This window comes from Capricornis sumatraensis, chromosome 1 (assembly GCF_032405125.1).
Source record: "Capricornis sumatraensis isolate serow.1 chromosome 1, serow.2, whole genome shotgun sequence".
Taxonomy (NCBI): Eukaryota; Metazoa; Chordata; class Mammalia; order Artiodactyla; family Bovidae; genus Capricornis; species Capricornis sumatraensis.
This window is the reverse complement of record NC_091069.1, coordinates 33979213-34041400: the sequence shown is the minus strand read 5'-3', so window position 1 is coordinate 34041400 and position 62188 is coordinate 33979213. Positions and strand designations below refer to the sequence as shown.

The following is a 62188-nucleotide window of genomic DNA, read 5'->3' as shown; positions in this document are numbered from 1 at the left end:
AAACAGAAAGGGCTTTCCATAGAGGCAAAGAAGGGGGTGTTCCATGGTAGAAATATAGAGAAGGGTGGGGAGGGGCTTTATTTCCTGTCTTAGAATAGTCCAGCAGGTCATCAATTGTACCTTGGCACCTACGGGATAGAAGTCATTCACTTACTTATCCAGTAGCATTTCCTAAGCCCTTTCTGCACCTAATAAGCACTTAGCACAGTGGTAGGTGGGAGCTAGAGGACACACATCACTTGCTTGAGAGGAACTTGAGAAACCTGTGTGGGAGACAGACGAAGCAGAAAATTGTAATTCACTGTCTTAAATGTTCCAGAGTTTGGGGAGAAGGCAGTGGCTTTACATCCTGGAGCTCTAGGTCTTCAAAGAGCAACCTTAGACACTAGCCATGAAGGGTGGGCTTGGGCAGGTACCCCTGGGGTAAAAGGGAAGAATCAAAAGACTGGGTCAAGTTTGGGATGGACATGTACTGCTATATTTAAAATGGATAACCAACAAGAACCTACTGTATAGCACATGGAACTCTGCTCAATGTTATGTGGCAGCCTGAATGGGAGGAAAGTTTGGGGAGAATGGATACATGTATATGTATGGCTGAGTTTGTTTGCTGTTCACCTGAAACTATCACAACATTGTTAACTGGCTATACCCCAATACAAAATTTTTAAAAGTTAAAAAAAAAAAAGACTGGGTCAAAGAGGATGGGTGGCTGTCTGGTGTGGGGACAAGAACAGTGAACTCATTGAAGCAGGTTGACCTCCTTGGTTTCCTATTGCTGCTATAAGAAATTGCCACAAACTTACTGGCTTAACACAACACAAACTTCTTGTCTTATAGCTCTGGAAGGCAAAAGTCTGTCAGGGTCTCACTGGGGTAAAATATGGTATCCATAGGGCAGTGGTCCCTTGTGGAGACTCTAGGAGAGAATCTGTTTCCTCACCTCTCCCGGCCTCTGGAGGCTGACCAAATTCCTTTGCTCATATCTCCCTTCCATCTTTAAAGCCAGCAGCAATGGGTCAAGTCCTCCTCACATTGCATCACTTTGACCCCTTGCCCCGCCCATCCCAATTTTATGGACTCTTGGCAATTACACTGGGCCCTTCTGGATAATCCAGGATACCCTCCTTATTTTAAAGTCAACAGATTAGCGATTTAATTCCATCTGCACCTTAATTCCCCTTTGCCATGTATTAATAACCTAACATATCCACAGGTTCTGGGGATTATAATGTGGACATCTTTGGAGGGAGGGGTTATTCTGCCCACCACACCCATTTAACCATCAGGGTGAGGTCCCAGCCTGAAGATGAACGCTGGGCATCACAGAGAAACTACCTTCTCCTTTTACTGTATCTACCTGGAATAGCCTTTAAAATTAGGCAGAAGATTTAAAAATGGTAAGATTTAAAAATCACTAAGATAAAATAATTTTAATCATAAAAATAAAAGCAGGCTAGGAACTTGAAGGAGAAAAACAGGAGAATAAGGAAATTCAAAAGTCTCTGTATGTGGGGAATATGAGTCAAATGGAGAAGGTGAAGTGAATGAGGAATGAACAGACATGGTTTGCTTATTTCAGGGTTCTAACGAGTCACTGGAGAAATGCTGGTGGTCTGGAAGGAGGGTCTTGGAGCAGGGCCATGGAAGAAACAACATCCCAGCAGTGTCTTGGGCACACTCAGGACCGTGAGGCAACATCTACCACGGCTGGTCAGAAGCTAGAGGAGAGTTCTGGAGGTCACACCTGTGTGGTCTTTGGGGATGAGCACAAAACAATGAGTCAGGAGGTCTCAATTCTAGTACAGGTTTTTACCACCTTGAACAAATCATGTCACATGTAGGTCTCAGTCCTTTCCTCAGTAAATAAGGGGCTGTTCTAAAGGGCAATCAAGACTCTGTTTAAACAGGTCTGGTACCCACATTCAGCTAAGTGCCCTTGGTCCCTGTTGAACCTTCAGGACACTGGTTATCATGGCCCTTGGCCGGCACGCACCAGGAATGCAGGGCTGTGCAAATATGATGGGACAGAGTTTCCAGCTCCCGGCTCCCATGAGAGCCTGTTCTGTGGAAGCAGCCCCTTGGACATTGCTTTCCTCCTGGGCTTCAGTGCTTAGAGCCCTTGCTCTTTGTAACCCACTCAGCTCTGTCACGTGAGCCCTTGTCCCCATATGGATCACTGACATTGGGTGTGTGGACTTTGACAAGGGTGGTGGACAGTATGTGGTCATACTGGCCCAAAGGGACAGAAACAAGGCACCTCTCAGCCACGGCCCCCTGCCACCCGACAGCTGCTTGACTGGGTTGCCCATTATCACAGCCATGGTCTTGAATTCTGTTCCTCTTCGGGCAACGGGAGTTTGGGTCTCTGTGCCTTCCCTTAAAGCCCTGGTACCAGCATTGGGAGATGGGGCTGGGTCAAGCCAGTGAAGCTTTCTGGGCCTAGGGGAGCATGGCAGTGGTGCTGTGTCCCGTGGCTATCACCTCCGGGGAGGGGGTCGCTCAGAGAAAAGCGCTGAGACCCAGGCTGTGGCTCAGTCGAGGGAGACATAGTATGGACTTTTACCACACAAGTTTATTTAAATAAAAGTGAACACATATGCAGGCTGGGTGGCCCGAAGGGCTGGGGTTGGGGAGGCGGGCAGAGAAAAGGCAGACGTACAGGAGGTCCGGGCAGAGTCTGTGTGGTATGAACCAAGCTGCAGGGGAGTGGCTGGGAGCCGCAGGGCAGTGCCGGGCTGTGGTGCTGGGGGCCAAGGGTGGGCGAGCCTGGTGCCAGGAGGTTGTTTTCATCCCTCACATGCTCCCCTCCCTCTCCCTGACCACCAGGGCCTTAGGTACCGCCCCCCACCCCTCAGTCCCCCATCCCTCTCCTGACATCAGCCTTTCCCTCAACTACTGGGAGGTCAAAAGACAAAATAAATAAGAATCGGTGAGTCCAGTCACGGCCCTGGCAACGGGGGAAGGGAAGCCAAGCCAGGCACGCTGCCCCCGAGCCCGTGCTGCCAGCCCTGGGAAAAGAACAGGTAAAGTGCAAGGAAAATCCAGTAAGTAAAAATATACCAATGACTTTGTCAAATATACAGCTGCTGGCTGTCAGGGGAGCGGGTGGCTGGCTGGGCGGGTGGCCACGGCACCCTGGGGGAGTGTTGGCCGACACAGCATAGAGAAAACGGAAATAAATAGGGGTGGGGAGTGGGCAGGGGTCCTGCGCACTGGGCCTGTGCCACAGGAAGAGGGGCCTCCGCTTGCTCACCTGCCCCGTCCCCCTAAGCCCTGCTTGCCAGGCTCCCCAATGCCGCGGCACTGACACAAAGCACCGGCCGACTGGCTGTCAGGAAAGGATTATAATGTAGGGGTGGGAGCAGGGTGGGGAGGCACGGAAGCCGTGCAGTCAGCCAGGGCTGGGGCCGCCCTCAGTACTCGTCCTGGTCGTCCTGTTGGTGTTCCTCAATCTCATCGTCCTCAGGGGGTGCAAATCCTTCCTGGAGGGTGGAAGGGAGAGAGATGCTGAGCCAGGCAGGCAGGCCGAAGCTGCGGACTCCTGCAGGTGGCTCGGAGCCGGCCTGGGTTCTGGCCCCCTGCCACTGCACATGCTCTGTAGGACCTTGGGCTGGTGCCTTCAGCCGGCTGCCCTCACTGGCCCATGCTCCCCAAGGCCCCTTCTGGTCTCAGGGTCTGGTGGGAATGGGAGAGGCCCATCAGGTGCCCAACAGGACTCACCTCCGTGGCGTAGAGGATGCCAATGATGCCCGAGATGACAGGGCTGTTCTCACTTTCGTGTTCCTGGCAGATGAGCTCAATGTCTCGAAGTTTGCTGAAGTAGAAGTCACGCTCCTTCTCCAGCCCATCCACCGTTAGCTTCAAATCCAGTAGCTGCTCGGGTGGGGGAGAAAGTGGTGTACAAGCAGAGACCCCAGCGCCAGCCTCCCTTCCCGCCCAGACGCCCCAGGGGCCTGGCTTTCTCAGCTGCCCATGCGCACGCCATTCACCTGCTGGTTGAGCTCAAGAATCTGGGCATCAGTCTCATGGCCACCATTTCGGGCTGACGGAGGATTCTTCCGGAGGATACAGGGGGGAGCCACGTTGCTCAGCCGGCCGGAGGTCTGCATATTTTTGGGGCCTGTGGGGGACGTCCTCTGTGGAACTGTCCAGAGGAGGAAAGTCAGATGGGGCTGCATGAACCCACAGCCACAGACGTGGCATGAGACAGCCTGGTGTGATGGCGGGGCAGGCCCATGCGAAAGGCAGGCACTCTCGCCCTCCCCTCCTCTCCCACTCTACATCTAGGCCTCAAGCCACGGCCACACGCGACACCACAGCAGCTGGGCAGCCCTCTGGCAAGCCTGGGACAGCAGGGATGACAGGGAGCTGAAGAAAGTGTAAGGTGTGGGGAGGGAGGGGAACTGGGACAGCGAATTTGGGGAGTGGGGCTGGAGGGGTGAGGGCCCTCCTGTACTGACAGCTGGGGCCTGAGGAAAAGCAGAGGGCACAGGGCCTCAAGTCTGGCTTATGCTGGGTCTTTCCTAACAGAAGCCCCAGCCCACAGCCACCCTCTCTGGGGGTGACTTCAGAGTCTCAAGACTGCAGGAGACCACAGAAACCTTCCCCTGCCCCTGTGGGTTGCCCGGGCCTCAGGATGGGCTTGGTGCCCTCTGCTGGGCCTGATTCGGGCATCCCAGCTCCTCCCCCGCACACCGTCATGCTTTGGCCACTTATTTTCCAGCTAAAGGCAGCTCCCAGGACAGAGCCTCTAATGCAAAGCAAGCAGGAGAGTGGGGGCAGGCCCAGGGGGCAGCAGCGCACACGGAGGAGCCGCTCTGCTATGACGGGTTCAGACGCGGGTGGGCTGCTCCTCTTCCCTGGCCAATCCTCTTGTCTCCCTGAGGCCCTGTTGCTTTTCCCTCTTCTCTTCTAGAACCCAGACAAAGCCTCATTTCCAGAGATTGTCTCTTGAGGACTTGGGGCTGTGAGATTCTGGAAACGTGGGAAGATTTGGTCCAGCTGGGCAAACTCCCATCCCTGGGGAATCAGGTGGGCAGAGGGCAGAAGGAGTCCTTTGTGCCAGCCCCAGGTCCTTGGCCGAGATGACCTGGACACAGGAACTGTGCCGTGGGCTGCCCCGTCACCTCAAGGTCAGCGAGTTAGCTTGGGCGGCAGGAAGAAGTGGCTTGGGTCTCCCACCACCAGCAGCCACCTGAGCGGGCTCCGGGGGCTCTCCTCCCACTGTGACTCCCCCTGGTCTAAGTGGGCAGCAGGCAGCGTCATCTGAACTCCGTGATAACAGTCTCCTTTAGGCTGGCGGGGGCCGGGCGGGCCGGTGGCCCAGGGGGCGGTCCTGGCTGTAGAGCCCCGCCAGCCCGGCCCCCCACACCCTCTCCCCAGCTCGGGCACGTTACCTGCTGTGCCAATGAGTTTCTTGGATTTGTTGAAGATCTGATCACCTGGGTTAGGAGGTGGTGCTACGTCCTGGCCCTGCCGCGCCAGCAGAGGGTTGTAATCCTTTCCATCATAGTTTGCGTCAAAGAATTTCTTAAACCACTGAATAAACTCAAAATTATCTTGGAATTTTCCTTTCACTAATTTCTCTACAGGAATGATCTGAAATAGACCACAGAAGCAGAGAACTTTAACCTCCGGCTGCTGTACAGCTGCCGTCCTTTGAGGGAGGGCCGCTGCTGTCAGGAAGGCCAGCCCTGGGGCTGCAGTGGCCCCACCTTCTCCGGGGCTGCCCCCCTCCCGTGCCAACAGAGCCAATGTGTAGGCTCCAGAGCCCCCCGCCCAGGGTCCAGAGACAGCCCTTTCCTCCAGACACAGGAGGAAGTACGTGGGGAGATGTCCCTTGGTGCTGCTCCCTGCACGTGGGGTGGGGGTTGCTGGAACCGGGGTCCTGGGCCATCGAGGCAGCAGTGAGCCAAGAGACTTCTTGGGCCCTACAGAGGAGGAACTTTACAGAAGCAGTACACCGAGAGGCTCAAGTGTAGTATCCAGAGAGGAGGAAGGGATGGGAATGCGGTCAGGATGGGGTGTCAAATGTTGTGGGGTTTTCCACTGAGCCTTGAGCTGGGGAAGCACTCCCCCTGGAGTGGAAAGTGGCATCAGAGCTGGAAGGACCCCAGCGGCCCCTGCTGCGGGCCATCTTCTTCCCTGGGGTCACAGAGCTCCTCGGGGGACCCTCAGAGCGCAGGCACCTACTTTGTCAACACCCATCTTCTTGAAAGCTGCTTGCAGCACCTTGAAGTTATGGATGTATTCGTGCTCCAGCTTGGCCTGGAACTTCACCTTCCTCAAGTGCACGCAGCCAGGGAAGAGCATGTCCATGAACTGGCAGTAGGCTGCCCCTGCGGAGCAACATGGGCAGCTTGCTTTCACTTTCCTGGGCCCACTGGGGCTACTCCCCCAAACCTCCCCATCTCCTCTTCTCTTTCTTTGGGGCCAGGGCCAGTCATACTTGCACAATAGTGAAGTGAAAGTCACTCAGTCATGTCCAACTCTCTGTGACTCCATGGACTGCAGCCTGCCAGGCTCCTCTGTTCATGGAATTCTCCAGGCAAGAAGACTGGAGTGGGTTGCCATTTCTTTCTACAATACTTGCAGGATAGGCACAACCAGCATTCCCAAGAATGGGAGCAATTACTATAAAATGATACAATGAGGTACCAGCACCATATCAAACATGGGCTTCCCCTGGTGGTTCAGGGGTTAAGGAATCCGCCTGCAGTGCAGGAGATGCAGGTTTGATCCCTGGGTTGGATAGATCCACTGGAAGAGGGCATGGCAACCCACTCAAACCCCATGGACAGAGGAGCCTGGTGGGCTACAGTCCACAGGGTTGCAAAGAGTAGGACATGACTGAATCGACTTAGCATGCACACACCATATCAAACACTGCATGTATGGCATTCAGTCCTAACAGCAACCCTACTTATACAGCTGATGTCATGTCCATTTATGGACCGCAAAACTGAGACCTAGAGACGGGTGCTGACTTGCCCAGGGTTGCACTACAGGAAGAGCTGAGACCGGGACCTCCTGAGTGGCTGGGCTGGACCTGGTGCCGGTGATCTCAGGTTCACTGCTTGCCTCTCCTGCAGCCCTGCACTGTACTTCTGCTGCTCTTTGCTTTGGACTTTTTCCACCACATGGAGACCCCCATTTCCTTCCTTCAACTCCAGAACCTTGGCTAGTTGAGGGCTCTGCAGGTCTCCTTAATCCTCAATGTCCACTGAGGCTGTTCTGCCTCCCGCCTTCGCTGCCCTCCCCTCCGTAGCCCGCCTTCCCCGTTCCCAGCCTCCAACCTGAGCAGAGCTGTTCTATCTTGGTATAGTTGAGGTGCAGGGAGTCGTTGACCCATGCAAGCATATCATGGCGACTCAGATTTTCACTGGTCACAGATGTGGAGTACACATTGACGGCCATGCCCCAGCTGCAAAGAAAGAGGAAAGGCAAGGTCAGCTCCTGGGGGCCTTGTGCTGTTCTTGGGCCCAAAGGAGAGAAGGGGCTGGAGGGTCCCTGGAAAAACGAGAAGCATCTTCCTCCAGACTAGCAGCTTACCTCCTGGAGAAGGGGTACTTACTCACCCTTGAACATCTGGTGAGTACCTACTATAAGATCTCCTGGAGAAGGGAATGGCAACCCATTCTAGTATTCTTGTGTGGAGAATCCTACATACAGAGGAGCCTGGCAGGCTATAGTCCATAGGGCCACAGAGTCAGACACGAGGGAGCACACACACACACACTATACAGGGTGCGTGTGTGTGCTCCGCTGTGTCTGACTGTCCATGGAATTTTCCAGGCAAGAATACTGGAGTGGGGCACCACTCCCTACTCTATGGGATCTTTCGGACCCAGGAATTGAACCTGTGTCTCTTGTGTCTCCTGCACTGGCAGGCAGATTCTTTACCACTTTGTTGTTACTCAGTTGCTCAGTTGTGTCCAACTCTGCAACCCCATAAGTTCCAATATTTTGGGCACCTGATGCGAAGAGCCGACTCAGCAGGAAAGACCCTGATGCTGGGAAAGATTGAGGGCAACAGGAGAAGGGGGCAGCAGAGGATGAGACGGTTAGATAACATCACTGACTCAATGGACATGAGTTTGAGCAAACTCTGGGAGATACTGCAGGACAGGGAAGCCTGGCATGCTGCAGTCCATGGAGTTGCAAAGTTGGACATGACTGAGCGCGCGCGCGCACACACACACACACACACACACACACACACACACACACACACACTATACAATGGACCTGCGCTAAGAAGTGGTGAAGTCAGAAGTGGTCTCTGCCTCCAAAGAATTTACAGACAGGCAGATGTCCAGAGCAGGGAGTGATGGGGCAGGAAGAGCAGGACAAGCAGAGTTCAGGGGTGGCACAAAGAAAGGGGTGACCTTTTCTGCTTGACAGGGTCAGCGAAGATTTCAGAACAGACTGAAAGGGGTAGGAATTTTCTGAATGTATGGGGGATAGGGTGGAAGAGCTGTGCAGGCCCCGGGACTAGCAAGAACAAAGTTATGGCTTATTGCTGGGACTCTGAGTTGTTCAGCAGGCAGGGGAAATGGTGTTCATGTTGGGGTGTGGTACAAAGAGGCCGGAAGGGGCTGGTTGCCCAGGGCTTTGTTTACCATGAGGAGGAGTTTGTTTAAACAAGGGAAGCCATTAGAGGATTTTAAGCAGATTTGACCAGATTTGGGTTCTAGAAAGCTGACTCATCTTCACATCTGCTCTGACTTCAAACTCTATATCCCTGTGGCTTGCTGATGGATCCACAGACACCTGGATTTCGCTTATACAGAAACTTCCCTTAATACATGCTCTGCTTCTGTATTTGTTATCCCAGTGAATGTCACTACCAGTCACCCCATCACCCATGCTGGAAACCTGTGGGGTCAGTCCAGATAGCTCCTCTCCTTCATCCTCAAAGTCCATCATTCAGCAAGTCAGCACTGCCCTCCAATGTGCCTGCTGCCTTGGGGTTTCTGCATATCCATTCTCTCTGGCCAAGGCGAGCAAGAGCCTCCTACGGGGCCCGTCAGCCTCCAGGCTCTCCCTTGCTTTAGTCCATCGCTGACACTGCTGCACTCAGACTCTTGGAAAGCAGCCCTGGTCTCTCCAACCCCTAGCTCACAAATGAGCTAGTCACAAACAAGCTAGAGACACAAACGAGCGGTCACAAACGAGACACCCAGTGGCCGGACTTGCCTTGCAGACTTGAACGGTTTAGCACTCACAGTGTTGGAAACATTTTCGAGTTAGTACTCAAGATTTTTCTGGAACAGAACTGAACTCAAGATTTTAAAGCTGGGATGTTCCACACAAGCAAGTTGGGATTTCTGGCTTCTTTTGGCAACCCTGAGTCCGTGTTCCCGTGCAGCAACCTACAGCTGGAGCTGAGCAGAGGCGCCCCGCCTCGGGCCAGTGGGTGTGAGCATGTCCTTACCCTCCCCTCATCACCCCCCACAGAGGTCAAGTGTCGGTTGCTGTTTATTACTGTTAAGAGGGAAAACTTTCTTGTAACTAGGTCTTTTATCAGAAATGGAGAAACAGGACTGCATATTCCCAGAATTGGGAGAGTACGTATTTCTGGAGTGAAGAGTATTTTTTAGGTTTAACATGCAAAGTGTCTCCCTGAAGGAAGAATACACCCACCCAACTTCCCCATCCAGAGGGCATCTGTTCTTGTAACGTAACCTGCTTCCCACCACTTGTCAAGCTCATCAATGGGCCCTGCCTCTCCAGCCCTGTCTTCTTCTCTGGTCCCCTGGTTGGGAGTCATGGGCAGCTCTCTACTCACCTTCTGCCTGGAATGCAGTCCCACCCCCACAGTTCATTCATTCTCTGCTCTGCTGCTGCTAACTTGCTTCAGTCGTGTCTGACTCTGTGCGACCCCATAGATGGCAGCCCACGAGGCTCCCCCGTCCCTGGGGTTCTCCAGGCAAGAACACTGGAGTGGGTTGCCACTTCCTTCTCCAATGCATGAAGGTGAAAGGCTCTCAAACTGTGGTCCCTGGTGCACCATTGGTGCTCTGTGGGCATCAGATTGTCAGAGATTTCAAGTTAGAAATTCCTGTTTTTGAGCTCTGCCTTTGACCTACTGAGTCAGAATCTGCACTTGACCAAGAGGGTCTACAGACACAGTCAAACTAGAGAAGCTGTTTTAGAAAGGAGGCTCAGTTGGCATCTGCTGGGCTGTGCTCCCCCACAGCCCCACCAAGTATAGACAATGCAACTTCACTAGATGCACATTTAATTTCAATACATTTTTTGGAAAAAAAAAAAAAAAAAGGACACCCTCCTATATATTCCTAGTCCTTCCTCCTTTTTTTTTAAAAAATTTTATTTTTACTTTATTTTACTTTACAATACTGTATTGGTTTTGCCATACATTGACATGAATCCACCACGGGTGTACATGCGTTCCCAAACATGAACCCCCCTCCCACCTCCCTCCTTCCTCCTTTTAAAAATAGACTTTGTCCTTCATTGCCTAAAGGAAGGAAGGCCAAGATAGGGCTGGAAAGCCAAGGGAAACAAAAATTATTGTCTTGGGAGCTTCCAAGGACTCAGGAGCTGACAATTGCGGAGATTTCTGAGGGTAATTTTGACTGCACTTGAGTATCCTCTTACATAGTGGTTCTGAACCACTACCCTGTAATCTGACCATTGCACTAACCACTGGACTTGTTGAAATGCCTGTTTCTCTCATCAGTAAGCACCTCAAAGCCAGGAGTGGTGTTTCTAGGCCTGTCACAGGGAAGGAAGGTATTGAGCAAATTTGTTGAATGACTGAGTGACACCTTCTCTCTTCTTTCTGAATCCTCTTATATCACCTTCTGGCCTGGACCCTCCCTCCCCAACTCAACCTTCAGGACTTAGCTGGGGCTCGAGCTCCTCTAGGAAATGTTCTCTGGGCCACTGCGCAGGGAGACATGGCCCTGCTCTGTGTCTGTCGCCCTGAGCATACTCAATCAATGCCATTGATTCCATTCTCTTGAAACCACTCGTGTGTCTGCCCCTTCTACCTGACTGTAAACTCCTCAGTGACCAGGCTGTTTCATTCACTTTGGGGTTCTAGATAATTCTCAATGAACCATAATCACAGAGACTGGAGTTGGGAGAGTGCCTCTTGGTTTCCAGGGAGCTCACCTAAAGTAACCTCAGCAGGCAAGGCAGGAGTGTGTGGACACCAGACCTGACTAGGGAGGCATGTGGGGAGGGTCCCAGACTTGACTGGGGAGGCAGGTGGGGAGTGTCAAGGCAAGGGTATTGTATTTTGATAAGTATTTAATTAGGAACTCTGAGAAACAGATTTGCCCCATCCTCAAAAAATTTAGTCTTACTGGGAGACCAACATACAGGAGAACAATATAACCAAATGCCCCAAAGTGTGGTAAAAACAGTAGGTGCTCCAGGAAGACAGGACGGAGAAGAGTGTGCAGAGCTGGAGGGTGGATTTGAACGACCCTAATATGAATGGTCAGACCCTGCCAGGCCTTTGGGGGGAGGAGGTGTGCAGAGGCCTGCAGGACCTGAATGCAGAGGGGACAAGGCTTCTCACAGGCTTGGGGACTCATTTCTCCATGAAGCCTTGGGGGCTCTTCTGGACCTAGGCTCCTGAGGCAGAGTCTGAACTGGTCAGGGGTGGTTCTGGGAGGCATAGGGTGGTCTTAGGTTGGTCCTGGGAGCTCCTGAGGCACTTTAGGGATTTTTTTTTTCCTGTTTACTGTGTATGGTTTTCAAGTGCTGATTACTGAAAAAAAGCAGAGGCACTGGTCCCGGTCTAAACTGGTCCTCCAGTTTTTGACTGAAATCATTTGAGCTTCAAAGATCTTCCAACCCGCGGGCAGCCTTCCTGTGGGTCCTCAACATCTCTATATTATATATAGCCATATCATGTGTATTATTATATAATATATATAGTACACTATATAAATATACATTAGTTATATTTATACATAGGTGCCTAAAATGGTAAAGAATCTCCCTGCAATGCAGGAGACCCAGGTTCTATCCTTGGGTTGGGAAGATCCCCTGGAGAAAGGAATGGTTACCTACTCCAGTTAATATATAAGTTAAATAAATCACCCTGCTTATTTAACTTACATGCAAAGTACATCATGCGAAATGCCAGGCTGGATGAAGCACAAGCTGGAATCAAGATTGCTGGGAGAAATATCAATAACCTCAGGTATGCAGATGACACCACCCTTATGGCAGAAAGCGAAGAAGAACTAAAGAGCCTCCTGATGAAAGTGAAAGCAAAGAGAGAAAAGGCTGGCTTAAAACTCAACGTTCAAAAAATGAAGATCACGGTATCTGGTCCCATCACTTCATGGCAAACAGATGGGGAAACAGTGACAAACTTTATTTTCTTGGGCTCCAAAATCACTGAAGATGGTGACTGCAGCCATGAAATTAAAAGACGCTTGCTCCTTGGACGAAAAGCTATGACCAACCTAGATAGCATATAAAAGGCAGAGACATTACTTTGCTGACAAAGGTCCATCTAGTCAAAGCTATGGTTTTTCCAGTAGTCATGTATGGATGTGAGAGCTGGACTATAAAGAAAGCTGAGTGCCAAAAAATTGATGCTTTTCACCGGTGGTGTTGGAGAAGACTCTTGAGAGTCCCTTGGACTGCAAGGAGATCAAACCAGTCAATCCTGAAGGAACTCAGTCCTGAATATTCACTGGAAGGACTGATGCTGAAGGTGAAACTCCAATACTTTGGCCACCTGATGTGAAGAACTGACTCACTGGGAAATACCCTGATGCTGAGAAAAATTAAAGGTGGGAGGAGAAGGGGATGACAGAGGATAAGATGGTTGGATGGCATCACCAACCCGATAGACATGAGTTTGAGCAAGTTCCGGGAGTTGGTGATGGACAGACAGGAAAGCCTGGTGTGCTACAGTCCAAGGGGTTGCAAAGTTGGACACAACTGATTGAACTGAACTGAACTGACCTACTCCAGTTTTCTTGCCTGGAGAATCCTATGGACAGAGGAGTCTGGCAGGCTACAGTCCATGGGGTCTCAGAGAGTCAGACATGACTCAGCGACTGAACAATAATACATAACATAGTACATATTCATATATAGTATGTATATATGGTATATACGAATATATTTATATATGATATAGTTGGCTGTCAGTGTCCATGGGAGCTTTGTTCCAGGACCAGTGTGGATACCAAAATCTATAGGTGCTCAAGTTCCTTATGCAAAATGACATGGTATTTGCAAATAACCTCTGTACATCCTACTGTATACTTTAAATCATCTCTAGATTATATATAATACCTCATACAACGTAAATGCTATGTAAATAGTCGCTGTTTCATGGCAAATTCAAGTTTTACTTTTTGGAACGTCTTGAAATTTTTTTCAAATATTTTCCATTTGTGGTTGTTGAATCCGTGGGTACGGAACCAACAAATATGGAGAGTTGACTGTGTAATATATTTGGTGATACACACGCACACACACACACACTCACATATAGCTTTTATGTCTATATAATTTAAAATATACTCCTGATACACAACCTGGTATTAGAACCACAGTCCTCATCTGATGCATTGTGTGGCCCACACTGCAATAGCACAGGCTATATATTGGGGGGGTGGGTCACATGAAGTAGGGTGGCAGGGTGGGGTGGCAGGGTGGGCAGCTGATACGTGGAACAGAGCCTTGTCTCCACTCGGGACTGGCTCTGGTTCTTTCAGGTGATGCTACCCTCTGGCCCAGCTGGGGTTCATTTTGGCTGAGGACTCAACCAAGGCACTCAGGGCTCTTTGCAACGATCGCCAGTCACACTTGCTGGGGGTCATGAAGAAACCCATCTCCTTTTTCTCTTATTCCTTGTCAGGATGGGGTGGGAGGGCAGGATACCCTTCTTTTAATGCTCCTCTCCTAGATTTTGCCCTATAAACACAGCTAAATTGTGACCAGCAGGTGGCACCAGGTCCTGGGCAAAGACTCCTTTAGAAGTTTCTCCCATCCTTAAATTCCTTTCTCCATAGCTCAATTCAGACAAGGAAGAGCTCCTGACTTTGACCCTATCCCTCAAAGAGGAAGCCTGGTTGGGTCAAAACGTGGTGGTATCAGGACAGCGGCTTGAGTGGAATCCTTGTTCTTGACCCAAGTGCCCTCTAAGAACTGAACGAACTGGAATTGGCTAGGGCATTGGGTCAATTCTAAGATTCTGGACTCAACTAAACCAACCCCCCAATTCCCCAGAGCCATAAGTTAAATGCATCAATGGATCCAACTTCCAATGACTTTTTGTACTGGGGGTTGACTCAGGCCTAGACTCAAGCCAGACCAGCTTCTTGGGGTGAAGGTATATAAAGCATCCGCCCAGGTATCTTGCCCTAAGTGAACCAGTTACCCACCACTGCAGCTGAGACAAAATCTGAGACAACTCTTACAGTGAATGCACTTGTAACCAAGGGCTGGGTCACCTCCCCTGGGAGAACGGTAGGCAACACCTAGAGGAGGCAGGCTCTGTTCCAAGGGCTACAGTAGCCAGGTCTTTTTCCACCCCCATCCCTGTGTTTCTACCCTGGCCTCTGCCACGTGGTGACTGTCAGGAGAAATAGCTGACTGGGTTGTAGCATGTCACCAGCCAGCCTGAAACCCCATTCAAGAATCAGACTGAGGATATGGCCTTGGGAACAATCTGCCCTGCAGGGTCTTGACTCCTGCTACCAGGACTGCGGTCAAGGGAAAGAAAAGTTGAGGAAATTTAGTCTGGTGATATGCAAAATCATTTCCTATGCGAGGACCGTCAGGTTCACGATGCAGTCACTGGTAATGGGAAAGACAGTTATCACTCATCAGGAGAGGTGGAGCTTTCAGTCATTCTGCAGTCGGAGGCTTCCAACATGGTCATCAAGACCAAATCTAAACATCCCGTGGCTGGAAAGTTTCTAGAGACCATCCAGTTCCTTCCCAGATCCCTAGAACTGTACTTAGAGCTAGGCATTTATAATGCCTAATCATAAATAAGACTGCATAACCCTGAAAGCTCAGATTCTAATGTTTAATAACCTTATCACTGGCCTAAATCTAACTTTGACTTTTTAAGTCTTCAGTGGAGCTCTACCTTGCACAAATATGTCTTGGAGATAACCCAGGGGTTATCTGCTCAGTCTTCTCTAATTCTTTGGTCCCTAAAACTCCTTGCAGTTCCCAGTTCCTTCTGCTCCCCACAGCTATGAGGGACACACTGGGTCTTTCAGCCCTGTAGTGGGTGTTGGACCTGCCTCCAGCAGGCTCCAAAATGGTTGCTTTAAGAATACCAGATCTCCAGTCACACACCTTGAGCTTAAATCCTGGCTCTAACATTTCCTAGTTGCTTGACTTTGGGCCTCAGTTTCCTCATCAATAAAATGGGGACAATGAGAGTCCCCACTTCACAGAGCTGTTTCAAGAACTAATTGAGTCATGTGTATAAAGTTCTGGACAGAGCCTGGCACCTGGTAAGCACTTGGTCAGTATTATCGGCATTATTAAGGCAGACACTGAGATCCAAGGTCACATTCCTGAGAAGCAGGCACCCAACACACATCCAGCTTTAGGTCTCCAAGATCCTGGAATGCCAGTCTAGAAGGGAGACAGACCACAGAAGTGTGTGTTTCTCTGCCCTTTCTACCTGGGAAAAACCATCTGGGCTACCTGAAGCTGGGGCTTCTAACCACGATCCCTCCCCAACTCCAGATTTCCCATACATTCTGCTTTGTAGATGCCATCCTACCGGTCAGGAAAACTGGAACAGGCACTGTGGGATCAGAGGAGAGAGAACTCTGAGGAGCTTGCCAAAATGTTTCCTGCTCCTGACATGGGGCAATGCCCATTGTCATCGGGTTACCCCTTCCTGCCTGGGCCCAGGAGGCTGAAGTCACCTGTTTGGAAAGTCTGCAATATTGTTACCCCTTGCCCCCTGGGTTACACACCCAAGTTATCCTGGGATTGCATGGAGGCAATAAGTTCAGGCAGGGAGGCAGGGTTCTGAGGGACTGGAGGAGCCCTGCTGGCGGGTCACAAAGCCCTGGCAGACCCAGCCAATCACCTTCTTCTCATGGTTGACCCAGGATCTGACTCACGGGGAGGCTCAGCCTCCTGAAGCTGAATTTAAAAAGGAGAGATGGGGCAGAAGGAGTAGTTCCAGGGCTGCTGGGGAACACGCCCACTCCAGCAGATCCAGGACAGGGATCTGGACCATGCAGGCTCAGGTAGGAACTGGAGCTGCTCCAGGATTCTGTTCTCATTGCACATTTAGGTCATGTAGCTCTTCCCCAAGATCCTGAACCCTGCTGAGGTCCCAGCCACTGGAATTCTGAACATGCCTTGCTGACTGTGATCTGAATTCTAAAGAGGCAGGTCCACATAATGGGGCTCTGCCCTTGCAGCTGCTGTCCCAGGGAAGGTGTCCTTTGGGGAGTCCTAGCCAGATTGCTCTATGTGGTCATTACTCAAAGGGTTAATGGGAATCCAGGAGGGGAGTACACAGAACTCCTCACTTGCTAAAATTAATCATTATTCGTAGGGTCTGTGTCGGTGGGCAGGTAGAAAGGCAAACCTTTCTTTCCAATGGCTCTCTACTGAAGATCTTTAAGTTCCACAAACACTTAACTTTTTAAGCCAACAAACTTTCATGATGGGATCTGCCATCAGAGCAAGATTACCAGCAGCAGGCTCCTGGAGCTGTGGGATGTGGGGAAGCCAGGCTGAATGGTAGATGTGGCTCAGCTCTGGGCTCTGCCACTCACTGCCCGTGAGACTCTGAGCAAGTATTGAGTCGGCCAAAAGAGTTCATACTGATTTTCTGTAACATGCTGTGGAAAACCCAAATGAATTCTTTGGCCAACACGATAGTTTGAAGTATCCAAGCCTCAGTTTTCAGGTCTGAAGGGTCAGGATGATTCTCTTGAGCATGGCGTAGCTGTGGGTTTAATAAGATACCTCGTCTTCAGGAATCAGAGGTTCATCATCTCCCCACTTTGGGGGTTGAGCAACCTTGATGACAGGCAGAGGATGATCGATGTGTCTGACTCATGTTCTTCTTCCCAGGACCCTGGCAAACTCCCCACAGAGCTCCAATCAGGTGCCTGAGGAGGGGGGAGAGCAGGGGCAGGTGTGGCTTTAGGTTGTGGTTCTTCGGCAGCTATGCTGGCACTCTGGTGCCCATTTCTTTCCTTCACTAGTACTAGCCTGGGGCCCTGGACACAATAGCTGCTCAATAAACACTGCTGGATGAATGAATAAATGGGAGCGGCTGAACTGCAGTGTGGGGTTTCAGGTGGCAGGTGGGTTCAGAAAGGGTGGTTTTCTGGCCATATTTCCTTTCTGTTGACTGCAAGGAGCAGGAGAGGAGAAAACAGGCTGCACCTGCTGGCCACATCCAACCAAATGCAGCCTGAAGCCCCTGTATGCTCAGCAAAAGATTGAAAAAGACCTCTTCCTCTGATACAAGGAAAAGAGAAACGAGGTGAAGTGATAGTCCCTCAGTCATGTCTGACACCATGGACTGTGGCCCGCTAGGCTCCTCTATCCATGGAATTCTCCAGGCAAGAATACTGGAGTGGGTTGCTATTCCCTTCTCCAGGGGATCTTCCTGACCCAGGGATCGAACTTGGGTCTCCCGCACTGCAGGCGGATTCTTTACCATCTGAGCCACAGGGGAAGAAGCCCATATAGCTGCCAGACTCCCCAGAACAGGGCTCTGGGATGGTTCTGAGAACAGAACTTGATACCTGTTGGGAGGATGCCCCAGTTGGGACTGGCTCTCAGTCCAGCTCTGTGCACACTTCAGGGGAGGGGTATGCTAGCCCACCTGCAGTCTGAACGTCGAGAGGGAGGGGGCTGCAGCAGCAGCTGGGATGCGTGGGGTAGAGAACATTCGTGTCTGCAGCCCTAGTAGGCTTGCTGTCGCCTTCCTGATCTTTCATGCTTCAAAAGCAGCTCTGGTCTTTGGGGGCACATTCAAATCATGTCACTTAATCTTTTCACAGGCTGTTTCTTCAGACCGTCTGTATGGCTGACAGTTGTCATCTGGCCAAGCGGCATGTTCTCCCCTCCTCTGAAACTGGATTCTATGAATCATTCAGTCTACTCTCCCTCCAGTCCAGGCCCAGGCCTTTCTCTGCTCTCAGAGCCCCTCTCCAATTCCCCCACCAGAGCCAATCCACCAGTTTTATTTCCTGGCCTTTTATTAAAAAAAACACTTTTGTAGCAAGTATTATTATCAAACTCCACTCATTGGGCCAGCAACCCTTGTGGTGTTAGAGAAAAACTTGCCTCTCACATAGCACACCACCTATACTTGTGAGTTCATCAGCCAGCGGCCTCAGCTCCAAGCTCTAATAATGTGCATCTCCTCGCCTTTTGGACAGGCTGCTTATTTCATATTCTGACCTTTCCACCAGCAGGTCTACCTGACAATGTCCAAAACAAACCTGGAAACGCTCAACATCTGAGTCTCTTCCTCTCCTGCAGACTCTCATTCTTCACGTCCCCAAGACTTTACCTGCCCCCACTGCAGGCAACAGTCATTCCCCCTCAATGAGGATGTGCAGTGAGGGGTACCTTCAGGCCTGTCCGCCTTCAGATAGCTTCTCTCCTGATCTACCATGGTGCTTGATGTTGCCACCACGAATGTCACTCTTGTGAATTATATAGCATTTGTCTCCAAAAAACCTTAGTTATTATCTCAATTTTAAATATGAAGAGATGAAGTTTCTGGGTTCAAGCTACTCACTAAGATTTAAGATCAATGACTGGTGAGGCCAGACCATGAACCCAGGCCATCTGCACCCAAATCCTGTGCTCCTCCCACATCATGGCACTGAGGCAGGAAGACTGACTTGATTTTGCACAGTGCTAGTGCAGGATGGGCGGAGAAGGCAATGGCACCCCACTCCAGTACTCGTGCCTGGAAAATCCTATGGACGGAGGAGCCTGGTGGGCTGCAGTCCATGGAGTTGCTAAGAGTCAGATACGACTGAGCGACTTCACTTTCACTTTTCACTTTCATGCACTGGAGAAGGAAATGGCAACCCACTCCAGTGTTCTTGCCTGGAGAATCCCAGGGACGGGGGAGCCTGGTGGGCTGCCGTCTATGGGGTCGTAAAGAGTCGGACATGACTGAAGCGACTTAGCAGCAGCAGTAGCAGTGCAGGATGGGGCTGCTCTGGCCGGTAAAGAATCCGCCTGCAATGTGGGAGACCTGGGTTTGATCCCTGGGTTGGGAAGATCCCCTGGAGGAGGGCATGGCAACCCATTCCAGTATTCTTGCCTGGAGAATCCTATGGAGAGAGGAGACTGGAGGGCTACAGTCCACGGGGTCGCAAAGAGTCAAACACTACTGAGTGACTAAGCACAGCACAGCGCAGGATGACTTGTCCCGATTTCGGCTCCTGAGCATTAGGAGAAAGGAAAGGAAATGTCAAAGGTTTTCTACTTTATATTCCTCTTTCCAAGCTACTGCAGCGCGTTGCTCACTAAGCAAGGGTTTATTGACCATTTCTGTAATGTGCTAATCCCTCCACGAGGTACCATGAGGACACAGGATATTTTAAATCATGGGTCTTCTCTTCAAGGAGCTTTTGTTTGGTTGAAGAAACAAGAGTAACTCATAAAACAGCACAAGATTCCACAAACCAGAATATATGAAGCACTAACTTATGCGAGTGCATTTGGCTTTTAAGTGCTCCAGGAGAGTACGGAGGATGAGAGGGGCCTTAGTAGTTAAATGGCTTCTGGGGGAAAGTGGCACCAAATTTAAGACTTTAAAGATGGTAGGATGTTAGAGAGAAGTGAAGAGAAAATGGAAAATTTGGGACATGGGAAACATGTTTACGATTACTTTCCTTTGAAAAATGAGCATGAGACCAATGATCAAATCTTAGAGGAATGTTACAGGATGCGATCAAGAGAGGAAATGGGAGAGGCAGGTGGTGTCCCTGGTGCCAAGGGAGCGACCAGTTTCGATGAGGAGGTTACCTGCCCTGTTTAATGAAGTTACCAGACCTTGGATGGAGAAGTAGTCATTAGATTGTGCAAGGAGCAATGATGAAACTCTGAGTCGTCATGCTGGAGTGTGAGGACTGAATCTCGACCTGAAGACGATTATGGAGACCCAGAGGATTTGCCTGAGGATGCGGAGGAAAGAAATCAGGGGCTTGTCACCAAGGCCGGTGGGTCTGCTGCAGCACGGCAGGTGGACTTGACAGCTTGCAAGGTGACCACCTTGCTTCTTTCAGCAAAATCTGGAAAAGTCACATCCTATCCTTAAATTCTAGGTTGTATCTGTCTAAGGAGGCTCATGAGTGCAATCTCATGGTCTTTCTAAAGTTTTACAACATGGCATCGTGAAAGAATGGAGAAGGCAATGGCACCCCACTCCAGTACTCTTGCCTGGAAAACCCCATGGATGGAGGAGCCTGGTGGGCTGCAGTCCATGGGGTTATGAAGAGTCGGACAGGACTGAGCGATTTCACTTTCACTTTTCACTTTCATGCCTTGGAGAAGGAAATGGCAACCCACTCCAGTGTTCTTGCCTGGAGAATCCCAGGGACGGCGGAACCTGATGGGCTTCCATCTATGGGGTCGCACAGAGTCGGACATGACTGAAGCGACTTAGCAACAGCAGTAGCAGCAGCATCATGAAAGAAATGAGGGAATGAACAAGAAATTCAACATAATAATGTCTTAACTAAGTTGAACATTTGGAGAATGTTTAAATATGAATATACTGTTCTGTTTAACTGTGGTTAACCAAACCCCCTTTTGGGGTTTAGTTTTGAAAATTACTCTATTAAAGTAGGGTTACTAAGGACTTTTCAGAGCCTCCGATTCACTTACTCACTGATCACCGTTTGTGGAGTGTGTGTTTCAGGCACTGAGCCTGGCATAAGGCCTATAGGAAGGAAGGGGACCTACTCTGTGTCCTTGAGGATTTCATAGACTAATCAGGGAGCTAGACAAGTGGACGAAATAAGCAAAGGGTGACAAATTACACTACAACCCCAGACGCAGGAAAGGCATGCTGCTGGAGTAACTCTGCTGTCTGGGTCAGGGCTTCCAGAAAAAGCATAGTTTGAGTGGGGTCTTGAAGAAGCAGCTTATCAAGCAAACGGAGGACCAGACTGGGAGGAGGGAGCAGATTTTGAATAGTTTACCCCAAAACACGTGCTGGAGGCAGAAGAGGATGTGGTTAGTGGTAGAAGCTACAAGCAAGAGCTCCATAAGAGAACTGGGAGTTATTTCATCCTGGGAGAAGCTCATCAAGGGATTTCCCCCCCCCCCCCACGTATACAAGATATTTGCAACAATGCAAAAATATCCCTAACACTACTATAGTTAAAATAGTTGAGCATCATTTCCAAATCAAAAATACAGCAAATGAAATTATAGTGCTTAGAAAATGCATTAAATGTATAACTCTTGGGGCGTTAGCTTATATTATCTTTTCTGGCAAAAACTGAAGCGATTTCCAAGTGCTCCTTGTAGAAATCAAGTGTCCCTCCAAATTTTTGTCAACTCTTTATTTTGAAATGATTTTAAACTCACAGCTGCAAAATAGGACAAAGAATTCCCATGTATCCTCGTCCAGCTTCCCCAATAACATCTTACATAACAATTGTTAAGGCCAGGAAATTGACGTTGGTACATTATTTACTGAGTTACAGACCTTATTTGGATTTCATAAGTTTTTACACATCCTCTTATTTTGCTGCTGCTGTTGTACAGTCTAAGATATGTTATCACTGTACAGATTCATGTCTCGAGGACACAGACTGTTCCATAACTTCCAAGAAATTCCCTCATGCTACCCCCTCATAGGCATGCCCTCCTCCTACTCTGATCCCTGGCAACCAGAGATGTGCTTTCTATCACTATAATTCTGTAATTTTAAGAATGTTATAGAAATGGGGGCTTCCCTGGTATCTCAACTGGTGAAGAATCCACCTGCAATGCAAGAGACCTTAGTTCAGTTCCTGGGTTGGGAAGATCCACTGGCGAAGCGACAGGCGACCCACTCCAGTATTCCTGGGCTTCCCTGGAGGCTCAGCTGGTAAAGAATCTGTCTGTAATGTGAGAGACTTAGGTTTGATCCCTGGGTTGGGAAGAACCCCGGAGAAGGGAGTGCTTCTGGAGTACTTTTGGTACCACTGGAGTGGCGACCCACTCCAGTACTCCAGTGTTCTGGCCTGGAGAATTCCATGGACTGTATAGTCCATGGGATGGCAAAGTATGGTCCAAGTACATTGCTGAATAATGGTGCAAGTGTGGACATACCACGGTTTATCCATTCACCCACTGAAGGACATCTGGGTTGTTTCGAGTTTTGGATGATTATAAAAAACCCTATGAGAACCTTCCTCAGCTTTTCTTTCTTTGTTCATGACAGTCTAGCTTTGGCAGTTCAGTTCAGTTCAGTTGCTGAGTCGTGTCCGACTCTTTGCAACCCCATGAACCGCAGCACGCCAGGCCTCCCTGTCCATTACCAACTGTCGGAGTCTATACCCAAACCCATGTCCATTGAGTTGGTGATGCCATCCAACCATCTCATCCTCTGTCGTCCCCTTCTCCTCCTGCCCTCAATCTTTCTCAGCATCAGGGTCTTTTCAGATGAGTCAGCTCTTTGCCTCAGGTGGCCAAAGTACTGGAGTTTCAGTTTCAACATCAGTCCTTCCAATGAATACCCAGGACCGATCCTTTAGGATGGACTGGTTGGATCTCCTTGCAGTCCAAGGGACTCTCAAGAGCCTTCTCCAACACCACAGTTCAAAAACATCCATTCTTTGGTGCTCAGCTTTCTTTATAGTCCAACTCTCACTTCCATACATGACCACTGGAAAAACCATAGCCTTAACTAGACAGACCTTTGTTGGCAAAGTAATGTCTCTGCTTTTGAATATGCTGTCTAGGTTAGTCATAACTTTCCTTCCAAGGAGTAAGTGTCTGTTTATTTCATGGCTGCAATCACCATCTGCAGTGATTTTGGAGCCCGCAAAAATAAAGTCAGCCACTGTTTCCACTGTTTCACCATCTACTTGCCATGAAGTGATGGGACCGGATGCCATGATTTTCGTTTTCTGAATGTTGAGCTTTAAGCCAACTTTTTCACTCTCCTCTTTCACTTTCATCAAGAGGCTTTTTAGTTCTTCTTCACTTTCTGCCATAAGGCTGGTGTCATCTGCATATCTGAGGTTATTGATATTTCTCCCAGCAATCTTGATTCCAGCTTGTGCTTCCTCCAGCCCAGCATTTCTCATGATGTACTCTGCATATAAGTTAAATAAGCAGGGTGACAATATACAGCCTTAACGTACTCCTTTTCCTATTTGGAACCAGTCTGTTGTTCCATGTCCAGTTCTAACTGTTGCTTCCTGACCTGCAAACAGGTTTCTGCTTTGGCAGAGATCGCTCCAAACTTTTCTGTCCTCGGAACTACAAATCTGACTGGGTTCTGTAGGTGGGGGACCTAGGCAATAGGTTGGGGAGGAGCTGAGAAGACACAAGTATACAAGCAACTCTTTGGACTGACTATTCCAAAAATTATGGGTTTGTCTCAGTTTAAACCTAAGTTTGTGCCCCTCAAGGCCAGGCTCCTACTTCTGGTATGGTATGGCTTCCATACCATAACCCAAGTCTGTGAACTCATCTTTCTAGATGCATGATTTCAGCAAGGATACTTGGGGATCACAGTGGCAGTTCAGGCAGCCTTTAATTTGAACAAAATTGGTGGCTCAGACGGTAAGGCGTCTGCCTGCAATGCGGGAGACCTGGGTTCGATTCCTGGGTCGGGAAGATCCCCTGGAGAAGGAAATGGCAATCCACTCCAGCACTCTTGCCTGGAAAATCCCATGGACAGAGGAGCCTGATAGGCTACAGTCCTTGGGGTCACAAACAGTCGGACACGACTGAGCGACTTTCACTTTATAACAAAAGGGGAACAAAGCTTCAAACATCCAATTGATTGCAGGATCATTGGAGCTGAATCCATTAAGGTTCAGAAAGACCTGTCTAAATTTCTACCCAACTTGCACAAAATCTTCTTAAATCAGAAGCCAAGGAAAGACTAAAATAGTCAAAAGCATAACAGAGAAAAGACTCATCGTACCTTGAACAAGAAAGTCTTCATAATACCCAATGTGTGGGGATACAGATTTACTCACGACCTTGGGGTCATAAATAGGATAGTAATTTCCTGACCAGAACCAAATACTCTTTCATCTCTAGTGCCTCCTGAGGTTGCATATTTTACAGTCACAGATTCATGTTCTGCTTCTTTAGTGTTCCTTTAGGTCAAAACAGTCAATATTTGTTTGCCTCTTTTGGGGAAAATCAACAATTTACCTGGACTGTTATACCTAAAAGATTTACTGAGGCAATTCTTCCTTTTCACAAGTCCCCAAACACAACCTCAAGGATCTTAAAATTTCCCTGTGATTCTTTATGTGGTTGACCTTCGTGTCCGACTCTTTGCGACCCCATGGGCTGTAGCCTATCAGGCTCCTCCATCCATGGCATTTTCTAGGCAAGAGTGCTGGAGTGGCGTGCCATTTCCTTCTCCAATGATGAGAAAAGCTCTAAGACTGATTCTAGCGAGCTATTGTTCTCTTTCAGAAAGAGCATAACGTGTTTTGGGTGTGTGTGTGGCCACCCCGTGTGACATGCGGGATCTTAGTTCTCTCTGACCAGGGATTGAACCCATGCCCCTGCAGTGGAAGCACAGAGTCTTAACCACTGGACTGCCAGGGAAGTCTCAAAGCGCATAAGGTTTTTTAAGAGAAGTTACAATTTTGTCCAAGTAAAGTTCATTATGCAGGCATGATTTATCCCAGAAAGGTAAATTCTTTACTTCTGATTATAGGCCATTTAGAGTGTTCCAACTTTTCTGAAATTATGACACTTACAACTTAACCACGTCCTTGGTATTCAAGTCCCTTCCTCGGGAATCTCAATATGAAGAGGCCTTTTGTGAGTTAAATTAGCCCTTCAGCAGCCTCCTACTCTGGGCTCACCTAATTATCATAAACATTTCTGTCTGTGTTTGTGAGATCTGGACAAACTGTCGGTGTTATGAGTCACTTTCATGGGACTCATCAGACATCAAGTCTACCGCAGACTCTCTTGACTGTGGCAAGGCCTGTCTACTCAGCTCTCTTAAGGGAATTAGCCCTTGTGGCTAAGCTAGTGGGGGCTTTTGTCCACTTGGTTTCAGGGTGTCCTTTAAATCTGATGATCCTTCATGCTGTACAGTGTTTGTAGCTCACTGAAAATACACGTGTCTCAGTAGGCAGGCTTATCCCCAGTGAAATCCTATTATGTTCTCTCCCACATACTTCAATTCACTGTAGTATTTCTTCGAATTTTGCTGCTCTACTTTTACATGTCTTGTTCTCAACGAGGTCATTTTGGTCTATTGGTTTCTGCTCTAGGAAAAAGAGACTGCTGGATAATTCAAGGAGAAAAACTGGATCTTGATTTAAGAAACAAAACTTTGGCCACTCAAGGGGAGGCGGGCTTTCTATTCTTGTAACGCCAAAGGTCTTTTTTAGACCTCACATGTACATAAACATATTCTTCTTTCTTTTTCCTCATGGTGGTAATAACTGAAGGTAGCTTGCCCTCAGAGGGACTCAGAGAACTCAGTGACCTTAGGACAGTGCTTCTCACACTCTGCATGCCACCTCTCTGGAGGTCAAGGTAAGGTCATGATGGGACCATCTAAATAGCATCCTTATCATTTCCTTCCTGGAATCACGATTCTGGAGTTTTTTCTTAGTCTGGATGGCGGTAGTGTGGTGGTGGGGCCTGGTCTCACTGAACACAGACTCACTTGGGTTCATCAGTCATTTATTTGTTCACACATGAATCTCTGCTTCCATGTATGAGTAACGAAGCACCTACTGTGTGCACAGACATGACCTGGCCAGAGGAATCCTTCTTTCAGCCCTAGATGACTTCTCATTTGAGGAGGAGGGCTGTACGCAGTGGTTAACTGCTGACTAGTTAATAACTATCTCGAAGGGATGTGCAGGGATAAGTCACTTTTCTGGCTGCCTCCCCAGGAAACTGCAGCATGTCCCAAAAGCAACTTCATATGATTAAAATCCCCCCTCCACCACCAACAGGCAGAATCTACCAATTCTGTCTTCTCAGCCTTCTCTCTGTTACAGATGATGAAATAGGTCTGGAAGGCCACCTCACCTGAGGTACCTCACGATGTGGGGGTGTAGGGCTGTTTCAAAAGAGGCTAAACCCCAGAAGCACCTCAGTCCCATGCAAGCCAGGATGGCCTTGACTTAGAACTAAGATGGGACAAATGACGACTCTGGAGTGGCAGAAAGGACTTTCAAAATAAAGGTAGATGAATGAGGCACGTACCCAACATCACAAGTCCTCTGCAGGATTCGTCAGGACAGGGACCTGCATCTGCCACCTGGAAGCACAGGAAGCCCTGCAGACCCACACCTCTGGGCAGGGGCTGGCTGAGGTTCTCAGCGTCCCTGCTCTGGGCTCCCAGAGGCTGTGGGTGCTTCAGTCTGGTCAGGGCTAGTGCAAAGATAAATCCACGTGATGGTCCTAGGATAACAGCTCAGTGACAAACAAAAACCTGCTGTTGTGAGTGCAGGGGACTGTACTCCATTAAACATGGTTGGTGAGAGTGGAATTCAGTGCAATCTCTTTGAAGGGCAATTTGGCCAAAAAATGGTATTAAAAGCCCTTCACATTTTTTGTATACTTTTCCACCTTAATTCTACTTATAGAATTAAGGAATTTTACACTAAAGCAATAATTATGGGTATACATAAAGCTCTTATGGTCTTCTCTGGTGGCTCAGACAGTAAAGAATCCACCTGTAATGCGGGAGACCTGGATTCGATCCCTGGGTTGGGAAGATCCCCTGGAGGAGGGCATGGCAACCCACTCCAGTATTCTTGCCTAGAGAATCCCCATGGACAGAGGAGCCTGGTGGGCCATGGTCCATGGGGTTGCAAAGAGAGTTGGACATGACAGAGTGATTAAGCACAGCACATAAAGCTTTTATAATAAAGAAAAACTGGAAACAAGTGAAATGATCAACAACAATGAATTGTTAAACTAATCACGGTACATCTACACTATGTATCTGCTCAGGACAATGGTGCTATAAAAGAATATGTAGCGACTCTTTGGCATCGCTCGCTGGCTGGCTGGCTTAGCACCCACTTCCGACACCCGTTCCCCTCGCCTTTCTCTACTAGAGAGGCCAGAAAAATGAAACACTTGTTTCCCAGCCTCTCCTACAACTAAGAGCCACCTTGAGACATAAGGTAAAACAGGCTACTGAGCTGGGCTGTCCTTGATGACATCCTTGAATTGTTCTCCCAGCCTGGATCTCCTACTTTCAGACTCTTGTCATATGAGGAACATATTCTTATTGTTTGTTTAAGCCACTCTTGGTTTGTTTTAGGATTTGCTATTACCTGTACCCAAACATAATCCCAACTGAAAGACATGGAGAGATGCTTACAATATATTAAATCGGGGGAAAGTGTTACAGAGCGGAAGTATACCCACAGGCATAGAAGAATAACGTGAAGGTGTATTCTAAAATAATAATTGTAGTTCTGTCTGATTGTGGGGTTATAGGGGATTTTGATTTCCTTCTTTGGGTTTATCTGGATTTTCTAAATTATCAAACATGGATAATTCCTGTGGCAAGGAAAAAGCTCGACAAATAAATAAATAAATAAATATATATATTTAAAACAGGGTAGAGAAGTAATGGAAGAAACTTGTGGTCAGGCAGCAAGAAGTCTTCGACAATAGCTGCCGAAGTAATCATTTTACAGCTTCTATTACTGTCTGGGTGGTTCAGGCTTCCTGGAGTGGTGTTTCTTACCCTTTCTTGCTGGTTTCTCTGGTTTTGAAAGGTCCCCACTGGGTTCTAACCAGGCTTGCTGAGGCCCACCTCCACCAGCAGGGCACCATCCTCAGGGACAACCCACGAGGCCACACGGGCTCTGAGCACTTTCAAGGCATCTTTCTCTCCACTGAGGGGCTTGCTTCCCATCCCCTAACTTCGTCTCATTTCTTGCTCTCCCCTAAGCTTCTTGGCAGAATCAAATGAGACAACTTATCTAAAAGTACTTTGTACAGTATAAAGTGTAACAAAGTGTAACTTGTGTTTCTTATCTCTGTCCTTTCTGCCTCTTCTCCCTCCCTGCTTTCAGTCTTTTCTTTCTCTTCTTCCCTTGTTCCTTTTCCCATCCCCTCCCCCTGCCACGGTATAACAAGGACACGAGGAGCCTGCACAGCCTTGAACCTGGACTTCTGCCATATTTCACATGATCCTGTCCTGTACTTATTTGCTTACAGGCTTCTTGCCCTTGCTCAGCAGTGAGCTCCTTGAGCAGGAACCATGTATTTTGACCCCCAGAACCTTCTAACACCTGGCTCACAGTACACTCCTGGAAAATGTTTCCCTGATATCACTGAAGTACATTTTTAAGATTGTTTTGTTATCTGGATAAAGCACAAACACTCACTCAGTAATGTCAGTGTAAAATCAGTCTTCCATCTAAGTAGAAATGTGTTACCTGCATCTAAAAAATTAAAGTCTTACAGAGTATTTTTAAGAACTGAGAATTGACAAGATTAGCAGGTTGGAAAAACTAATTTTCTTCTTCCAAACTGCAGTATTGATAAATGTATTTAAAACCGAATGGGAACATTAATGATAACGTGGAAACAAACATTTCATGGTAAAATATTAAAACTAATTTATAGTTTAAATTTGTTATACACTAAAATGACAAAAAAAAAAAAAAATCTGCAAGGAGCCATGAAATGCCACATTAAAAGAACATGTATTTGAATCCAATCCAGCGTCTCCCATTCTGGCCAAATTGTCAAACCATTTTTCTCATCCATCTCATCCTTTCCAGTATCTCTGACATCATCGTTGTCCAAACCGTGACTTTGTGACTTGATGGTATTCCTGCCTTTAGTTTCCTTTAAACTTTTTCACCCCTCATTGCAGGACAAACTTTCTAAAAACATTGCTTTAATCACCCCGAGCCATGTGTGGTAAGTCTCTTCAGTCATGTCCAACTCTTTCCGACCCTATGGACTGCAGCCCGGCCGGCTCCTCTGTCTTTGGGAGTCTCCAGGCAAGAATCCTGGAGTGGGTTGCCATGCCCTCCTCCAGGGGACCTTCCCCACCCAGGGATCGAACCCACATCTCTTATGTATCCTGCACTGGCAGGCAGGTTCTCGACCACTAGCGCCACCTGGGAAGCCCTTTAATCCTCCCACCCCCTGCTAAACCTCCAGGGGCCCTTCACACGTATGCGTATTCTATAGCATAAAAACCAGACTTCTTGGGCTGGTGCTCACAATTCCACTCCAATCCTTCCTTCCCATTCTTTCCTTTGGATTCTCCATTCCTTAGACTCTCAGCCTCAGACTGGTGCTCTCTTCCCACCAATCTCCCTTACACTGAAGCTCTGCTAGCCCTGATTGTACCCAGATGCCTTCTTCCTTTTAAGGTGAGGCTCATGTTCTGTCACTTTCTCGACCACAGCTGACAGAGTCAGGATCCCAGATTGCTGTGATGAGATAATGGCCAAGAGGCTAAGCCATTCAAAACACACATGAGATTCTGCATTTGGATCTTATAAAACCAAATCTAAAGAAATGATGTGGCAGGGGACATAAGGATCTGCAAACAGTGTGCAAACATGTAAGGGGTTTGAACTGATGGCAGCTCCATGTGAGTTGCCACTGTGCTGGGACTGACAAAAGGCAATGGTGGCAGAGGCTGGGGAAGAGGACCCCACTGACTGAGCCCATCGTGGCCCTGACCTACTGTGTATATTATTTACCTCACTTCTCACAACATGGAGAGTACCCTGGGCTGAGGGTACCATCAGCTCCATTTTCTGGGCTTCATATCCACTACTTTGCAGACTACTATTGAAGTAACCCCTGATTTGATGTCTTCCATTGCCCTCTAGCCAAAGAAGGCAATGGCAACCCACTCCAGTACTCTTGCCTGGAAAATCCCATGGACGGAGGAGCCTGGTAGGCTGCAGTCCCCGGGGTCGCAAAGAATCAGACACGACTAAGCAACTTCACTTTCACTTTTCACTTTCATGCATTGGAGAAGGAAATGGCAACCCACTCCAGTGTTCTTGCCTGGAGAATCCCAGGGACGGGGGAGCCTGGTGGGCTGCCGTCTATGGGGTCGCACAGAGTTGGACATGACTGAAGTGACTTAGCAGCAGCAGCAGCATTGCCCTCTAGCATGTTCCCCATGATGGACACCCATCTGCCTCTCCAGCCTCCCACTACCACACCCGCTCCCCACACCACGTTCCAGCTCTAAGGCACTGTACCAGGCCAAGTCAGACTTCAGTGTGATTCGTTCACAGTTCTGTTGGAAATGCCTTTCCTTCCTTGCCACTGATCTTCACTTGGAAAGTGTCAGCCTAACCTCCGGATTCATGTCAAGTGTCAGTTCCCTGATTCTCACCCTCTTCTGCTGGGCTGAGTTAGGTTGGCCTTCTAGGATTTTCTCTTTTACATGTTGGTGCACTTCTAACACAGTAATTATCTTTTCCTTCCACTTCACCATGACCTTTCTGAGGGCTGGGGTTAAGTCTCCATATCCCTATTGTCCTGTGTGGCACCCACCACTCGGTATGTTCTTAGATGTTAGCAGAACTACACTGAGGCTTGGAGAGCTTAAGTAACTTGTCCAAGGTAACAGAGCTGGTAAGAACAGAACTAGTTTGAAGCCAGATACCTGATTATAAAGTCCTTCTTCTAGGATGAAAAAATGATAATATTGCTCCCCTTATCAGACCACACCTGGAATACTGAATTGTTTCAGGAAGCAAACTTATAGAATAACATTCATGAGCACAGGTAGGTTTGAAGGAGAGTGACCATCATAGTGGATGCAGTGAATATACTCAAATCCAGGTCACGTGAAGATCTGATGGAGAAACTAGGGGTTTAGTTTAGAGATGGAAGAAAAACCCAGACTGATCCGAGAACCTTCTGTAATGACCTGAAGAGCTACCAAGGGAAGAGTAAGAATTAGACTTCTCTGTGGGCACAAGGGATGTAATTCTGACCAAAGTGTTGGAGGTACAAAAAGATGAGATTTTGACCAACTGGAAAAAAACTTCCAGCGGAGCTAAAGGCAGCATAGCTTTTCCAGGAGGGAGTAAAGTCCCATCACGGCAAGCTCTGAAGCTGGGTAATACCCTCTGGGGATGTCTCAGTGGGGCCAAGAACCAGACTGAAGGCTGGACTAGGTGAGTTTTACTTTCAGGTGACCTCTTAAGATCCTTTCCGATAGATGCTGACTGTATTACTCTGTCTTCTCTGACCTCTCCAGCCTTTGGCAAACCCTTTACCCCTCTATATTGAAGAAATTTTATGAGTTTACATAGTTCACTTGGTGATTAAGTATACATGTGGCCTGCCACACAGCATTTAAGGTATCAATCTATCCTTTATATTGTCATTTAGCTTATCCACAATATCCTTCCAAACAGATATGTGCCTTGAATTCAGGGATCACATATCATGTAATATACATCTTGGGCCCCACATATCTATACTTGTTCAAACAAGAAAAAAAATGTTTTAAATGCTCACTTTACAACTTTTTTGCTATAGGGTTTGAACTTTTTTCCTGAAAATTCACTGGAAAGTAAGAACTAATTCTTCACTACTTTTTTTCCAGGTGTTTTTTTAAAAATAATTATTCGTTTTGGCCGTGCTGGGTCTCTGTCACCGTGTGGGCTCTTCTCCAGTTGCGGGGAGCAGGGGCTACTCTCTACTTGCAGTGCCCGGGCTCCTCACTGCTGCGGCTTCTCTTGTTGCGGAGCAGGGACTCTAGGGTGTGCAGGCTTCAGTAGTTGTGGCTGCTGGGCTCTATAGTGCAGGCTCAATAGTTGTGGTACAGGAGTTAGTTGCTCTGTGGCGTGTGGTATTTTCCCAGACCGTGGATCGAACCTGAGTCTCCTGCATTGACAGGTGGATTCTTTCCCACTGAACCACCAGGGAAGCCCTTCTTCCAGGTATTAATATTTTCTGTTCCTCAGGTGAAGAGCTTAAAATGGAAACATTATAGGAAGTGGTCTCTGCTAGTTAGGGAAACTTCAGTCTCTATTTCTTATGGTTGCCCAAGGACCCCAGAGGCAAGAGCTCCACTTCTGAACCCACCAGTTGCCAAGAAGACCAAACACTCTGTTAAGGATCACTGAAGGACTAGACATGATGGGCAGGCATGAGTGAGCCAAGCACACTGAAGACACAACCCTTGCGTCTGCTGTCTTCCCATTGCGCTATACAGCCCACACATCAGCGGTCTCCAAACAGGGAAGCTCAGCAGCATCTCCCAGAAAGAACTCTTCCAAAACATACACAGCCCTCTCTAGAAAGAGGCTTGGTATGTGGAAAAACTCCCCAAGTGATTCTTATTTGCCCGTCAACCTGTGTGAGAACCATGTTTTCCTCCTAACACCATCATTAACCCCATCATTCCTCCTCCATTTATTTTTCATTTATCTCTTTAGATCAGTACAAACTCATAGATTATTTTATTCAGTGGGCTATGATACATTACTATCATTTATTCTGATGCTCAGACTGTGCCAGTATTGCCACTGGGAGCCCCCTTCAGCTGGCTTTTCTGTCTTCTATGACATACCCTCATCGTTCTTGGAGAAGTTCCTTAGTTCCTGGTGGTAAATAATGCTCAAGGCTCAACTTGCCTTCTCATGCCTCCATCTTGGAAGAAGTCATTTTTCTAAGGATTCCTGGTCCTCGAAGGGGAGAGTAAAAATCTTTTTTGAAGACTTAAGCATCATATTAATACTTATGATAAAAGAGGACTGAAGTAAAGTCAAGAAAAGACAAGAAAGAGTCCCCTCTGTGATTATGACTAACAAACAGGGGTCAGCACTTAAGAGCTAGAGCTCCTTTTTTTTTTTTTTCCAAACAAAGCTTTATTGGAAGACAACCACACTCACTCAACTGTACACCCTACAAAGTGTAAAATACGTACTCTCTGGCCCTTACAGAAACTATCTATTGATCCCTGCTAACACGTATCTGCACATTACAGACAGGATTACCTAGCATGAGGAATAGTGTGGTTTGGAAATATGTAAATCAGACATTTCCTTAGAGGTCACAAGGCAGCACTTTTAACAATGCAAAAGAAGCTACAAACTTAGAAAAACTGCCGCATGTCATCATGTAGAATCTGGTTGAAAAGGTAATTATAAACAGAGGGCTGGTTATTGTGGAATCTGAAAAAAAGATGACTGGAAAATAAAACTATGTTACTGCAACTTCAACATTATCCAAGGAGTGGAACTCTGTTTAGTTGGCATTGGCATTCTGGTCACTAGGACAGTGTCTCTTCTGGCAGAGAAGGGGGAGTTAATCAAGCTTGACCACACTGTGGATGATACATCTTTTCTTAACATTGTGCAACTGTACTTGCTCTGATTCCACATTCACAAAGCAAGCTCTGATTATTTTTCTGATTTTCAAGGTATCATGATATAGGGAAGAAGGGTATCCCTTGCTATATTAAATTTACTTTCTGGTACAAATGTGCCTGAGCAAGTAAATATAAATCACTTTTCTTGGGACTCAGTGACCTTAAGGAGAGCTGATCTTTATTTGTTTTAATAATCGGAGGACAATTGCTTTACAATGTTGTGTTGGGTTTCTCCCACACAACAATGTAAATCAGCCATATCTTCCCTCTTGAGCCTTCCTCCCACCCTTCCCCCCATCCCACATCTCTAGGTCATCACAGAGCACTGGGCTGGGCTCCCTTTGTCATATAGCAATGGAGAGCTGATCTTTAAAGTATCAAATATTGAGGACCTGAGAGGCTAGATCCCAAACTGTGTCAGTTCCCTTAGAACAGGGCACAAAACAAAACAGTCAAAACAGATTGTCACTACATTTCTTTCAAAGTGGGCAGATGCAGGGAATTTCCTGGTGGTCCAGTGGTTAGGACGCTGAGCTTTCACTGCTGAGGGCCTGGGTTCAATCCCTAGCTAGGGAACTACTACTACTACTAAGTCGCTTCAATCGTGTCCGACTCTGTGTGACCCCACAGACGGCAGCCCACCAGGCTCCCCTGTCCCTGGGATTCTCCAGGCAAGAACACTGGAGTGGGTTGCCATTTCCTTCTCCAATGCATGAAAGTAAAAAGTGAAAGTGAAGTTGCTCAGTCGTGTCCAACTGTTAGTGACCCCAGGGACTGCAGCCTACCAGGCTCCTCCATCCATGGGATTTTCCAGGCAAGAGTACTGGAGTGGGGTGCCATTGAGACTAGGGAACTAAGATCCCACAAGTTGTGTGGTACAGCAAAAAAAAAAGAAAAAAAAAACGAAACCCAAAAACAAAAAAACAAGTGAGCAGATGCAAAAGTCTGCTGAAATGTTGGACAGCTCCTACCTGTAAAGATTAGGGCTCAAGCCAAACTCTGGGTTATCCTGGAAGCATTCCTTAAAGTCAGTGTTCTCAATAAGTCTCTGTCTTGTGAGAGAAGCTCACCCTCTACTTAGGAGAACGTGGTTCTTAAGGTGTCCATTATAGTTCTGGCTTTCCTGCTAAGCATGAACTTTCAGACCCAACCAGTGGCTAAGACCAAGCTGGGCCTACACTAGTAGGATAAAAGACTGGAACTGCCTTATTTCCTAAACCTAGCAAGCATCAGCGTTGGTAAGGCTGAGAAGGGGGCAGAGGGCTCAGCAGCTGATCCTCAACCGGTCATGTTACTGGGCAGGGAATCATACCCATATGCACCAAGTGATTATAGCAGAGTGTGTTAAAACTACAACATGAATTTGGGGGCAAGGGCAGTGGCTCACACTTGTATTTTTAATTCTAAAGCATGGCTCAAAATAAGTGCCATCATCTTTTGAGTGACCTGTTTTCTCTTCCCCTCAAACAATCCATCCATAACTTCTAGAATAGGTTAGTATTAAAAAAAAAAATCTAAGAACATTACTCAGTGAGAATGAGTGTCCTGCTTTCCATAAAATAGGACTTTAAAATCACTTTCTGGACAAAATGTATTGCTGTAGCTTTTAGATATAAATATAGACATGTCTCATATATTCTCCCTTAATTATAAAACGAATAACAGCTTCTGATTTCCACAAATCATGAGATTAAACAACTATACACATCCAGTTTCCAATAGGAAGCTGGCACAAAGGAAGGGTGTGTGGGCTGGTGGTGGTGATGAAAGACAGGACATCAAGTCTCACTTATGTGGTCCTGGGGCTGATCAACCAAACCTTCCCAGACTCTGTTTTTGATCTTTTAAATTCAGTAAGTACATCCTGTGCACCCACCATGTGTCAGGGCCAGTGCGGAGCACTGCCGACAGGCAGATGAATAGGATGAGGCCCCTGCCACCAAGAAGCTCACATCTGAGCTGTGGAGGGAGACCTCGCAGAATGATGACATGCACAAGGGCTATAACATCAATCCATTCTTCCCTGGTGATCCTTTGAGCAATTACTCTCTTGGTAATCACTTTAATCATTACTGAATTTGAAAAAGTAAAAAAAGTGCTATTGAAATTAAAATAATATACATGGGTATAAAATAAAAAGGTAAAGTTGCCTCGTATCAGGTATGTGTATTCTTCAGATCTTTTAATATAGATACTGAAGTTAGGTATACATATAGTTGTTCCATTGTTTAAAGAAAATATAAATATTCTGGGACTTCTTTTCCCTTTAAACGTATCATGGTTACTTTTCCATGCAGTGCACAGAGATTCACCGCATTCTCTCATGGTTACATAGCCTTTTGTACCTAAGAATCATTCATTTCTCTCAAAAGGTTAAGAAAAGTTTTGGGCAAATGGTGATCTGGCCTTGAAAGGCGAGCTGGAGTTCATTTCGTGGTAAGAAAAGCCAAGAGACGATTCTTGTGATGCAGGAAGTGGGTGGGGACAGCCTGAGTGTGCCTGGGAGGTATGGGGATGGCAGCATCCTTGAGGACCCTCAGCAGTCTGGTGAGGACATGGTATTCTCTGAACTTTGGTTGGCATCATAATCATCTTGAGAATTTCTTAAAATTGTAGCTATGCTGTCTCCTACATTGAGACTCAATAGGTTCGTGACCCCTTCATCTTTGCTCTTGCCAGGATGCTAGTCTGCCTTCCCTTCTACAACAATGTGTACTCACACCATCCTGCATAAGATAAGCGAGGCAGATGAAGGCCCAGAAAGGCTCCATGGTTGCCTGTGGGAAAATCCTAGCATCCTTACACTTTGCTCTCACTGGCCATTTCAACCTCAGTCTTCTCACATCTTCTCCTTCACCAACTTTTTGCTTTGTAGTTTTATATCATCTTTCATCTGAGATGTTCAAAGTATTCCCAGTGTTGACCTTGTGGTTGGGCAATGGGAACAGGTAATAACCTAATTTTATAGAAGGATAAACAGAGGCACTGGGAACCTCACTTTCCTACCATGGTGAGTCAACACTGAAGCTGAGAACAGAATTCAAACCTGCCTTTCGTTCTGCTCACGATATTATTGTCCTTTCCCCTGAATTATGGATTTTGGATCACTTTTCTCATTAATCGAGGCAGGGTGTGGAAAGCATCCTGCATAGCACCCAGCTCACAGCAGAGACAAGCCATTTCTCTCCTCATGGCAACCAAGTGGAGGCTGCCCACAGCCTCCAGAGCTTAGTAGGCAGTGTTTCTTTATGTGCTGCTCAGTCCAGTGGACCAAGAGACATACCAGGAACAACGGCACTGGCGGTCAGAGCCTGGCCCCCAGCAGGTCTGCCTGCTTCGGAGGTGAGGGTAGTGGTCTACAGAGAGGTGGGCCTAAGTGATGGATTTCTTTTCGTCCCTTGAGCTTCATGTGCTAAAATACAGCATGGACCCAATAAGCTGCTTCTTTTTAAAGTGAAATTTTCATTAATTGGAGTCTCAGACCTTTGTGTTGTGAAGAGAGGAGCTGAAGCAGAATTAAGCCCGTTTAATTATTTGGCGAAGTTCCGAGGCCCTCACCAGAACGTCTCATCGTGTTTCACCAGCATGTAGGGCACCTCTGTTTAATGCTTTGTCCTAGAAATGAGTGGTTAGGAACACAAACATTGCTGTCCTAACAGACTCTTCTCTGATCTCTTTACTGGTTGTCAAATCTCCTTTTAAGATTCTCCAACTTTATATTCAACCATGAAAACCTTTTTCAAAATGGGCCTTGAGTGTTTTTTAGTAGATAATGTTAACGCTGAGAATTAATTATCTTCCCTCACCCTAGATCCACTTCTTTGAAGTCAGCCTTTCATCTGTAGATATGAAAGTAAACATTAATAATTAACGATTTGTCATCCTCTCCAAGTAGGAAGTTTTATTTACTTCTGAGGAAGAAATAAGTATTTCCCAGAGTCAGAGAGACAGGTAGGAGCAGAATGGGAACGTGGCTTTCGATGTTCTTGATGTGGATTCAAGCTGACTCAAGTAATTCCATCTGCCTTCAGGAGCAACTGGGTCACTCTGGAGTTCTGACACGTCTAGATGGAAATATGCTTCAAATGGTGGATCTGCGGCTTCTCATTCTCCCTTCTGACCAACACCCCTTGAACCACTTCCTTCTTTTCTGGGAGCATCTCCCACACGCCCTGTACGCTCAACTCCCCAAGCTGGCACAACGCACTTGCCCCATTACTTCTAGACCCAGTACCATGTATACTTCTGGTGACTCATCCTTTGGCTCATCTCTAAGAGGCTTTGTCTCCATAGCAACAGTTCTATGACTGACGGCTGCATGAAATGCCCTTACAGACCCATTCAGCTAGCTGGCCTGATAAGCATCAAAGGCAAATGCTGTAGGAGACCCTCCTCCTCCTCACACACATACATTATCATCACCTCAAAAGCTTAAAGGGAGAACTTCACCTTGCCTATGGAGAAGGAAATGGCAACCCACTCCAGTATTCTTGCCTAGAGAATCCCGTGGACAGAGGAGCCTGGTGGGCTGCTGTCCATAGGGTCGCACAGAGTCGGACACGACTGAAATGACTTAGCATGCATGCATCCATTGGAGAAGGGAATGGCAAACCACTCCAGTATCCTTGCCTGGAGAATCCCAGGGACGGAGGAGCCTGGTGGGCTGCCGTCTATGGGGTCGCACAGTCGGACACGACTGAAGCGACTTAGCAGCACCTTGTTTAGCTCGCCTTCATACTCCATCTTAAAAAAAAACAAAACTATTTATTTATCTATTTATTACCATCATATGCCTGGAAGAATCCCTTCTGTAAATGTGAGGGTAACACATTCCATGTTTACCTCTGCAAAAGAAATGTTTCCTTTGATACTGCATTTCTCACTTCAGGGAATAGCATCTAAATTGAACACTCAGGGATGTGGTAAACAGTTCCACCATTCCTATCCACACCCCTTAGGATTTGCAGATGCCCCCATCCCCACCCCCGCCAAACGTCCCTGTCCTAATCCCTGGAACTCGTGAATATGTTATCTTAAATGGCAAAAGGGGCTTTGCAGATATCATTAAGTTAAGGATTCTGTGATGGAAAGATCAGCCTGCATTATCCAGGTGGCCCTAACATTACCACAAGGGTCTTTATAAGGGGGAAGGGAGGGGTCAGAGAGAAGATGTGACGATGGCAGCCTAGGTCAGAGTGATGCAGGGCTACAAGCCATGGAATGCAGATAGCCCCCAAAAGCCAGAAAGGCAAGGGCAGGATCTTTCTCCTGGAGCCTCCAAGAAGGAACAGAGCCTTGCCAACACCTCGATTTTAATCCACGACTTTAGCTTCCTGTGGCTGCTGTCGCAAACTGTCACACACGGGAGAGCTTAAAAGAACAGAAATTTATTTTCTTACTGTTCTAGAGGCCAGAAGTCCAAAATCAAGTTGTCAGCAGGGCTGTACTCCCTTTGAAGGCCCTAGGAGGAACCTGTCTTTGTTCTAGTTTCTGGTGGCTCCAGACATTCTTTAGCTTGTGACCACATCACTCCACCAGGGCCCACCCAGATAATCAAGGGTGAGCACCCCTTCCCAAGATTCTTTTTTAAAAAAATAATTAATTAACTTTTGCCTGTGCTGTGTCTTTGCTGCTGCAGGTGGGCTCTTCTCTAGCTGCCACGAGTGGGGGCTACTCTCTAGTTGCAGTACTTGGGGTTCTCCGTGTGGTGGCTTCTCTTGTTGCAGAGCATGAGGTCTGGGGGGGGCGGAGCTTCAGTAGTTGTAGCTCCCCGGCTTCAGAGCACAGGCTCTTTAGTCGTGGTGCACGGGCTCAGCTGCCCTGCAGCATATGGGACATTCTCAGACCAGGGATCTAACTGGCGTCCCTTGCATTGCAAGGTGGATTCTTAACCACTGGACCACCAGGCAAGTACCCCAAGATTCTTAATCACACCTTTGGTCATATAAGGTAATATTCACAGATTCTGAGGATTAGGACTTTTGGGGAGTCAGCATTCTGCCCACTATATCTACTTCAGACCCCTAGAACTATAAGATAACAGATTTACATTGTTCTAAGTAACTACCTTTACGGTAATTGTTACAGCAGCGATAGAAAATAAATATGCAGACCAACTGTATTTCCTCCCACCTGGACTCTCTAAGCTGACGGGTCCCTCTTGTTCTCCCACTCTGTGGAGATTGCTCTGGTCTATGGTGGTGGACTGGGCCTCTTTAGAGCCTTCTTCTGACACGTTACTTCTATAAGGCAGGCCTCATCTGCTCAGATCCACATTGTCAGAACATGGAAAAACGAGATGTACAGAAGAGAACTCAGAACTAGAATACTGTGAAACATCGCAGCTGGGAGGAGGGTCCATGCGGAATTCCGAATGACTGAGGAAGAGCCATCATCCTTTCCCACAGGAATGAAAAGAGTTCCAACAGCACATATCTTAACCCCTCTTGGGGCGGAAGCACATCTATCTAAACGATACGAAGCAGCTGACAAGCAGGCTGGAGAAGGAAGCATGCAGAATCTGGGAATGTCCCTTCTGCTCCTTTCCAAGTGTTTCAAGTGCATCTAGGCAATTCAACCAGTAACCCCGACACATTGAAACATCTGCAGGTCCAGCTCAGGCAGAGCTTTATTCTGATCTTGAACAAGTCATTGGCCCTGTGTTTCATCTCCTCCACTAGCATAGTGGAAGCATCTTCCAGAGATGGATTCAAAACAAGGTTCCCTGACATGTTATTTCAGTGTCTTGGAAACAGCGCTACTGGGGACAAAACTAAATACAATGTTAGCTGGGACAATGGCAAGTGCTTCCCACATATGTCTTGCATTGGTTCTTGAACATGACTACCGGAAACCTTGTAAGTGGACATGATTTTAATGTAGCTGAAAACTGGAAGAAAGGTGGCAATGCATTCACCATAGTAAACAGCCGTAGTGGCAACAGGTTTTGTGAGTGGAATGGCTTAAGGGCTGGTAATCTGGTGGGAAGAAGGAGACAGAAGAGGGTCTTGAAACTGTGTTTGCAGAACCAGCGTATGGTTGTATGTGAATGATAGGTCCACCTGGGGCAGCTCTGCAAGGGGGCAGTACTAAAGCCCACCTTGGCCACTCCTTGATGCCACTACTGTTTGAGTGGTAGAATTACAGCACTTGTAATGACCACATTTAATTTTTTCAATATTTTTCCATTTTTAAAAATAAATGAAAAATAGTAGAATCCCATGTTTTTAGAAAGAAGTAATACATTAGTATGCGTGTAGGAAAAAAAAAGTTGGAATATTCAACAAAATGGTGGCGCCAGTTTCTCCTCTGGGGACAAGGTTATGGAAGACTTCCACTTTCTACTTTATGCATTTCTGTAATGTTTTAATTTTTAAATATTTTAAAGGCTATTTTGATTTACATTGATGCTAACGCTGAAACTCCAGTTTCAGCCAGTACTTTGGCCACCTCATGCGAAGAGTTGACTCATTGGAAAAGACTCTGATGCTGGGAGGGATTGGGTGCAGGAGGAGAAGGGGACGACAGAGGATGAGATGGCTGGATGGCATCACGGACTCGATGGACGTGAGTCTGAGTGAATTCCGGGAGTTGGTGATGGACAGGGAGGCCTGGCGTGCTGTGATTCATGGGATTGCAAAGAGTTGGACACGACTGAGCGACTGAACTGAACTGATTTACATTTATTATCCAAGAAAGGATTTTTTGATGACTACTATACACTAAAGGCATTAAATGTACATTGTTCTTAGAAATTTTGCTGAAAATATGGGCTAGAGTTTTTAGAATAATTTTTTTTAATTCATGGAAAAGCGAATGCATGGATAAAAATTAGGATATACAGATCATTAGGGTGAGAGTGAGATAAGGGATACAAAAAGTCTCAAGAGTGTTTTTCAGAGAAATGCCAGGATTTGGTAGCTGTTTGAAGAATACTTTTCCAAGCCCTAAATCCCCAATAGGGGGAAAGGACCAGAGGTGAGAGGTGGCTGCTGCCCAGGGACAACCTGCAGTCAAAGGCTTCTTGGTGATTTCTCTTAACTCATCACCTGCCCTCAACTACCAAGTGCTGTTCAAGTACCTGAGAAATCTTCCTGAAGAAGCCAAGAGGCAGCCTCTTTGGAGAGGCTGTTAGAAGGGGCTGACAATTCCAGAAAACCAAGCTGAAGGCAGTGTACAAATTAAGATGCTTTGGGACTTCCCTGGCTGTCCAGTGGTTAAGACTCCATGCTTCCACTGCAGGAGGCATGGGTTCAAACCCTGCTTGAGGAACTAAGATCCCACATGCTGTACGGTGCAGTCAAAACAAAATTAAGATGCTTTAGCTCAGAGTTCCGAGAACTCTGAAATAACTAGTTACTATTCCCTCATCCCTCCCAAAGAGGTCATCTGCTCCAGGCAGGAAGTAGCATAATTTCCACACAACTAGATGCTGCCAGAACCATCTGAGTTCAGATGATGAACTCTGAAGATAAAGCAGCAAATCGGACTTTCTTAAACACTCCAGACATGGCCTGTGTTATCACTGGGTTTCCAACGCCCTCAAGCGGGCCTCAGAAGCAAAGTCCTCTTAAGTAATGACCTTTGGCACATCCTGGACCTTCGGCTCTGGGCCGAAGCAGTGCCTGGCTAGGTCTTGCTACGGAGGCTTCCAAGCCATGCAAAGTCCTCTGGGCTACAATCAGAGGCTTGTTACATCTGGGAAGGTGCAGGATACTCATTCTACCTGTTGTGAGAATGACCAGGTGCAGAAAGATCCCTCAAGAAAATCAGTTCTCCGAAGTGTTGGTGGGTGGGGTTGGGCTGCTGCAGGGAGAAAAGGAGTTCTGGAGTCTGCCCTGAGGGCACTAAGCACTCCCAGGTTGAGGGCTTGTCTCCTGTACCCAGGAGAGTGGGAAATGAGCCCCTGGGAGAGCTCATTATACTAGGCAAGTGGTCACTGTCTTTATGTGAGCACAGAATATGCAGTTGTTTCAGTCTCTGAAGATCCTCTCTGTGTTACTGGAAGGAGATCTCTGCCTAAGTGAGGCTTTGCTGCCGAAGGAGCTGGTATCTGTTCTCCTCTTCCCCTCTTCCCTTCTCTCTCTCAGGGCAGCTAGCTTGGCCTTCCCGGTTTCTGGTGCCCCTCCTTCTCAACACGGAGACTGAGAGACCCAAGAACCACTCTTTCTGTCACTCTTGTCCAGCAGTGATGAAGGTAACTGGTTTATTACTGCAGCCACGATCTACCACTTCTAAGAACTCCTCATAGAACTGAGGACCGACAGCAACAAAGTACTTCTCAGAAATCCACTCATTCAGCAACTAATTGTTGGGCCTAAACAATTTCCAGTTCTTACAAGGGTGAATCAGTCAGTCTTGATCCTGTACTCATGGAGCTTGTTATCTAGTGAAATAGCCCAGCAGTAATGAACTCACACAAATAACTATGTAATTATGATCACATTAAGTGCTGTAGAAAAAACATACACGATTAGGGTGTTTTGAAAGCAAAGACTTTCCATCTCTTATAAAAGATACATTTTACATTCAATCTAATATATTGATATATACAAACACACACACACGGACACAGATAATAAAATATAAGTTCCATCCAACAATTCTTACTACGAGTGATACCCTCTGATATTTTCTGGTCTTTTCATTTGGAAAATGCTGGTTACAACCCAGTAAACTGATCTCACAATCAGTTAGTGGTTGAAATCCACCACTTGAAAAACCCTGTCATGGGGCTCCCAAACTGGAGTGGAGATGGGCTGGAGGTCACGGAACACTTCCTTGAGGGACTGCCATTTAGGCCAAGGCTTGGTGAGGTTACGGAGACTCAGTCTAAAAAGGCCACGAAAGAATATTCTGGACAGAGGGAACAGCATAGGCAAAGACTCCTCACTTAACAGAAAAGGAAAGTGGGGGTCAAGGAAGAGATGTGCCTTGTTCAAGGTCACATAACTCTAAGTCTTGGTCTCCTGATTCCAAGCTCATAGTTCTCAAGTGTACAGCCACCTCTCAGTCACAGCAAGTCTTCCTCTTCATTTTACTAACAATGAGCCAAGAGAGAATTACTCAGACCCAGGCTGACTAGGAGGAAAGAGAGAAGATCAACAGCAGGGGGTCAGGTTTACAAAAAAGCCTGTTTAATTCTCCACGCAAAACAATGCACCTTGGTGCCTACCCCACCTGGCTTGGGGCCTGCGCTGTATGTTCCTTCCTGGTAGGGACTGGCTGGGAACCATACTCCTGCTTAGTCCTGGCTTTAATGAAACATCACTTATTGATATTTCAGAATGTTCAGGCAAGGTTTAGACTCAGTTGAAGGCCCTGGAAAGGATACAAGGTACTGGCCTGGGCTTTTTCACATCCCTGTGTTGATGATGCTGGCACTCACTTTCCATGTGTTTCCATCTTGCTCAGGCCCCTGCTTGGCCCTTGTGATTGCTGTGCATGGTTAGCTGTGCAAGGGGCTTCTGCTGAAGCATGGAGGTAATGTGAGTCTGGCAAGTGACAGACAGGCCACAACCAACGGTGTCAGTCAGAGTCAGGGTCAAAGTAGATGGTTGAGGAGGACGTGAGAAGGAAGAGGGGTCAGATGAGGCAAGGGCCTTAGGCAAGTTTCAAAACAGGCAAGAGAGAAACAGGGCTGTGATATACAGGTGTATAGTTTGCACATTGCACAGAGCACCCTGGGAGGGGATGAGTGAGGCTGAGGTGGAACTCACAGCCTGCTCACAAAACCGTGTTCTTGGCAAGTTGCTTTCTGCCTGGAGGAAGCATCTTCATGGACAGAGGTCAGAGAGGAATGGCTGAGTAGGACATTTGGGCAGAGTGGGAAACAGCCAGGCCCACACTACAGGACATCAAAAATATGGCTGCCACACCTAGGGAAGGTTGGCCTGCTCAGGTTTTAAATGCTAAAACTGTGTGGGTGGATACGGACTGGTGGTTGGGTGCCGCTCCACTCTGTAGTGACAAGCTGCAACCATGAGAGCAATGGCTGACAAGCAGAAACCCCTCATGGTGCCAGCACCTTATCAAGTCAGACTCTGTGATGCTCTTCCATCTTCACTTCTCCTTCATCAACCTCAGCATAATCCTGCCACACCCTGGAGGCACAGCTCCACTCCAGAGATTTCAATTAGTTAAAAAAATGTTGTTGGTAATACGTGCCCATGTTAAAAAGAAAAAACATTCTACAAAAAAAAAGGAGAGAGAGAGAAACCAAACATTCTACAAAGGTGAATAAGTAAAAGTAAAAACAGGGACTTCCCCAGCAGTCCAGTGGTTAAGACTCTGCCTTTCAATGCAGGGGGCATGGGTTTGATCCCTAGCTGGAGAACTTAGATCCCATATGGGATGGTGAGAAACTACAAATGGTGCTGGAAAACTTGAATCAGTTCAGTTCAGTCGCTCAGTCGCATCCGACTCTTTGCGACCCCATGAATCACAGCACGCCAGGCCTCCCTGTCCATCACCAACTCCCAGAGTTCACTCAAACTCATGTTCAGAAACTTAAATACTTCTATGCAAAACACAGCAACAGCAACTGATCATACATTGCATCATATACAAAGATTAACTCAAAATTGATCATAGATCTAAATGTAAAACCTAAAAGACTATAACTTAAAACTTATATAAAAGTAAAAACAGCCTTTGCCGAAGTTTAAAATTAAAATCTTCTTCTGTCAGTAACCTCCTTCCTGCTCATCCCTCATTTTCCACACCCCCATTTCTGTCCTCACTGGAGCCTGTAATGACTCTCCCCCTCATTTCTTTGACAACCAGCGCCTGTCTTCAATTTGCAGTGCTTCCCTCCACCTCTGACCTCAGGGCCAGCTGCTCCACTGCCATCTCAAACTCTGCCTCCCCAGAAACCTTGCCCTGAGAATGCCAAGTTGCCCCCTTCCTTGCGCCCCCCTAGTTACTGTTGCTTCTCTAGACTACAGGACTTCAGAGACTTAGCCCATTAGGAATTCATGGGTCCAACGCAGCCCCCACCCTTGCACAACAAGACTTTCATTCATCTCTCAAACGCCCAGGCTCATTTCTCACAGTGGTTAATTCAGACCTTCAGGACCTCACTCCACCTCAGCAACTGGCCTTGGCTCTATCTCACTAAGGAGAAGGTCTTTTATTAGCAGGAACTCCAGCCATTTCCCCTGGACTTCACTCTGCAAGTCAGGGATAGAAAGAGCCCCACTCTCTCCTCCTACCAGTCTCAGAGGAAGGCAGCCCTTCCCTCTCCTACAAAGTTACCCCTGCCCTGGTGTCCTCAAGATTACTCCTGTTTCCTCCCCTTCTCTCTTGGGTTTTGTTTTTTTATGTTAAAATGTTTTTTTATTGCATCTGAAGCCACTTTCAATAAATATCTTGAGTTTGGGGCCTTGGCTAGGTAATCATTTTGCAGTAGAAATCAAGACTTTTTCCCTCAGATAACCCCTTTTCCTTCCCACCATCAAACACGCTGAGATCTTCTTATTATAAGAAATCATTCTAAGTTGATACCAAACTCTTACTCGGATTGTAAGTTAGTTGGATCACCATGGAGAACAATGTATAATAAGCCTATTGAAACAACAACATCGAAGCAATCTAACTAACCATCAGTGGATGAATGGGTAATGAAACTGTATACATACACAATGGGAATATTATTCATTCATAAAAAAGAAGAGGAATCTTGCCATTTACAACACGGATCGACCTTGAGGGCCTAACGCTAAGAGAAATAAGCTGCACACAGAAAGACATACTGTGTTATCTCGCTTATATGTGAGATCGAAAAGCACTGAACTCATAGATACAGAGAACAGATTGGTGGTTGCCAGATTGGGAGTGGGGGAGTGGGTGAAGGTGGTCAAAAGGTACAAACTTCCAGTTATAAAATAAGTAAGTGCTGGGGAATATAATGGACAGCATGGTGACTATAGTTAATAATACAGTATTGTCTATTTGAAAGTTGCTAAGAGAGCAGATCTTAAAAGAACACAACAAAAAATCTGTAACTATGTGTGGTGATGGATGCTAACTAGATTTATTGCAATCATTTTCAGGTATATACAAATGTTGAGTCATCAAAGCCAATATAACGTTGCTATGTCAATTATATCTCAGTTAAAAAAAACCACAACATTGTTTGTGAGCTTTGCCTCAGTAATTCTACTTTATAGGATATACCCCTGATGAAATAGCCCACAAAAGAAAGAGTAATCTATACAGTGATGTTCAGAGCAGAGAAATTTACACTTGCAAAATGTTGGAAACACCCCAACTGCTCAGCAATAGATTGATGGTTAAGCACATTTTGTTATCAATGTAATGGAATACCACAGAAGGAATGGCATATTTGAAGAGATAAATATAGGGCTTATGTTGATACAGAGAAATCTATAGATGAAGCATACTTTAATACAGAAAAATTATATAAACAGAAAAAATACATGCTGACTAAAATTTTATATCTGTTTGCTGATCAAGAATACAGTTACAACAAAACAAAGTTTGATCTGCTGCTTCTGGTCACTGCTTTCCTCCCCTTCTCTGCTGCTCTCTGGTGACCACCATCGCCTCTACTTTCTCTACACCCAGGTCCCGCTTCACCCTACCCAACTTGGCTTCCAACTCCAGGGTTTTACTGGAACAACACTCTTGCCACGATTTTCATCTGGATAAAGCCTTGAGTCTAGTTGAACCGGCCACCCTGAAGTGCTCTGCCCTTGCTGCTGAAGCCTCCTACTTCCCACAGGGCTTCACTTTTTCCCTCATTATGGGCAATTCTCAAAGCTTACTACCAGGAGCTCTGGTCTTTGTGCTCTGTACCCAAGACCCCTGGAGAGACCCCCCACACACACCCCCCGCCTTTCAGGGAAGCCAGTGTTTCTGTATTGTTGACTCTCACACCCACGGCTCCATCCAACCTCACCCTCAGCTTCTGGGCTTTTGGGATCACTCCACTTGGATGTCACCAACTGTCACCTTTAGCTCTCTGTGCCTAAGCCAAAACTTATCTTCAAACTGTCTCTCCAACTTCCTAATTTCTGACTGTTACCAATGTTGTCCAAATTCTCAGACTCAATCTGATAAGGGTGACCTACTTATGCTCCTCAGCCAGCCAGTCCTTCCAGGACATGGCCCCTTACCTCGTGGAAAGCCCTCTCTGGTGTCCTGTTCGTCTTTAAGATGAGCTCAGGTTCTGCTTCCTCTGTGAAGTCTTTTCTGATTTCTCTGGTTCACAATGATTGTTTTCCTCTCAGAGTCCTTTTTGAGTTTAGACTCTACAGTGCTAGTGACTTAACACAATACTGTTTTTTTCATTTCTTTTGCCTGAACTCTTACTCATCTGTCCTCCGGTGGGCGGGACCCTCTGTCAACCCTGCCCATCAGTGGTGATGCGCCTCCCTCTCTGAAGCCTTCCAGGGCTCTTACAGGCTCAGAGTCACTCTTGTGCCCGGGGTTACCAAAGCACCCCTTCCCATCACTGCTGGAGTTTCCATCCCCTGGTGTTATAGCGATCTATATAAATTTGTGTCCAATTCTCTCGCCAGAATGTTAGCTGAGTTCCTTAAGGGCAAAGACCGTGTCTTACACAACAAAGATATATCACCGATGTCCAGTGTTGTCATGCACACGGGTCATTCCACACATCCACCTTATCTTCCAAACCAGACTGCAGTCTCTCATGGATAGGGGCTGAATCTCATTTCTTTTACACCCCATAATGACTCAGAATGCAAAACAGAAAGTATACTTGTTGAGAGTACACTTAGAATAAGCCCTTGAGATGACAATATGTAAATTTATATGAATAACCTATAAACCTGGAAACTATACCTCCTGGGGAATACAAGTCTTATCAAGTCTCAAAACACTGCACCTTGCTATTTTAGGGCCAGCATAACATGTCTCTTCACTTAGCAGTGGTCCTGTCACTTAAAGGTGTTAATAGGATGCCCAAACTGGGAGCTTTCAGCTGTGAACTCTACCATCTAAAATCAGAACAGATCAGAGACTAAACTTGAGTCCCTGATAAGTGGCAATAATCTGCAGGGATGGGAGAAGGGGCTGACCGCCATCTGCCAAGAGTCTGGTGCTACAGAAAGGTCTAGCTACACAGTCTGTATTACCCTGACTGGAGATAATCCTCATACAGGAAGGGATATTTAATTTCATCCAGTGGTTCAAAGCCTGCCCCTTTCACATGGCACAACACACATTAGTTCAGCTAGGATCCTGCTGACTCAGAGGAGCTAAGATTTCATTTCTTACCAGTTAGGAAACAACATTGAAATTACAAAGTGACCAGGACAATAACACCCTCAAGAGAAGATGAATGCGTCTTCCTCAATCACTCTCTCCAGGTGGTGGAGCATCTCCAGCGAACCATACCCAAAGACTTGCTCATTAACAATTCCTGAGGGCAGGAGAGGCCTCCACCCCGTCTGGGGCGGGTGTCTGGGAAGTCAGAACCACTTGGAAGAAGCAGTAGATCCTGCTTAAGAAAACATTTTATATCACAACACAGGCTGAGCTGTGTGACAGGCCACACGGTTCCTCAAGTCTACGTCTGGGCTCCCCAATGCTCAGAGGTGGGCAGACACCACCATGGGTGGAGGACAGCGATCGGCCCATTGGACAGGCCATTGAGATGATGCACAGTGTGTGCGTGGATGGGAAAATGAGCGAGAGGACAGCTGCCGGGCCAGCCTGTCCCTTCACAGCCAGCAGCTCCAGGGACTTGCCCAGCCCATCCCCTTGAGGGCTTCTGTCGTCAGGTGGCCACTGGCGGGCACCCAAAATTTCCATGCTTGCAAGAAAAAGGGCCATGGCAGAACAGAATATGGCCAAGGGCAAAGGGAGAGAGGAGGCTGCCAGAGGCCTGGGCACAGTCTTTCAAAACAGGTAGTTCAGATAGGTACACAGCCACCAAAACAAAAGTGGTGGTGGTGGTTTAGTCACTAAGTCATGTCCAACTCTTGCAAGAGAGAAAGCCTCAAATTAGGCTCCTGAGCCATGGGGGAACCACACCACCAGAGAATCTGCAAAGACTTGGGAAGAAAAAGCCCCCCTAAAATGGAGCCCTGTGCCATACAGGGTTTTACTGAAACCTGATAAGCTTAAACAGCAAAAGTTAAGAGGCAAAGAAGACTATTTTGTAAGACATTCTCTTTTTATAATTTTTTTTTTTTAACATCTCATTTGAGTCAAGAGGAACTATTTCATTTGGGTGGTTGGACTTGGGAGTTTCTAGGCTGTGTTTTTAGTCACACACCCACACAGTCATACTCCTGGCATGCTCTCTCTTAAAGAAGAAATGAAGCAGCATCCAAAGGAACACCTTTGAGAAGTGTTTATCTTTAATCAAAACCACAGTGAAACAAAATTGTAAAAAATTAAATACCTTGGGGTTTTCTTAAGAGATTGCTCTACTACCTGGAATCTATACATCATTGGTTTAAAAATTTTGAAATAAAAGTTATAGCTGCTTAATGCAGAAAAGTTTAGAAAACTGAAAAGCACTCAGAAAAAAAAAGTATTCCTGTTACTTAAAGATAATCATTGATGGTTTTGGCATACACCCTTCCAGTACCTTTTCATATCCTTTAAAGTAAAACTGGTATCATTCTGGACACAATTTTGTATCCTTTTTGCATTGATTATATCAAAAGTTTCTGAAATCAATAAATATTCCAGGAGATTTTTAATGCCTGTGCAATATTCTATCTGGGTGAACTGACCAAATGCCTAATTGTTGATCCTTTTGGTTGTTTTAACTATTTGATTATGTTAATAATGATTATAATGAATAATTTTGCATTAATAAAAATCATTGTATAGGTACTTTTATATACAACTCTGATTTTCTCAATATTCCTAGAATAGCAATTTCTGATCTAAAGGTATGTTCCTTTTAAGGCTTTTGATACATACTGTCAAAAAGACAGGGCAGATTTGAAGACATGCTCTTGCTCAGTTATTTTAAACATATCACACCACTGGTATGCATCTCCTATATACAGGAAATAGTTTCAGGAAAAAAATCATTTTGCATTGAGTCAAAACATTTAGATAGACTAAATCTTTATTTACTTCAGGCAAATGACATGTCCAAAGCTCAAAACACCAGTGTTATGTTACTCCCATTGAACAAAGTTGGCAGGGCATGATGCTAGTAAGAACAAGATACTAGACTGAAGCTGGTATTGGGCAGTCAACTCTACACAGAGGAAAAACCATCATTCGCCAACTGTCACACAAATTTGTACTCTTGGCCAAAGGGAAGGTTGGGTGATGGAATGTGGATTACTCAGCACAACCCATGCTAGCTCTGGGCTAAGTAAGTCAAAGCACGTGTCCAATGATAGGTGTGTCATCTTCCTATAATAAACAGGACATCTGGCTAGAAAACAGGACTGAAACTTAATGAGAAAAAATTAAAGCTCAACAATATTTAATAATTCTGTCAGTTATCAGTGATTCCTAGGAGAAGTGGTTAAAAAATTGCTGTGCAAAGTTCTACTCTATTGACCAGATCCGATCTGAAATCCAGGTACCGTAATAGAGGTCGTCAGCATTTCAGATGCACACCTATACTTCAAGCCCTCTTGATGCTAAGTAAGGGGCATGGATTTTTCTTTTAAAAAAAAAAAACAAACATTTATTTTGTATTGAGATACAGCCCATTAACGAGGTTGTCATAGCTTCAGGTGAACAACAAGGGGACTCAGCCGTACATATACATGCATCCATCCTCCTCCAAACTCCCCTCCCATCCAGGCTGCCCCATAACATTGAGCAGAATTCTGTGTGTTATGAAGTAGGTCCTTGTTGGTTGTCCATCTTAAATATAGCCATGTGTACAGGCAACCATAAGTTAAAGATACTAAGTCTGTGAGTCTCTTTCTGTTTTGTAAGTAAGTTCATTTGTATCATTTTTTAGATTCCATATATAAAAGATGTCATACAATATTTCTCCTTCTCTATCTGATTTACTTCACTCAGTATGACAATCTCTAGGTCTATCCATGTTATGGCAAGTGGCATTATTTCATTCTTTTTAATAGCGGAGTAATATTCCATTGTAGAAATGTACCACATCTTTATCCATTTCTCTGCCGATGGACATTTAGGCTGCTTCCATGTCTTGGCTATTGTAAACAGTGCTGCAGTGAACACTGGGGTACAAGTATCCTTTCAGACCTGGAGAAGGCAATGGCAGCCCACTCCAGTACTCTCGCCTGGAAACTCCCACGGACGGAAGAGCCTGGTAGGCTGCAGTCCATGGGGTCGCTAAGAGTCTGACATGACTGAGCGACTTCACTTTCACTTTTCACTTTCATGCATTGGAGAAGGAAATGGCAACCCACTCCAGTGTTCTTGCCTGGAGAATCCCAGGGACGGGGGAGCCTGGTGGGCTTCCATCTATGGGGTTGCACAGAGTCGGACACGACTGAAGTGACTTAGCAGCAGTAGCAGCAGCAGCATCCTTTCAGATCATGTTTTTCTCTGGATATAAGGGGCATGGATTTTTCATAAAGGTCATCTAGTTAGATGCCATTTTTATCAGTAGTTGAAAGTTAAATTAGCATATTAGAATAGCAATGATTACGTCAACCATTCAAGAGAAGGAAGGGATCATTCTCAAGAAGGGAATGAAAAGACTAGGAAAAGGCAGTGAGGTAGGAGGTCAGTGATGAATACTGGGCTGCCAGGAAGCAGCCACTTTGGAAGGTCCTGAGTTTACCTACAAGTCTGAAAGTGAAAGTTGCTCAGTTGTGTCTGACTCTGTGCAACCCCATGGCCTATTCAGTTCACGGAATTTCCCAGGCCTGAATACTGGAGTGGGTAGCCTTTCCCTTCTCCAGGGATCTTCCTGACCCTGGTTTGGTACAAACAGCTCAGCCTGTTGGAAGGAAGTAGTCTAACCCTATCTGCCCCAAGCACTGCCGGCTCCAAGTAAAGGCATTTGCTCCTTGCACACCAAGATGTGATTACTGGAAAACAACCACTACCAACCCTATTGGTCTTCATTAAATCACAAAAGCATTTTGTTGTTCATTGTTCAATCACTAAGTCATGTCCGACTCTTTGCAATATGCCAGGCTTCCTTCCCTGTCCTTCACTATCTCCCAGTTTGCTCAAACTCATGTCCATTGAGTCGGTGATGCCACCCAACCATCTCATCCTCTGTCACCCCCTTCTCCTCCCAACCTCAATACAAAAGTATACCTGCTTCTTATAACAATTCACATATAGAATTACATGAAAAAAGGAGAAATCACATATACATAGAATTCATATATAGGATTATAGATGAAAAAAGGACAATTCACATATAGACAGAATTCACATATAGAATTATATATGAAAAAAGGAGAAGTTCTCCCTTGAGTCTCCTTTTCACTCCTCCACTCTCACATTCCACTTTCTGGAGGTAAAAACTATTGTGTTTTAATTTTCAGTTTTTACGTGCCTATTTAGGAGTATTTTCTTTCCAAATGAGACTTTTTTAGGAATCTAAGTTCATTTGTGCTCCACCTGAATGGCTTGTCCTGGCTCCCTAATTATGTGGTTGACTCTACCTGGAACTGGTGCCACCCCAAATGACCTCTCTTTACTCTCCTCACTAGCAAGGAGGTCTCCCTCTGAAGATGGATTGTTCCTCTCCCTGGCTCTCCATGTCTCCCAGATGCAGAGCTGATCAGAGCACAGTCACTGATGAAAGCAACGCCTCTAAGAGCAGAGGAACTGAATGAAGGCCACTGCGAGATTTACTCACGAGGGACAGCTCAGCAGCTTTTCCATTTCAAATTAAGATCCCTCCCCAGACTGGCCTCCCCAACGGAGGACTAACCGCCCCCACAACACACACAAACACACCAAGTCTGTGCTCTCCTCCTCAACTGCTCCCACCCTGCCAGCCTTTCAGATAACCAGGTCAGCTGAATACATGGAGACAAAGGGGCAGTTCATAAACTCCTATTTTGGCAGTTGAAATAACACTGCAAGTGCCAGGTCTTCACAGGATAAAGCCCTCTGTGCATGTCAAACAAACCGAAAGGGCTGCTGGGAGATAGGGGGTTGCTCAATTGAGGGTCCAAGATGGACTTGGGTCCTGATAAAATTTTGAAACCATTATTTTTTATTTTATACTTTAGTAATATAAATGGATGGTTGCTATCCTTTATCAAGCAGGTACTCTACATACTTCCTTTCATTTAATCCTCACAACCACCCTGTAAAACAGATGGTTATCATTTCAGGCTTGCAGAGGAGAACACTGGCACTCAGGGTCCATAAGTTACCCAAGGCCACACGGCCAGGAAGTGGTGGGACTGGGACTTGAACTCAGGTTTGTCTGCTTCCAGAGGCCAGACCATCTCCCTTTCTCAAGAATGGTGTTGTTTAATCACTAAGTCACATCCAACTCTTTGTGATCTCATGGACTGTAGCCTGCCAGGCTCCTCTGTCCATGGGATTTTCCAGGCAACAATACTGGAGTGGGTTGCCATTTCCTTCTCTGGAGGATATTCCAGACCTAGGGATCAAACCAGAATCTCCTGCATTGGGAGGTGGGTTATTTACCACCGAGCCACAAGGGAAGCCGGGGACTAGAATTTCTATGGCTTCCAGGAACCACTGAAGGTTACATTCTGGGAGCTGGAAGATAATCCAGTTTGTGCCTCCCCTCTGCCCCCTTTCAGCCCTCTCCACCTTGTTTCCTGGAATACAGCAGTAGCCTTGTGGATAAGAAGCTGAGATGACTTCAGATACCCACCTTTTGCATTTGCTTTATGTTAAATGATTCAAATTTAAGGAAGGAAAAACTTTCTTGAAGTGGAAATGCATGAGGGAAAATGATTATTTTTAAGGTGGCAAGAATAAATAATTAGACAGTGTGACACTCAGTTTCACCTGGCTCTGTGACATCTCAGACAATAAAACAAGCCCTTGTCAACAGGGCTAATTACAGACTACTAAATTACTTTTATTAAAACCCTCTGGAATATTAAAAATGAAGGATGAGGTAACATGGCATTGAAGAATTGCCCTAGACTGGCAATCTGGGTGCTAATCCTGACTCAGCCACAAATAACTACTAATGTTAATTTGCATGCTGCATACAGTTGACAAAGTGTTTTCACATACTTTCTACATTAGTTGGGTGACCTCAGGCGAGTCACTAACTCTTGGTGTCCCATGTCAAAATCTGGAAATGACAATACTAAATCATCTGAAGTCCTCTCTACTTCTAATGTCCTATGGGAGGAGGACATGTTTCTTAGGATCTTTACAAATGTGTCTGGAAACAAATCAGATGATTCTGATTTGAAAAATTACGCTTTCTGTTCAGCTCCTGAGAGATGTTACTTGGCTATCTCAGGTATAGCTCATAAGATGTTTGCTGCCAGCTAGTTGGCTCCGCTTCTGGCGGGTACTATATGAAGGTCTTGCATTAGATTTCTACACTGGAACTTTCTTCTGTTCAACAGCTAACTGCCATGCCTAACTCCAGTCAATCATCTTACACACATAACTCCAAAAAGTAGGTGGGCTTACTAAGTAGAAAGGACTTAAGGAAATCCTTCCTCACAATGCATGCGTTCTCAGGATAATCATGTACCCAGGAATATTATAAATACCATTCTCAGTTCTAAGACATGCAAATCCCTCCTTCAAGTCTTGCCACTTCCCAGATATTTTAATGTTCCTGAAATTAGGATGCACCTTAAATTCAACATATATATTTTGATCTGGTAGTATTAAATGAATTTACCTAAAAGCTGCTGGTAAACTGCTGGTGTGTCTTAGAATCAAGGAAATGTAGTGCTGTAAAACTACAACACAGATCACATAGACGTAGGTCTAATTTGGTTCAAATCATGTCCCTCTCCTTGATCCTAACAATTACACTCAGTGACAACTGAACAGGCAACGTATAAGACACAGGTATTAGTTTCCCAACAGCAGCAGTTTAAAAGGCATTCCATCATTATCTCATAAAATGCTGGTATGGATTTCAAAGGCAAATTAACCCATATAAAAACCACTGGGATGCTCTGAAAATGTCCTATGCCACGGCAAACTGCAAAGGGAACATTTTACTCACACCCTCCTGATCTATCTAGCCTTAACACATTTTCTTGCTTCTTAGTTCACCACCCTCCACCCCAGTAAATATTACTGATTCCCAAAATACACTCAACCCAGGAGGAGCAGCTCTCCAGCACAGCTGTCTGCTCCGGCCCTGCCCGGGTATTTCGGTGAGCTATGCGACACAGAGAGGACCACACAGAAGGAATGTAACGCTCAGGCCCCGTGGTTCCCATCAGCCCACAGGCAGGTGCATCCCGCCAAACCCCAGACTGGCATCTGAAACAGAAGAAACTGCACTGTTACATGGGGGCAGTAGTCTTCCTGAACTTCATCTCTATGTTTAAAACTAGGGCGACAGCCGTCCTTGCTACTGTAAACTAATCTGATGGGCATGGGGGTGGGGAGTGGTTCTGAGGAGGCTGCCAATAGGCCATGATTGAGCAAAGTCAAGGAGCTAAATTGTTATTCCTCACTGTTTGCAAGCCAGAAACTCCAAATCTGTGTGTCCTTCGGCATGATTTTTTAGAACCGAACCATCTACTCTTTTTGAGCCTGAAGTCAATAAAACCTGAGCTGCTTCTACAATTTAACTGGCTGATATTTACACATAGTTTCTGACAGTACACTAAAATCTAAAGCCAAAAAAAAAAAAGAATCAAAGGAAGTTGGCAATGAGGTACACACAGTAAGTAGTTAGGAGCCTTCGAGTTGAGGCACGTTGATTAAGAGCTTTTGGCTATGGGCACCAACTCTGACTTCAGCCTTAATTCTCCGGGAAAAAGAAAACAATTTGGGCTCCTCCTCTGTTCCAAGATCAGGGAATGCACGATGGGCAGGTGGATGGGCAGCAAACATAACCCTGGGGAATTGTTCACATATGCTAGAACCCCTATCAGGTGACAGCCCCCAGAGAGACTCACAGCTGCAGCAAGCAGGGAGTGCAAGCCTCAAACCTATACCATCGAGAAACCTCAGTTCTGTTCCTCCTTGTCGGCTCTGCACGTTACCTTAAACTCATGCTCACACAGTTGGTTACCCCTTGGAAGTTATAGGTATCAAAGATCAAGTCCTGCCACAAACCCTTCAACATACAAACAGTTAAGCACTTGCTATGGCTATCAGGCCTGTTTCCAAACCTCCCATTATTACACCAGGTTGTACTGCGGGGGCGTGGGGGCCGGTGAAGTGGGGGAAAGCATTTTAAAGAGTACTGCAAGATGCTTATTCACAACACCACACTGGAAGCGCAGGAACTTCAGCTCCCAAACGCAACCTTTCTCCCCCCTCCCTCCAGTCCCTCTCCACCGCGCCCGCCAAAGCCAGAGCTCAGCCCACGGAAGGCCACCGCGCTCCAGCGGGTGTCCACTGAACAGTAGCTGATCACGGTGATGGGGCCGGAAAGCCCCACAGGCTCTCAGCAGCCAGTGAGAACTGTCCAGACCTGCCTCCCCACGCCCGCCGGGGCAGGAGCGTGTGGGTAGGAAACCTGAGGCCCCGAGGTTTGGGCAGACACAACGTCCCCCCCTCCCCCAAGTCTGCCCTCGCTCTCTCCCTTGTCACTCTTTTTCTGGCATATCACTGGGGAAAACCGGGGAGGCCGGAGATGTCAGGCCCAAGAAGAGTAAGGAGAAGGGACAAGGGCGAACGGGAGGCAGTTTTTTTTGGTGAGGGGGAAATCTGTCCAGAGCGGAGGTGCGGTAGCGCCGCATCTCGCGGGGAAGAACCCCCAGGTGAGTCTGGAGGGAGAAAAGGGGAGGCCTGACCGCCGAGGCCGCGGGGATCCCGGGAGAGCGGGATGGAGGAAGGGAGGCGCGGGCGTGGGGGAGATGCGGTTGGGGGGCGCGGGGGCGCGGTTGGGGAGGCGAAGGGGGCAGCTCGGTTCCCCTCCCCCAGCCCGGGCCCGGGCCTCCCGCTGACTCAGCCCCACGGCGTCGGTCGCCTCGGCCCGGACTCACAGTGCGCGAGGTGGCTCCGGCAGAGGCGGTGGGGGAGGGGGCAGGCGGTGGGGGGGGGAGCACTGCGGCTGAGGCTGCGGCTCCGGCCGGCGGCTCCGGGGCGGAGGGTCCTAGTTGAGGCCGCCGCGGTCTCCGGCTTCAACGCACAGAGACTGCGGGGGAAGAGAGCACTGCGCAGGCGCGATGCGGCCGCCGCTGTCAGTCCGAGCGGGGCGGGGCCAGGGCACCCGCCGTCTCCAAGGCAACTGGTTGGCGAGGGAAGAAGCGCCCGTACCTCCACCTTGTCTTAGCAACGGCGACCGGATGTGGGGTGGGGGCTGGGGGGCGACGAGAACAGTTCTTCTAAGTTGCCACAGCAACAAGGAGAGGCCACCGTCTCATAATTTTACGGCGGTATCGAGGGAACGCGCTCACCTTGTCACCATGGCAACTGGGAACAGCCCCTTCCTTTTCCCTTAGCAACAGGGTAACAATTCCTCCGCCCTAACTGAGGACAGAAGGAACAAGCACTTAAACCTGATTCCTAATAGCCAGATGACGGATTCTTATCTGTCTCACGGCTACTGCAAAGGAGAAAGAGAATAGTTCTTTTTCAGCGGCACGAGAGTGCCAAGGCTGGGTTTTCTTTCTTCCCTTGGTTTATGCTTTTCTTTTCTTTTTTTGTTTTGGTTTATGCTTTTCAATAGCAGTGTGTTACTCTAATATTCAAATTCAATTTTCCTTTACTTGTGTTAAACATTCCTTTCCGTCTCAGAAGAAAGTCAATACTTTTACCCCCAAATGGAGCTAACAAAATCGTCTATACACACTTTTTTTTTTTTTACCAAGCTTATTGTCTCTCTACCAATACATTTGTAAAAACGACTCCTGTTTCTTCATCTTGCCTACTAGCTGGCTTAGATGCTACCCCTCATAACTAGCTCCCTCTCTGATATATTCATTGGTGCTCCTGAATTCCCTGTTCTAGGTCAGTTTTTGTGGATCTCTCCAGTTCTTCTAGATCCTTCTTCCTGTCCATACCTACTATCCTTGTCCTCCAGTGCTCTACCCCAGGCTCCCTATGCTCACCTGTTTGTGATCTCCTCAGCTTGGTTCTCTTTGTGCAAATTACTTCTGGGTCTCCCTCCCTCAGCCCCGACTCCCATGGGTATCTTAAGATCACCTCTGTACCCATTTTGTACATACCTCCTTTCATGACATACATCTTATAGTGTCGACCTTCATTTGCATGTGTCTCTTCATTCAGACTATGTTCCCCTTGCGGGCAGGAATTCTCTCTTATTCACCTGCTCCCTCAGCAGCTAGCACTGAATGTGACACAAACAGTAAGTGTTTATGGAACTTGATCAAGTGAAGACAAAGGTTTTCTTCAAAGTTTCTTCAAAGATTTTCTTTGATCCCAAATAAATGGGTGAAAGGAATCAAAAGATTATAAAACTTTAAAAAATATATTCTTCCTTATTTTCTCTGACCTAACTGCCTCAGAGTCTCCATCAACATTTTCCTTATCTTTACACATATTTAGTCTTTTTTTTTTTTTTTGGCCAAAACATGTGGCATGCAGAACTTACCTAACTAGGACTCAAACCCATGCCCCCTCCAGTGAAAGGGCAGAATTTTAACCACTGGACCACCAGGGAAGTCCTACACATATTTAATCTTTAAGTTCTACTGCTACTGTTACACACTGCTATCTCACTCCCTTCGCTCTCCATCATCGTACCAAAACTCTAGTCATCTATTAATTGAAACTGGCATTCTCTATTTCCTGACTTCTCACCTGTAGCTAGTCTCCCTTCTACACTCTCCCTAATGTTTCCAGTAAATAACTTTTCTCACATGGTACTGACCTTCTCAATGTACTCTCATTACCCTCTATAATCAGTGCAAGCTCTTCATGCCTTACTATTCTGCCATTCCTAACCCTGCTGAAATTGAGCACTCTTGGTGAACATCATCGGATTCTGCTGGGTTTGTTGACATGCTGCATTCTCTTCGAATGACTCAGAAGTAAGAATTCATAGGCAAACATTCTTTTCTGAGTCTCCCTGTATAACTCCCAGAGATTCTACCCCAGGACTATGGGTGTCAAAGCACTCTGACTAAGTCCATTTTCTCAGGGGAGAAGGAGAAGGCAGCTGACTACAAACAAAGTGAGTAGTAAAAGAGAGACACACAACAAATGGTGAGTCAAGACTGTCTCCGCCCGTCCAAGGCAATTCTCAGAAAGGAGAGGGTTTCTTGTAGAGGGTAATTCCCAGGACAAATCAGGGCACTCAGACAGCAAAACGTTCTAGAAAGAGAAAACTTTTTCCTAGCCACAGAGTTGCAGACTTGAAGCCGTTCCTAGCTGTGTCTATAGGGTGTCTGGATATCACAAAACAAAGGGGAAATTTTCAGACTAAGTTTATTTTGTTTCTCCATTCCGAAGCTCCAGCTCATCCCTATGGTTGTAGGTGTGGACTTGGGTGGTACAGATGGTCCTGAGTAATCCTGAGAAGAGATTGTGATTCTGGTAACCCCACCCATTCATCACACATGGGATAAAGGACCATTCTACAATTTCTGCATACCCTTCACCCAGATTCTCTGCATTTTTACCATGTGCCAGCAGTTATCCATTGCTGAAAAACAAATCACTTTAATTTAGCAGTTTAAAACAACAACTGTTTCATTATCTCTTTGTGGGGCGGGAATTCAGGAAGGGCTCAGCTGGGTGGTTCTGGGTCAGGGTTTCTCATGTGGTTACAGTCCAGATGGCGGCTGGAACTTAAACAAAAGGGGACTGGCTAGACAACCCTCTCCATACTGTCTCGGAGCTAGCTTTCTCCCTGCATATTTGGTAGCTGTACGTTTTGAGGGTGAATATTATAGTGAGAGAAAAGCTGCATCCCTTTTTACAACCTAGCCTCAGACATCACTTCTACTGTATCTATCTAATAATAAAGAAAGGGAACATAAACCCTATCTCTCAATGGAAGCAATGTTCAAGTCACATGATAAGAGCATGTTAATGAGCGATATTGTTGAATCATCTTTGGAAAATGCAACCTGCCACACCCTACCATCTGATGACAAGAATTAACACCCCACTCAATGCAAAATACACTCATCGCTTGCCTCAAGACCCCCACGTCTCATTCCATGACAGCACCAACTTGAAGTCCAGGATCTCATCATCTAACTCAGGGCTCAGTGTGGGTATGGCTCTTCAGGTCCAGTTCTTGGTATCACTCCTTGAGTACCAGTCCCCTTGATTTGAAAACCTGTGAAGTAAAGAGAAACATCATCTGCCTTAATGTCCCCAGCATACACTAGTGGCACAGACATAGGATAATGTCCATTGCTATGGACATTATCATTTCAAAAAGGAGAAAAGCAGACTGCACACACAGCAGTTACTAGTTCCTAGCGATTCTGAAATCCAGTGGACACATGTTGCCAGTTTCTGGTTTAGGGCTCAGACCCACTCCCATTCGTTTATTTACATAAGTGTCGACAGGGACTTGCTTCCCCCAGTGGATTACAATCCTTTCTTCTTATGTGTTTTGATGTTGGATTTGTCACAGATTTGTCTAATGGAAGAAATGCAAGTTGGCTCTTGTATCCTTTGGATTTGTCCCCAGCATTCTTTGAACATTCCCTTGCTTTCGGGCACAAGATGTTCCAGGCTCATCTTGTACTTTCCCTCCTCAGCCCTGGAATTGGCCATTCACCAGGGCGTCATGAGTCCTCTTGACTTTTTGACATTTCTTTCCTTTTTCCGTTCTTCCTTGCCCCCTAAATCTGCCCTTAACCATCCTTGGAATTCCCACCTCATTTCCTTTTCTCCTTCCTCCATACATACTTCCTGAGTGGCTTCAGATATTCCTGTGACTTCTGAATTTGTATCTCCATCCCCATCAGCCCTTCCAGCTGTGAGAACTGTATATGTAATTGCCTTCTAGACACCTCCAACCCTGTGTCCCACAGGCATCTCAAACTCAGTGGGCTTCAGTTACACTTATTTACCCTTCCTCCCTCAAAAACCCAATCTTCATATATTCCCTATTATTGTTAATGACATCGCTATCCAAGAAAAACCTGAGGGTGGTCTTAACCCACATCTTCTCCTTGATTCCCTACACCAGGACCATTTTCCAATACTATTAATTCTATTATTATATATATCAGTTCAGTTCAGTTCAGTCACTCAGTCGTGTCCGGCTCTTGCGACCCCATGAATCGCAGCACGCCAGGCCTCCCTGTCTATCACCAACTCCTGGAGTTTACCCAAACTCATGTCCATTGAGTTGGTGATGCCATCCAACCATCTCATCCTCTGTCATCCCCTGCTCCTCCTGCCCTCAATCTTTCTCAGCATCAGGGAGTCAGCTTTTCAAATGAGTCAGCTCTTCCCATCAGGTGGCCAAGGGATTGGAGTTTCAGCTTCAACATCAGTTCTTCCAATGAATAACCAGAACTATCTCCTTTAGGATGGACTAGTTGGATCTCTTTGCAGTCCAAGGGACTCTCAAGAGTCTTCTCCAACACCACAGTTCAAAAGCATCCATTCTTCTGCACTCAGCTTTCTTTATAGTCCAACTCTCACATCCATACATAACTACTGGAA

The 62188-nt window shown here is 46.7% G+C and overlaps 1 protein-coding gene and 1 non-coding gene across 6 annotated transcripts; both read right to left on the bottom strand.

Moving 5' to 3' along the window:
- Window positions 1-2618: 2618 nt before the first annotated feature.
- Window positions 2619-57606, bottom strand: MAPRE3 (microtubule associated protein RP/EB family member 3). Of its 5 annotated transcripts, none has more exons than XM_068966080.1 (7): window positions 57577-57606; window positions 7299-7426; window positions 6196-6341; window positions 5400-5601; window positions 3993-4147; window positions 3724-3876; window positions 2619-3485 (listed from the first exon to the last, which is right to left on the bottom strand). In XM_068966080.1, the coding sequence occupies exons 2-7, from the start codon at window positions 7417-7419 to the stop codon at window positions 3417-3419; spliced, it is 846 nt and encodes a 281-aa protein (XP_068822181.1). In that variant the 5' UTR covers window positions 7420-7426; window positions 57577-57606; the 3' UTR covers window positions 2619-3416. The 5 variants fall into 5 exon arrangements, 4 of the variants coding, with proteins under 4 accessions (XP_068822181.1, XP_068822197.1, XP_068822189.1 ...); XM_068966096.1 differs by having other exon boundaries at window positions 5445-5601; XM_068966088.1 differs by lacking the exon at window positions 57577-57606 and adding an exon at window positions 16966-16976.
- LOC138093756 (small nucleolar RNA SNORA62/SNORA6 family) lies at window positions 18228-18377 on the bottom strand. Its single transcript, XR_011146146.1, has one exon. It is a non-coding gene; the product is annotated as a small nucleolar RNA SNORA62/SNORA6 family (small nucleolar RNA).
- Window positions 57607-62188: the final 4582 nt, after the last annotated feature.

What these genes read in the sequence shown, in the direction of transcription:
- MAPRE3 (XM_068966080.1), bottom strand. Translation starts at nt 7,419, where the DNA reads ATGGCCGTCAATGTGTACTCCACATCTGTGACCAGTGAAAATCTGAGT. An exon ending in GATAGAACAGCTCTGCTCAG is followed by an intron (nt 6,342 to 7,298) that starts GTTGGAGGCTGG and finishes GTTGCTCCGCAG; the next exon opens with GGGCAGCCTACTGCCAGTTC. An exon ending in AGAAGATGGGTGTTGACAAA is followed by an intron (nt 5,602 to 6,195) that starts GTAGGTGCCTGC and finishes GGTCTATTTCAG; the next exon opens with ATCATTCCTGTAGAGAAATT.